The following is a 72,089-nucleotide window of genomic DNA, read 5'->3' as shown; positions in this document are numbered from 1 at the left end:
ATCCTTACTCATCCTTTACTATTGCATATATTGACGATGTGCTTGTGTATTCTTCATCTGTGGATCAACACATTAAGCACCTTAATACCTTTTTACGTGTAGTTATGGATGCAGGTCTTGTGATTTCATCTAAAAAGATGGAATTATTCCAAACCAAGGTAAGATTCTTAGGCCACAACATTTACCAAGGAACAATAATCCCTATAGATAGAGCAATAGCTTTTGCTGACAAGTTCCCAAATGAGATCAAAGATAAAACTCAGTTACAAAGGTTTTTGGGCAGTCTAAACTATATTGCTGATTTTTACAGGGATTTGGCCAAGGATAGTAAACCTCTTTATGAAAGATTGAAGAAGAATCCTCCACCCTGGAGCCACAGACACACTAAAGCAGTGATGGCCTTAAAAGCAAGAGCTAAAGAGCTTCCATGCTTAAGCATCCCTAAACCAGGGTTGTTAAAAATTGTTGAAACTGATGCCTCTGAAAGGGGTTATAGAGGGATCCTAAAACAAAAGGATCCGAGTTCTACACAAGAACTCCTTGTGCGTTTTACTTCAAGGGTCTGGAATCCAGCCCAACAAAATTATGCAACTATCAAAAAAGAAATCTTTGCAATCGTTTTAACTGTTACAAAGTTTGAAAGTGATTTATTAAATCAAGAATTTCTTATTAGAGTCGATTGCAAAGCAGCCAAAGATGTTTTAAAAAAAGATGTTAAAAATTTGGCTTCAAAACAAATTTTTGCCAGATGGCAAGCTATTCTTTCAGCCTTTGATTTTCAAATCGAGTATATTAAAAAGGAAAACAACTCTCTCCCTGATTTCTTAACACGTGAGTTTTTGTAGGGCAAGGAAGATGAGGCGAAGCCAGATGAGGAGAAATCACTACATGGGGAAGAGTCCCCAAAAGGTGTCTCAAAGGCACCTAGAAGATGCCCAAGATCACACCCAGAAGCTTAAACAGCCTCTGGGAGAGGGTCTTAAAAAGACTCCATATTGCCCAACCCTAGAGGTTGGAGTATCAGTAATAGAAGATTATGAATTGGCTAAAGAGCCAAGAGCAGTAGCTAAAAGCTACCTTAATAATCACTGCGATCTAGGATCAAAAAATCAGCAGTGGTTTGAATATTTACTAATTGAAACTGGTTCCGTCAGAATTATCCATAATTATTGCTCAAGAGGGGTAATTGGTTACTCTCAGATGTTTATCATAAACATTATCTCTGCTAAAGAGTGGGGATCATCCCAATTTTCTAAAAGGAAATTTGCCAGATTCGAAGAACTATCCCCTGCCTGGTTTGATTTTTTCGACTACAAGAAGGCTTGGGAAATAACTCTATTCTTTCAAAATGAGTTATTTTCTCATTCCTGGTTCTTCCAGTTCCAACTGAAGGCTAAAAAGCCTATCCCTAACTGGTTCAAGGGATGGTTCGCAGTATGGGGCCCTGGTTCTGACATTTTGCCTCCTGCAGTTTTCGAGAGCCTTAGACTTTTCGGTTTGGCTAACACAAATGACGTCTTACCATGGGACATTGGAATGTGGTTCTATGCCCTCCACAACCTTTGCTGGATTCTCAAATGGGACTACTGTTTAGACACAACATAGCGGATGAATAGCTTTAATGGGATCCCTTGATTTAGGGAAATAGGTTTTAAATGGACTAGTTATGGCATTGATTGCATCCTCAAATATGGTTCCCTGGATATTTTTATAAAACCAATCAAAAAATGGAACCTTCTTCCTATTTTCCTTCATCCATTCCGTCCACTGGTAGTGGGATTGGAACCTTTGTTCTTTGTCTAAGTTTTCCATTAGCCACCTCCTCTTGAGGAGGTTCTTACTACTCATGAAATCCGCTTTTAGCAGATCTTTGTTAAGTCTGAAGTTAGACTCTTGGTGGGCTTCTAAGACATTAATATGAGGTCCAGTATAAATTGGGCCATCAATGTCAGAAAAGGTTGGGCCTTCTCTGATACTCGTCTAAGTTGGTCTTAGGCTGAGTGTGCCGTTTGGGAACCACAGAAACCTTGGGGTAGGATTTACAAGTTCTTAAATAATGGCCAGGCTTTTGAGATCATTGTCACACAGAGCTGATAGTTCAAGATCTATGAGGTTGAATAATACAAAAGAAGTGGTCATCGGAGACTATGAAAAGCAGTTACACAACTGGAGTATCCCAGCATTCCCAACGAAGGAGATCTACCAGAAAGGGACGTTCGAATGGAGAAGTGATTACGTCATCAAGACCTGTGAACGCACAGTATCCATCTCCAACCAGAATGATAACATCCAGCTGTTCACTCCAAGCATGCTAAACCAGCATGTCAGTAAAAAATACAACTACCTACATATAGGGGTTGTTCAGGTAGCTGTTAAGCCCTTGGTAAGGATGGGCTTAAACACTTATGTTTTAGTTTGTGTACGAGATTGTAGGCACAATAGATTCTCAGATTCTTTACTAGGAGTTGTGGAATCTTCATTAAGTGAAGGACCAATATTTTTTAACTGTTTTCCCAATTTCTCAGTGGCTCTCGCAGAAGGTAGTTGGTCTTAGGCTGAGTGTGCCGTTTGGGAACCACAGAAACCTTGGGGTAGGATTTACAAGTTCTTAAATAATGGCCAGGCTTTTGAGATCATTGTCACAAAGATCTGATAGTTCAAGATCTATGAGGTTGAATAATACAGAAGAAGTGGTCATCGGAGACTATGAAAAACAGTTACAGAACTGGAGTATCCCAGCATTCCTAACGAAGGAGATCTACCAGAAAGGGACGTTCGAATAGAGAAGTGATTACATCATCAAGACCTGTGAACGCACATTATCCATCTCCAACCAGGATGATAACATCCAGCTGTTCACTCCAAGCATGCTAAACCAGCATGTCAGTAAAAAATACAACTACCTACATATAGGGGTTGTTCAGGTAGCTGTTAAGCCCTTGGTAAGGATGGGCTTAAACACTTCTGTTTTAGTTTGTGTACGAGATTGTAGGCACAATAGATTCTCAGATTCTTTACTAGGAGTTGTGGAATCTTCATTAAGTGAAGGACCAATATTTTTTAACTGTTTTCCCAATTTCTCAGTGGCTCTCGCAGATAAAGGAGTGCTAAAAGCACTTACACTGAACATCAGGTCGCAGGAATTTGACATAATCCCAGACTCCCAGAATATGGCGGTAGTATACAGGATATACTACAAAGCAATGACAACTTTGTGTCCAGGGGCTAGAGATCTGCATGAGGAAGGTAAGACCATTATGTTCCAAGCTGACGCGAGAAGAGCAAACGTGGTAGTACCCAAAACCATTTCTTGGGATCAGGTAAATTTACCTAGAGAATGGACTCTAGTCCAAGAAGCCCCTCAAAGACCACTAGAAAACACCCAGATTGACCAAATAGTGGAATACGAGGGAGGTGAGGTAGAAATTAGGTTTTCTGATTCTAGATCTACTAGGATTGGTAGCTCTAGTACTAGGCCCCCTAGATCGAGTAGTCAGAGACCTTCTGTGGCTATTAGATCTGAGGATCTTTGTCTTTCAAGAAATTTCTATTCTGCCGAGCCATCTAGGAGCAGATTAGATGATGACCCAATTATTATGGGAACAGAAAGGCTAGGAAACATCAGCAGGCCAGTTTACATAGATCAAGCCGAGACGAGTATCAGAGAAGGCCCAACCTTTTCTGACATTGATGGCCCAATTTATACTGGACCTCATATTAATGTCTTAGAAGCCCACCAAGAGTCTAACTTCAGACTTAACAAAGATCTGCTAAAAGCGAATTTCATGAGTAGTAAGAATCTCCTCAAGAGGAGGTGGCTAATGGAAAACCTAGACAAAGAACAAAGGTTCCAATCCCACTACCAGTAGACGGAATGGATGAAGGAAAATAGGAAGATGGTTCCATTTTTTGATTGGTTTTCTAAAAATATCCAGGGAACCATATTTGAGGATGCAATCAATGCCATAACTAGTCCATTTAAAACCTATTTCCCTAAATCAGGGGATCCCATTAAAGCTATTCATCCGCCATGTTGTGTCTTAAACTTTGCCGGAGCAGTTGTAGCACCATTTAAGGCAAGCCCCAGAGTAGATATTGAGTCAAAGGTAAATTCGACACATATTGAAACAATTATTCAACAGAATAACTTTTGGAATTTATGCTTGCAGACAATAAAGGAACAAACTACCAGAATTGAGGAAACTCTGGCGGAAGCATTTCCTAAAAAGGAAACGATCAAAATAGGGTCTACCACTGAGCAATTGATGTTCAAACCACCACCTGAGATGGGTGAGACGTTCTCTTTAAAGACTTCTAATGATAATCTAATAGATCAAATTTCCAATAGATTGGCAGGCATTAAAATCCAAGAAAAATCCAAAGGGCCCGTAGCCACAACAAGGAATTATTCAGAAGAAACCCCAAAAGCCGGCCCATCCATTAATGTTCTGGCCCATGAGGACTCAGAAATTAAAGAAATCGAAGAGGCCTTTAGACATCCTGAATATGATGTTGAAATTAACAAAGTCCAATTTGGAGCAACACAGGTAAGAGCAGCTCCCACCAGGAATTATTATCACAGGCCTACGCCTGTTGATATGCAATTTGAGGAGAATTGGATAAATGATCCAGTTAGGTTTGACGGATCTTCCATTGTTGAATGGAATATAGACGGCAAAACAGAGTACCAGATCGTGGACACCTTAAGACAAATGATGATGCTAGCCACGACTTTGAAGGCAAATCATAAAAATAGTACTGATAGGAATTTTGCTGTGGCAATAGTCTCTGGTTTTGCAGGTCAGCTCAGAGGATGGTGGGATTTCTTGAGTCAAGAGCAAAGAGAATCCATCCTAGGGGCAAAGAAAATTGTCGTCAAGCAAGAGGGCGGTATGGAACGTGAAGAAGAACAAGGAGATGCGGTCAATACACTCATTTTTACACTAACTCTTCACTTTGTAGGTTCCACTCAATTAATCCAGGATAGGTCTAGAGAGGTTCTCATGAACCTAAAATGCTCTAGTCTATCGCAGTACAGGTGGTACAAGGATGTTTTCATGGCAAAAGTATTCACACGTGCTGACTGCCATGCTGACTTCTGGAAGGAGAAGTTCATTTCAGGGCTTCCAGCCCTGTTTGATGAAAAGGTAAAGAACAGGTTAAGGGCCAAGTATGGGGGACAAATTCCTTTCCATGCCTGCACATTTGGAGAACTTAATGGAGAAATCTGTGCTGAAGGATTATCCTTATGCACGGATATGAAGTTAAAAAGGCAAATCGAGAAGGAAAGGCTGCTTAAAGGAAAGGAGCTAGGCGACTTCTGCGAACAGTTTGGCTTCTCAAAATAAGCATCAATGGCGAGAAAGAAGAAGGTGGCCAAAAGGCAGAATCCTAAACAAGGTTACTATGCGAAAAAGAGACCCTCTTACCAAAAGAAGCAACACTTTAGGAAGCCACAGTTTGGTAAGCAATCTACACCTAAACAGGTAAGGAAAGGAAAAGGTCCTACCTGCTATAAGTGTGGAAAAGTAGGACACTACCAGAGAGATTGCAAGATGAAAGATAAAATTAACTCTTTGGATGTGAGTGATAGGCTAAAAGAACAGCTATCATTACTACTGCTGGAATCTGATGCTTCCGAAGAGGAGGAGATCTTGGGGTTAGAGGATGAGTCTACAGAAGGAGAGTCAAAATCTTCTAGCGAATCTGAAAATGAAGAATGCAGTTGTCAGGTAAATGTTATTTCCTTAGAAGATAATATGTTACTTGACTTAGTTGATATACTCTAGGTACAGCCACCTGATAACTATTTATTTCTGTTCAAATAAGAAAAACAAAACTCTATGAGACTACATTTTTCATTTTCCATGACATCACTTTGGTTATAATAATTGTAACACCTGTTTGCTACACCTTTGCAGTGTAGGAATGTTGTCTGGCTCCCTGTATCAGAAGCAGTTGTAACAACTAATGTTTGCAACTCATGCACTCCAGGTTTCATTATCTCTATTATTTTACTGCTTTTAAGTTACCCAAATGACTTATGCAAATGCTATTCAAAATGTTCTTTGTGCAGATGCATTTAGATACTATCCACTAGATGTTAACTTGTTAGAGTCTCAAGTTATTTCATCTCTACCCTGAACTAGAGTGTCTATAAGTTGGTACACGTTCTTTGTGAAAATGAACCCATTCCTATTATTCTTCTAAGAAGGAAATTACTTTAAGGAGCACTTCGTATGCATGTTGTGTTTTTTTGGAATCTGGTCCTTGGCTGCGGGTGGGGTTGTGAAACAGAAAATCCAACTGGCATTCAAAATGTGCATCAACAGCCTCTGAGAAATCTGGCCCAAATCCTTCACCAACTTTTCAAATCCCTGTTTATGTCAAGGATTTTCTGTTTCACAGCCATTGTACTTTGCAAAACCAGCAGAGTTGCATTGTGAAAGTCAACTGCTTAAATCTTTAGCTTACTCAAAATATTTTCCCAAATAACCATTATTTTGTGTTTGTCAAATCCTCTAGTGCACCTAATTGGTCATTATTGTTGCATGCCCCTAGTAAGATTGAGTATTATGTCACATAAATTACATGCAAATAAGGCAGCTAATTGTTGGCACAGTTTAAAACTTGATAATGTACTTCCACTTTGTTGGACCTACTTTGGGTATACATCATTTATCCAATGGTATTTAAAAAACGCATCGAGTAGTGTTGCACAACTGTATTTCGATCCACCGACACCCACACAGTACACATACACAAATGCCTCGGCATCTCTACAGTATCAAACTTTTAACTTTGGTGTTCTCATGCACTGGCTATTGCACTGTTCTTCTTTTGTGTCACTTAAGTTATGAACAGTTCATGTATTTAACCTGATTGAAAGCATCCATGTGGCACAGGTTTCCAGAAAGATTCACATTAATACATTCTTTACACTAATTATGTGTTTGACCTTTTCTCATGTTTGAGCTCTCTTATGTTAATTTCCTTATGATATTAATTTTTCAGGTCCTGTGTGCTTGATTCAATTTACATTTCGCCGGCTGGAAATACCACCAAACTACAGTGCCAACCATTTGGGTATGTGCAACCCCATAGTAATACGGGGATTATCTGGACACATTCTATTTTGAGACCTGTTCCCTGCTCCAGGGATGCAATAATCATTTAGTGTGTTATTATGATATTTCGCATATAAAAATTTTATTGCTTATTATGTCTGATTGATTTTTTGGCCAAGAATATTTATCCATATGCATGAATCCATTATCGTCAAACAAAATATTAAACTCCTAAAACAAATTTGCCCATCCCAAAAAATGAAGATCCTCCGTATCTATTTCTGTTTTATATTTCTTAGGTTTATTCATTTTTATTTCGGTTTTGTTCTCCATGGTTCATGATTGTGGTTAATGTATAGTGTTAAAGTTAGAGCATCCTGTCAAGGGTTTAGGGACACATTCTCCTTATCCTGGTCTCAATTCACACTTCAGAGTCCCTATAATGCATGTGATAGATTGGTATGGACAGAGCTACTATCATAAGAATAATTTTGGCCAGATTTGCCATACTAATAAAAAGAACCCTGTAAGGTGTTTTGGAATAGCAGAATGATGGCCATTTTTTGGGTTATTTGGATGGAGAGGAATCGAAGAATTTTTGAGGATTATAGGGGAGCAGATGTTGAAGAATTGTGGGATCGAGTAGTTTTTTGGTCCTCCCTTTGGGCATCTGTTACTAGTGACTTCAGGGGTGTATATTTATTCGATATAATTTTAGATTGGAGGGTAGCACTTAGATAAATGGATTCTGCTTTATGAGGCCTAACTCTATGTTTTTCTTTTTGATCTTTTCTCTTAATAATGGACATCTTGTCCATTGCGTGTATTTCTTTGAGTTTTGATCAATAAAAAGTTTCTTCTCAAAAAAAAAAAAAAAAAGTTAGAGCATCCTGTCAATTTAGAGCATTGAAAATAATTTACTGATGTCTTACTCTTCTCCTGTCAACTTTGTACCAGTTCCAAGGTACTGTTTTAATAAGAAAACCTATCCAAGGCAGATTTGGTTTACTACTTTAAAAATCTTTTTAAATTACTTAACAGAAGCTAAATTCTCAACCACCAATTTTCCTAGAAACTCCAGGGCGTCTAGATGGTTTTGCAACTATTTGTGACCAATTTCCTATAGGCTTAATACTAACCATAAATTCTTAATCAAACTGCCAGATTGAGTGGATTCGCTTCCTAGTATTAAATAAACTCCAAAACAGTGGGTAACAGTGAGGACTTTGATCACCTAACTGCTCCTATTTGTCATCTAGTGTTTCTTAAGGTTGTCTTTGGTCCTATTACTCCACTAGGGCCTCAAACACTCAAGTTTTTCAACAAGAACAGTTCGATTTTATTTCGAGTGATACTTGGTGTGTGTAAGTGTCAATTAACCTGTAACCAACAAACTAATCGAGGTACCTACAAGTCAGCACACTAGGGTTGTCTTATTACCAACTTAGCTTGCATTGGACTTCCTAGCTTCATTTTCTACTCGAGACTGAAACTAGGTGATGTAAGTGTAGTTGCACTTCTCACTTAACAAAAATATCAACAAGAAGGGGTGAGTGTTTGCCTGCATTTACCAAAGGTTTGGTGTTCAAGAGAAGGAGAAGTCCCCATGGAGTGAGATACATATTTGGACTTTCCATGATCAAGGATTATAAGATTTCCAGGCAAGAAGTGGAAGTATTTGTGCATGCGTAATAAACACCTAAGAAAAAAAGATTGTTGAGAAAGAACCTAAGAAGTCTACAAGACTCTTTCCCTCAAACTCGAAATCATTAGACTCACTAGACTCTGATGCACTATCACTCCAATTCAAATTCATTGCCTTTTCGAATGTGACCTCTTTGTGAATGAAAGTATTATACTTGATGTATTTCATGACTCATTCATTTCAGGTGAAATTTGCTTTTTGGTTTACTCTATGTGATGTGTTATGTGGAACCAACTGTTATATTTCTTTTTATTTATTGACGTTTCATGTTTCTCTCTCTCTCTCTCTCTCTCTCTCTCTCTCTCTCTCTCTCTCTATATATATATATATATATATATAATCTCTGTGTGTGTCTGTGTGTCAATAAATGACCCTGTAAGCCTCAGATTTGGACTATATTGAGTTGTCGATCTCTCTCTATTTTTCTATAGTAGGGCCATGACCTCAGTTATGATATAATGTCCTGTGCAATGTCTAGAGTTATACTGTTGTTTGCATTCCTTGTTTTTGTATCAAATTTAGTGGATGTGGCCTCTTTGTGAATTAAAGTATTATACTTGATATATTGCATGACTCATTCATTTTAGGTGGAAATTGCTTTTGGGTTTACTCTATGTGATAGGTTATGTGGAACCGACCTATATTTCTTTTTATTTATTGATGTTCCATTTTTTGCTCTCTCTCTCTCTTTCTCTCTCTCTATATATATAGATATATATACCTCTGTGTGTGTGTGTGTGAGTGTGTATATATATATATATCTATATATATCTTTGTGTGTGTGTGTGTGTATGAATCAATACCTGACCCTGTAAGCCTTAGATTCGTACTATATACTATGAGTTGTCAATCTTTCTCTATTATTCTATAGTAGGGCCATGACCTCAGTTATGACATAATGTCCTGTGCAATGTCTAGAGTTATACTCTTGTTTGCATTCCTTGTCATAGTATCAACTTTAGTTACTCTTTGTGCTTATAAGAAAAAGAACTCAAGAGGAAGAGAGAGGGATGAGAGCAGAGAGATTAAGAACAATTGCCACAATCAAGATACTGGTTCTATGTATTTTCTGCAGTATAAATAGTTGTACATGGTTTAGACTTTCTCAAGTCTATTTACAGAAACTTCAGCAGTATAAGGTAAGTACAATCAATTATATATATATTACAGAGGAATTGTCAATGAATCATTATGGCTGATGAATGCCGTGCGTGTGGTTAGGAGACTTCAAAGGCTGATATAATGGGATCAGCTGATTTCATGGGACTTGACAGATTGGATGGGATCTGCTGGTGTAGTATTCTCTTTACCCCCCCTCAAGCGTAATGGAGCAACGCGAAGATTGAGCTTGGATTTAAGAAGAGAGAACTGATCACGACTAAGGCCTTTGGTGAAGATGTCAGCAATCTGATGAGAAGATGGAACATAGAAGGTATGGAGAGCTTTGCGAGCAACTAATTCTCGAACAAAGTGATAATCGATCTCGATATGCCGAGTGCGAGCATGAAAAATAGGATTGGCAGCCATAGAGATGGCAGAGAGATTATCGACATACACGCAAGGGGCAGAACGAAGAGGGATACCAAGTTCACGAAACAAGAAACCAAACCATCGGATTTCAGCGGCAGTATGGGCAAGAGCACGGTATTCAGCTTCAGTGCTAGAACGAGAAACAGTAGACTGTTTCTTGGCAGTCCATGTGAGAAGATTAGGTGGAGGGGAGGGAGGAGGTCGGGCTGGGTGCATGGAGGGGAAGGAGGTGGGCTGGGTCGGGGTTGGAGGGAGGGTGCGACGGGGCTGGGCTTGGTGGAGGGGAGGGAGGAGGTGGGTGCTGCGTGGGTGGCCGGTGGGTGTGGTCGAGTGAGGGAGATGAAGGGGGTGTGTGTGTTTATTTTTTTGTCTGTTGATGGGGTGTGCAGAAGAGAAAAAATGGAGTTAGGGTGTGTTGGGTGAGGGTAAGTGTGTCTTTTCTTTTGAGTTTTGATTTTTTTTTTTACAAAAGGGTGTGCAAAAAGAAAAAACAGGGTGTGCAAATAGCAGCACTCTTATTCTAACACGTTGTGCCCCCCTGTTGTTAAAGTACACCAAGCAGACCTTAGTCCACGCAAAGGCATTAAGTGTGAACTACTTATATTTTGAACTAAATAATTCATTGCTTTTCCTCAAATGAATTTAACTGGGATTTTATACACACAAAAAAAAAAAAAAAAAAAACCTAATGTATAAAATACATTAAACTTTTCCATTTCACGCCAAAGAAATTATTATAATTCTTATTTTAATTTTGTGATTGGAATTATATTTAGCTTTTCAATTTTATTAAAATTGTTTACATATCTGTATTTGGTTGGATATTAGAAATTAGAGCAAAATGTACATTTTGGTTTTTGTAATAAATATATGTTAGTATAATATTATGACATTTTGGGAAAATATTTTGAAAGTAGGACTCGGGTCTTACAAAAATGTTTTACGAATCATTAGTCTTTCCAAAGGAAAATTCAAACTGATCTATACTTTTCCATAAAATTATACTTGCTACAGTTTTATCTGGTCACAAGAGTTGATAATAATTGTCACCATCATCATGAATTATTATTTTAATAAAGACATTAGTTAGGCTTCGGAGGTAGCTACATACAATGCATAAATTAAACTGTAGGTTAGTTTTAAAGTAATTAAAAACAAGTCTGCAGTTTTAGGTTTCCCGAATCGTGGTAACTGATGCACCTCATATCATATGGAGTACGTCTTGAGGTATTTTTGTGCTTAAAGATTGATGTCATTTGCCAAAGTAGATAATGCAATATCAGCTTAGGTTCCCTAAATTACAAAACTTGAATTAAATTACAGAAAAATATATATTTAAAAAAGATTCCATCCCCAATTATCTCTTAAACAAATTTTGCCCAAATTTAGAACCCAAATTTTGCCCAAATTACCTTCTACAAGTGTTCAATAGTGATGTTGATGCGTGAGTCAACTAATTTTCATTTAAATGGAGTAACGGGTGGCCCAATTGATGAGACATTTGTTATACATTTAGGTATCGGAAACAGAAAAAGGTCGGTACTTTTTTTTTTTTTAGGAGATGTCAAATTTAGCTTGTTTTTAATTATTAAATTGGGTAGTGCTATGGTGCCTTAATAATTGGTGTCTCAAATGTGCCTCAATGACATGAAATTTTGATGTCAATTAGTGCATTTAATTTTTTTTAAATATATCTCATTATTTATTTGCGACATAAGCTCTTAAAAAGACTCATTTAATCTTTCTTAAAATTTTACAAAACTTGAATTAAATTACAGACAAATATATATTTAAAAAAGATTTCATCCCCAATTATCTCTTAAACAAATTTTGCCCAAATTTAGAACCCTAAAAAGCTACTACATTTCTTATTGCATCTACAATTTGGAAATTTTTTGTTCAACCCATTCATAACAGCAAAATTATATTAAACCCAATTTAAATGACAAAATTTCTAATGTTTTTATTTGAATGTTGAACCCATCTCACGTACATCAACTTTATCTTCAACCCTCTCACTAAAGTTGACGTAGAGATACCCATCAAAAGAGAAAGAAAATTGATGAAATAATACTTTACATTAAGTTAATTAATTAGGGCATAGAAGAGAACAAATGAATATTATGCAGGATATGCAAGGTCAAACCAAAAGTGTGTAGATCTTTGGTTAGTGTTTGGATATGTCGAGCAAGTTGGATTCTTGCAACAATGGGAAACTAACGTGTATGGCTTGGTCTCATGCATCTTTGAGTGAGATATAGCGATTAACAAGAAGAATAAGGCATTGAACCCTTGAAGAAGAAGAAGCAAGTGTTGTTGACGTCTATGAGAGAAGATTCAATGTTAGATCGAACATTCAATGTTAAAACCCCAAGTATATTAAACAAAGGGAAATGAAAAAATTAAACGCATATTTATATGGCTACAACAGACATACTTGAGACCTGGTGGATAGTGATATTACACAAAGGCAAAAGGCTACCAAGGGACCAGCAAAGCAATATAAAAAATGAACGACAAAGCAATTGGCCTACTTATATGGTTGCATTTATAATTTATCTTTACATCATAGATAGACATCAAAGCTATTGGCCTAATTAAATTGGCATTTCTCGAACTACGACCATTATTATACAATTATAACTCGAGCATCAGTTGATACTTCCTCTAGTTTTTCTTGGACAAAAGCCCTACATTTTTCTTCCCAATATGGATTTGAACCATTTATGCTGATGACCTCGTCCCACTCTCCATACATGTAGATTTTTCCAAACGGGTCAATTACCATTGTCTCGAGCTTTGTTGCATTTTTCAAAATACAAATAGCAAATTCTATCTCGAACGAATGACTTTGGAATCAGTAGTGCTAGATATACCACATTTTTATACCATAATTTCATACCACCTTATGTGGCAACTTACATGGCATTCATACATTGGATACTAAAAAATAAAAAGAAAAACCCAAAAAGAAAAAGAAAAACTTTGTCCAATAAAATAATGACACGTGAGATGGTATAAGAATGTGGTATAAGAAATGTGGTAAGTATAGCATTATCCAGAAAGATTCCAGAAAGATTCCTTATCTCTCGTTGATTCTCATGGAACCCTAGTCCACATACCTACAATAACATCATCAAAGAGATCTTGTCTAGTTATATTGTTGGATGTATAAAATGCATGTTATAATAATTGATTTATCCACACATTCACATTGGTTGAATGAGATATAGACTAGGAATAACAGCAAGCAAGCTGTTTATTACTAACCGTTATTAAAAGTTCTTCCAAAAGAGGGGTAGACTTAAGAAGATTCAGAACCCACACGAGATCAGCGTCATTCCAGTGTGATTTAAATGTCTTGGTAGTCAAATCCAGTTTTTTGAGGTTTCTAAATGCTGGTACACTTTGCGATATAAGCTGCACATAAAAATTAATATCCGAAGATTAACAATTATGCAAGCATTAATTGCAATGCTTTAGAAATAAATCTTCACTCACCAAAGCACGATAAATGTACAGATGAAGAGTCCCAAGCACAGGAGACGCTGCAAATTGGGTTAGTGCATAAGCGAATTCTTTTGTATGAATCTCGTTAAAATAAATTGTTGCTAACTGTGGAGTTTTAATCAATGAAATAGTCGTACCACTTCCTAAGTACTCTAAGGAGACAAGATTTACGGCATAAATCTCAATTTTTTCTATTTCAGAACAGAGGATCACTTTCAAATCATTTAAACGAAGTAATGGACCAGCAACAATCAGATCTGACCCCCCTGTACATTGATTTAAGGTCAAGCTTTCAAGGAACAGACAGACAGAGAACAGATGTGCCATAAAATTTCCATCAAGGATAACCCTATGTAGACAAAGAGTTTTTAGCTGATTGAATTTGTCAAAATCAGGAGGAGGTCTTAGGACACACATACTCAATGACAAATGCCTTAGAGTTGATGCATTCAATTCTGAAAGTAACCAGTAAGGGAAAGCATAGACATTTCTTCTTTTTTGGGTCAAACAGTCAAATAACTGAAGATCAAGCACTTCAACTCCCTTTGTAATTGCAAAACGAATCCATTCGTCCAGACTTGCAGTATTTTCTCCATTAAGAAAGAAAGCAACTTTGAAAGAGTCCACCTTCTTACCATGGTGGAGCTGCAAAAAATTATTCACACGGCTTACAAAGTCTTGTCTTTTAAATTCTCTTTCCAACTCAGGATGAATGGCTGCATAAAAAGGAGATAACTTGGGTCCGACATATCTGCTCCCAAAAATGTTTGGAATGTCAAATTCAAGATTGGGCCTTGTCAGTATTGGATGACACCAAAGGTTTCTCCACCGACATGCAATCATGCTAGTATCCACTGCATCTTTTATGGTTAACAATGAAATTATGGATGAGAGAATGCCATTTGGCAACTCATTAATCCAGTCCATACTCTCGCCCTCAGCCTGAAAACATAAGAACAACCCAGTATATATTACTCTTGATCAAATACTGGCACTGCCAAGCAGATTACTAGATGTGTGTACAAAATGTATGACCAAGCAAAATTTTTCAATCAATTTGTGTGTATATGTGTGTGTGTGTGTTTTCTTAATGCATTGGAGCAATAGTCCCTGAACTATTACCTGAATCTCACTCAGGTTCTTAAATTAAATTTTTAGATTTTTTGGTGTATAAAATTTTTAGAATGGGCAGCACTAGGCTGGAAGTATGTTTGGGCATCTCTTTGAACCTTACAGTACAGATAAGCAAATAAAAACCATACCGTAGCTAATATTCCACTTTGATCCATTACCTTGACTTCACTTGTAAGGTTGAATCTTGACCCACCTAAAAAGAAGCTGCAATCAAGCAGAGAATGAAATTAAATTCAAGGTCAATTGCAAGTTTGTAACATATGGGCAAGTGATGCAACAATTGGAAACCTAATTCGATTGGTTAGGTAACACATAAAACAAATAATGAAAATTCAATTCTGAGACTTGATTTCGGATTTTACATAGGACAGAAAAACTCACTCTAGAGAGAGAGAGAAAATCACAAACTCAACCCGCAAATTCAGTCAAAGCAAAGCAGTCTCTCAGTAAAGAGACTGACTGAGAAAAAACTAACAAACAAATCACTAACAACTAACAAAAAGTTCCAACCTTTAAGGGAAGGGAAGGACACAAAGCAAAACACAAAAAGGAAACAACTTTTGCAAATAAAATCTGACGGAATAATAAGGAACTTTTACTTCGAATTGGAATTGGAATTGGAGAGAGATCAAAAGAACATCACAAACTCAAACCACAAATTCACTCAAAGCAAAGCAGTCTCTCAGAAAAGAGACTGGCTGCGAAACTAACAAACAGACCACTAACAACTAACAAAACACAAAACTAACGAACAATAAGTTCCAAGTTCCAACCTTTAAGGGAAGGGAAGGACACAAAGCAAATCACAAAAAAGGAAACGACTTTTGCAAATACACTCTGACGGAATACCAAAGAATAAAAAGAATAATAAGGAATGTTTACTTCTAATTGGAATTGGATTCGATTCAAGAGTATCAACAACCACCACAACAACAACATTAAAACTTTTGATTTTCAATCTTACCTAAATTTTCTCTTAGGCATCAAAGCCAAAGTGCCGAACTTGTATACTTGGGTCTTCAGAATTCTGAATTCAGATGGGTTGGACTGGTGGTTGGCAGCGGCTGCCTGTTGGCACTTAATGTCTACTGGATATAGAAGTTCATAATAGTTGATGCCAAGTAGGTTCTAGAATAAAGGCACTTAATGTCTGCAGAACAAAGGGGCGAGATGGCAGCAAGTCGACAGGTTCAAAGCGGCGAGGTGGCAGCAACAGTGGACCTCTGGACTGAGGAGGGCGAGATGACGGCGAGACAGAGGGGCGAGATGACGGTGGACCTCTGGGTTTCTGGCTTTCTGAGAGAAGAGAAAGTGAGAGTCTGAGAGAGTGCGATTTTTGGGTGAAGTAGATCGAGAGCGAGGGTCTGGTTTGATTTTAGTAATCGATGGAGGCTGAGAGTCGACGACGAGAGAGGCGACTGAGGGAGACAGAGAGAGGGCAGCGCAAGAGCGTGAGTGTTTCTGTTTCAGGTTTTTGCCTTTTTGAGTGAGGTAGATCGAGAGTGGTCTGGGAGTTTTGCCAAGGTTTGGGGTAATTGACTAATTTGGGGTTTGGCAAATTTGTGAGTGGTTTGGGCCCTTTGGGTTTGGCCGAATCAAATTAAAAAAAAAAACTATTAGGATTGGGGTTTGGCCAAGTAAATTAAGAAAAAACATAAGGATTAGATATATATATATATAACATATATTATAGAGTAATTAATAGAGTTTAGGATATAGTGTATAGGGTATTTAATAGAGTTTAGGGTAATGGTGTGAGGCCCTGGAAAATTTTGATGTTTGATTTTCAAAGGTTTGGAGATCAAAAGTTGTTTATGAACCAATAGAAAGTTTGTATTCATTTTTACGAGTACGTAGTATTTTTCTGAGTCCCGGAATATTTTTGGTTAATTTTTGAAGTTTGTTGAGTGGGAAGATATTGGTCATTGATCTATTTTAATCAAATGGCCAGAATGCTGACAAGTGGCAGCAACTGGTGGCAAGGGAGGAAGCCCCGTGAAGAAGGGAGAACTCGGTGGAACTTTGTGGAAAGCACCACCGAGGGCTCGGTGAAGGCACCGAGCGATCGGAGTGCCTTGCCGAGCGCTCGGCAGGCCGGCGAGAGCTCAGTGATATTGTTATATATAACCGCCCAGTTTTTCTCTTCTGTTTCATTCTCTCATCCCCAGCTCTCTTCCTCTATGTTTCTCTTTGTTCTCTCTCCTTAGCTGAGAGTTGGTTTTTGGTTTTCTCTTCGCCTGCGGAGGTGGTGAGGTGGTGAGGTACTCGTGGTGGTTTAGGATGCACGAAATCCAGGTGGGTGGCACTGTGTATTTATTTTGTGGGTTATCCCTTATTTTGGTCTTGTTTTTTATTTTGTAGTATTTAACTGTGTCTTTTTCAATTAATTGCTTGTGTGCTATAATTTGGTTTAATTCTAGGATAAGAATCATGTTTGTGATTCGAGAATGATTTGGAACCTATATGATTAATTGGTTTTTATATTATGAACTATTGAGGTTAATAGTTGTGATTAGGCATTTAATTTGCCAGATTGATTTATTGATGTTATTGGATTATCCTATGATTCGAGGAAAGATTGTTGGGCCAGATAGGCTAATTGTGATTTGAGAATATCTTGGGATGACCATGTTGACCGGATTTGAGATTAATGTACCGGTTGATCAAGATATTGTGGTTGAACACGACCTGAGAGTAATAAGTGAATTGGGTAGGTTGAGATACCAGTGTGATTGTATGATGTGGCAGGTAGTTCATACATTAATGTGGGCCATTGTACGTGGTTGCTGCCAGATCGTACAAATGTGCATGAGGTATGTGTATCAAGTGGCCAGGTTTACAATCAGAGATGGTCACTCTCTCTACCAGTTCATTTTTACGTTGGATCGATCGTGAGATTGTTGATGTTGGTGATTGGCCAATTTGGATCGGCCTTTGTGATAATTTGGTGGTTAGTGCTTTTTTAAGCACATGAACGCTTTAGTAAGTGTGATGGTTGGAGATGCTTGTTATCGGCTTAGTTCTTACTCTAGCTGAGTTGGTAGTACGTTTTGGTACCACGTTTGGTACAGGAAAACTTGGAGATGCCTGTTTGTGTGTAACTTGTAGTCACAGTCTGTTTTTGGTGGTGGGTGTGAGTCGTTTTACCCATATGAGCTTGCAAAAGCTTACCGAGTTTGTTCTTTAACCTGGTGCACCATTCAATGGTGCAACAGTTGGTTTTGCAAGATTAGTAAGACCGAGGAAAGAGCGTGGAGGAGATGTGACAATTGGTAATTCAGAAGTGGTTTTCCTCTTTTATTTGTAAAGAGTTTTGTATTTACTTCAGCTCATTAACATTCGAAATAGTTGTACAAGGTTACTATTTATTTATGTAATCTTGGGGGTTGGTTTTTAATTAAAGTATTTGATTCATTTATTCCGCTACGTAGTTTGCATTCTGATCCAACCCAGTATTTTGTTTTTAACTCAACCTTACATTGATTGTTTGGTTCTAGATGCGAGTTGCTGAGATTGGTAGTTCCATCTAGGGCTGAATGGTCAGTGTGGCACTGTAACACACTCGAATCTTCCAGCCTGAGGGTTTGGGGCGTCACAAATGGGTTAGGGTTATATACTTTTATATGTTAGATGTTATATAATTGATTCTTTTTTGTTGGTTGGGGGTTGATAACTGGATATGCTTTATAATTGATTATATATGTTTAATTAGTTGTTTACTAATATAATACATGTAGTTATATAGTTAAGATATCAGTTGACATGTTAGACCGATATGTTTACAAAGCATAAGGAAAAGGTAAAACATTAGATATCAGGTGTGTTTGGGTGGTAGGACAATAGGGAAAAAATGTCAATTTATGATATCAATTAATAGTTTATACTGATGTCTTCGCAAAATTCTAGGAAAAGGGAAAACATTATATATCAGGTGAAAAAAACCTAATGATTTCTAATATAGTTCATAAATCAAAAAAAAAAATTAACTAATATTATTACTTTTACAATATTAGTCGATTTGACATATGATATAAAATATGCGATACTTAGTTTTGTTGTAGTGATTTATTTTTCTTTTTTCAATTTAGGAGATTAGAAATTAATTATTGATGGGTGATGAACTGTTTATAAGATATTTGACTATGTAAGAATTTTATATTTGCTTATAAAGGTTCTTAATTATATGCCAATAAAAGAATATATTTCATTTAAAAACTACACGTTGCATTTCAAATGCAATGATTTTCCTCAAGCTTAACCAATGATTTTATCAAACTTTACTCGATGGGCCTTGAAGCTACTAAATCCCTGTACAATCAAACTCATGTGCTAGTTTACATTAGGTTGCAACTTCAATCAAGTCTAAATCTTTATTTTGGGCTGGTTCTGTTTTCAATTTAGGAGATTAGAAATTCATTATTGATGGATGATGAACTGCTTATAAGATATTTGACTATGTTTGCAGGTAATCCTAATGGACTGACATTAGAAATCCACTATAGGAGTGAGGTTATTGGTGATGGATATAAGGGGGGTTCTGTTTGCCGGCTAGACTAACTTTCAGCATACCTCTTTTCCTTATTGGACCTTATGAAGATTGGTAAAGAGTTAGGCTATGAGGTAAATAGGGAAAAGATCGAGCCCAATAAATGAAAAGTGTACTACAAGGATCCAGATATTAATGGGCCATATGGATTTCTATATATTGGGTCTGACAGTCAAGTGCTTAGGGTCAAGTGCTTACGATGATTGCAAGGGTACCAACATCCAGGGTTGCTATTGTCTATTACGAAGGGCTAATTACATCAAGGAATGATATTGATGCTAGCCAGTCTGCCACTGTGTGGCTCAGCCTTCATGGTGCAGGGTATGAGTTAGGTATAAATGATGTTGATACACTCAACCTTCTAACACAGGTTTCTGTTAATGAATAAGGTAATTGTGCAGTGAGTGGCAAAAGGGATGGGCCAGAGCATGAGGAACATAATGAACAAGGTATTGTTTCAGTGAATGAAATAAATAGGGCAGAGCATAAGCAGCAACATGATGTGGATGTTGATGATGGTGATGAAGGCGGTGAGTTTGTAGATAGTGACTATGAGTTCTCACGGGATGAGAGTGATGATGATGTATTTAACGAGGAGATTGACCCAATGACAAAGCTTGAGGATGCCTGAATGCTAAACCTGCAACACAGTGGAGTAGATCACACTTTTGGACTGTGATAAGGTGTGATTTATTATTAAATAATCTATGTGAAAGTTTTAACAATGCTATACTTGATACAAGGGACAAGCCAATACTGGATTTGCTTGAGGGAATTAGACATTATCTCATGCTTATGATAGCGAACAGGCGAGCATCTTGTAGAAGTTGGAAGACTGATGTTGGTCCAAGAATCTTGAAGATCATGGAGAAGAGAAAAGCTGACAGTTGAATGCAGAGTGTTCAAATTGCTAGAGATAAGCAATTTGAGGTTGAAGCACCTGGTGGGACAAGTATGTGTGTTGATCTTAGGCAAGGGAAGGAGGTGGGATCTTAATGGGATTCCTTGCTCCCATGCAATTGCTTGCATTTGGGATCGAGAGGAAAACCCTATTGATTATGTTCACGAGTGTTATAGTAAAAAGTCTTACCTAGATGCCTATGATCCTATGATAATAAGACCCATGCCCAGTATGGATCTTTGGGCAATCACTGACAAGGACAAACTTGAGCCTCCACCATTCAAGAAACAACTTGGGAGGACAAAAAAGGTAAGAACAAAAGGACCAGGTGAAGTCTCAGCCACACATCCTATTCCTGAAAATCCAAATATATGCAAATCCAATGGCTCCAGCACCACCACTCAAGTTGAGAAGGTTGTGGGTTTCCATTAGTTGCAATAAGTGTGGGGGAGAGAATCATAACACCAGGACATGTAGAATAAAGATTTGGAGCTCAAGCAACCAAGTTTGTTGTTGTTTGTTAAATTGCATGAAGTTTTTTTTTTTTTTAATATTAATGTGGTTTTCAAACTGTACCATCTGGTCTTGTGTGCAACTATGCAGGTCGAAGGTCAATATCAACAATCACATGCCCAATCCCAAGCCCAAGCCCAAGCCTAACCAACAGCTGAATCACACCTTTCCCAAACCCAACAGCCACCCAATTATCCAAGGGTAAACAAGAGATATTGATTGTGTACTAATTGCAACATGAATTAAATGTTCATGTTGTTAATTATGCTTGAATTGGCAGATGACAAGAGGGAGAGGGAGAAGGCGAGGAAGATGCAATGTAAAGGGAAGATAAGGATATGTGTCTGCATCTGATAATGGAGGGAGATGGCAAGGGCGAGGAAGATGCAATGCAAGGGGAAGAGGAGGATCTCTGTCTGCATCTGATAATGGAGGGAGAGGCAAAGGCAAAGGCAAAGGCAGAGGGATGAATGCAAAAAGGGGCAGGTACTAGAACCCCCATGAAGATTGACTCAAGATTGGTGTTCATACTTCTTGAAATGATTTTGAACTCTATGTTATGAGTTTTGATTTAAATGTGCATTTTGTTTAGCCTGACTTGTGTTTTAAGGCCTTAGAATGTGTGTTTTGATGGAATTGCACTAAGAATATTTGATGGATACTTATAGCACAAGAAATATGGTATTAGCATTTTGGGTCAATTAAATGTTGCATTTGATGTAATTTTAGCTTGAGGCCATGGCCATTTGAATGTGTGTTTTAAGGCCTTAAAATGTGTGTTTTGATGGAATTGTACTAAGGATGTTAATTTGATGGAAACTTATGGCGCATGAAATATGGTATTGGCATTTTCGTCAATTAGAATGTGTATATTTGCTGGAAGTAGTTTTGTGTATATTTGCTGGGAGACAAAATTCATTAACTAGAAGTGGTTTTGTGTATATTTGTTGAAAGACAAAATTTCAAAAACCATTACATCAAATGTGTATATTTGCTGCAAAAATCATTAAATTTAGTGCAAACAACCAAGATTATAAAATGTCACTTGCCATTTCATTTCAAACCATTAAAGAAAGACTTATTTGCATCAATGTCCCCTGAAAGTAACTTCGATTTTCAATTTGCCCCCTGAAACTTCATTCCTCCTACTTTGCCCCTCAAACTTTACAAAATACCATATTCCTTTAAGTCTGTCTATGAGTCCATCAAAAAAGCCTACGTGGCGCTTATGTGGAAAGGGCAATAAACTGCCACGTCAGCTTATTTAACAGAGCTTGTAACGGACTTGACGGAATATAATATTTTGTAAAGCTCGGGGGGTAAAGTGGGAGGAATGAAGTTTCAAGGGGAAAATTGAAAATCGAAGTTACTTTCAGGGGGCATTGGCGTGAATAAGCCTTAAAGAAATACACCAAATCCATATTACAAAACACTACCATATCACCACATTCTGCTTCCCTGCACCGAGCTTTCTAAAACAGAGGAGTTGAATACAACCAAAATCCATTCCTACCAAAAACAAGTTAATTCTTAGTTTCACACAACCTACATAGACACTTAACACACCATCCAAAACTACATACCCAAAGTCCTAAAACAGCATACCCACAAGCTATTTTCTATTTTATCACCATCACCATAAAGAAGAAAACCCAGGAGCAAATCAAATAAAGCCGCAGCGTCTTCCCCCTTCTCCGATGCAATTGAAGTTGCACTTCTAGTGGATCAATCCTTCTTCACAATCCCAGAATCACTTGTCTAGAACGTGGGCACATCGGAAGGTTCACCCAGTTAAAAAAATCGTATCCTTCATTCCACTGCAAAAAAAATAAAAATAAATAAAACAATTTGGTACCATAGACAAATACTTATTCCAATACCCATTCGATTTGAATTATTACATTTACCCATTACCCAAATTTCCTTACCCTTGGTATTAAATAGGTCTCAAACCGTCTTCCCGGATTCAAATCTGTCCAACTCGTCCTCACAACAGCAAGCCTCTCGCAATCGCAATACCTACCTGGTGCATGGGGGTTGTGACTTGATGATGTCAAGTAGGATGACATAAAGAAGGACAAAGAAGTGGAGAGATTTTCAAGTTTTGGTAGCCCTAACTGCTGGGTTAAATAGAAGAAAGAGGATGGAAGGACCATTTGGCGGGTGGAACTTATGCAAATGGCGGGATGAAATAGGTTAGAGGTTAGGGATTCTATATATCTTAGATGAAAAGACCATTATGGGCCTCACGTGTTGGTCATGTGTGGGTATTTGACGGCAGTTAGCAAATAATAGACGGAATCGACTAACTAGGGGCAATTTGAAAAGAAAGTAGTTTAAAATGACACAAAAAAAAAGATCGTGGGCTAAGTTGGGAAAAAAGTGAAAGTAAGTGGACCAACGGTGCATTTTACTCTTTTTCTTGCTATATATATTTCTTTACGTAAGGTTTATAGGATTTCTTCCCTTTGTGACAACCATATTGCTTTGGTAAATCTATGTTGGCAGAAAAAAGTTTTTGGTCTCTATACTATGGCCTTGTGGCGTTTTGGTCAACGTACTATGGCCTCCCACCTGACCTAATCACATTTCGACACGTGTCATTTATTATTTTTTTGCGGCACTTCTTGCGAATTTCTTCGGCATCGTGGGACCTCACCCACTGTGTCTTATTCCCCTCACCACAGTGAGTTCATCCATGGCCTTTGATCATCCATCAGAGTTTGCACGACGGCAATACGATGCTGAGAAGCCATCGGCTTCTCCGGTAGTTTTTCGGCCGATTTGACGGTTATTTCTGTCGAGTGAGGTATCAATCTTCATCCTTTCATCGTGCTCTTCATTTTTGTATAGTTGGATTGAGCCAATTCATGCAGGAAATCAAAACCCCGTTCAATCTTCATCATCTTCATCATTTGCCATTGACTTGGGTTATTTTAGGTTTTCTGGGCAGAGGAAGACGCCGATAGGAGAGAAGATGAGCTGGGTCATCTGGGCAACCCGAAAACAGAGAGAGGAAGATGGAAGAGAGAAGAAGAGGGAAGGTGGTCTCGGGTTGATGGCTTGGTGCTGCGCAAGGAAGAACTGAGAGATAAGTGATCATTTATAAATATATTTAATTATAGATTAATTATGATAATAATATATATAATAATATAGTATATTGGATTTCTCGTTACTCATGTCAGCATTCTCACTTATGATATCTCCAGGTCTTGATGAGTTGCAAAGTTAGGATCGAGAGACAAACGAGCTGAGATCGAAGGGGAGGTGGGTTTTTGTAATTAAAATTTTTTTGTTTTATTATTATTTTTTTTGTAATTAATATGATTTTTTAAATATCTTTTAAATTTGAAAAATAAAAAAAATTAAACAATTAAAAGTGACATGTGTCGAAATGTGATTGGGCCAGGTGGGAGGCCAAGCCCATATGACAGTCACAAGTTGGGTAGTGATGCCACATCAGCATTTTCCGTCACTCAAGTAGACAATCTCGACGGAATGGGTCCAATTGCTACATTAACTAAAACACGGTCCTTAAAAAATGTAAATAAAAAATACGTTGACCAAAACGCGACATGACCATAGTACAGTGACAAAAAACGTCTTTCTGCCATCTATGTTTTTACAGTATGAGTAAAATTGCTTCCTAATTTGTCTTTTTGCCTTAATTTGACTATATTCTTGCCTAATTTTATCCTATACATACTGAACTCTTGATCCTATTAATGATTTTGCTCTTTTAGGATGTTTCTGCCATTCTGTCCATATGTTTTCTCTTATAGGTCCTTTAATGTTTGTAATATAAGTATCTAACAAATTTAAATAATATATTCCACCTGTTCTAGCTAAATATTTAAAGAAATATGCCTTATAATCACCTATATATTGTAAATTACAAATTTGTAATTGTACGTTCTAAGTTTCTAATCGCTTGGTATGTACTGAGCCACACCTGCCTTGGGCTTGCTAGAACCTATATTGAAATAAGAAATTAAGGAATACAGTCTATTGAGGAACTACTGCCTCTAAACAACTCAAGAAGTTGAACAATAAGTTTGATAAGTCGTGTCTTTATTCATAACTTCAACACCTTATATAAGTGTGCTACAACTTACAATTGATCCCATAAAAACAGGGACAGCAACAGAAAAAATTAGAAAGGATAAACAACCACTAAGTCTATTCCTCCTACTAGATAGCAACAAACAGAATTTAAAAGGAAACTTCCCTATTTATTAGAAACTAAGCAGCTGACTAATTCAGCCCAACAACTTGGCACGTAACATTGCTTTAATATGTTCTTGTTCGTTTTTAGTGTCTAACCTATTTTGATATAAATATTCTGCTTTCATTAAAGATATATAAAATTTGTTATATTACAAGCTTGTAATGCTTTACCATACTCTTCTCGAGTAATTCTTTTCCAATTTTGAATAAAATCATAAACCATTTCATCTAATGTATGCTCAAAACAATCTAACATTTCTTTTTGTGAACTAAAATCTAACATGATAGATGCATGTACACATCATTTTTCCCATAATTCCATAGCTTTTTTGACAGGACCGTCCCTAGATTCCACACTGGAACCCGGAGTGATCCTGTGGAGTCCAACATCAACTGGGTGTTAGGCCTGCTAATCTCCACTGTAATCCAAAATTTGTATCTGAATTTAAACAAAGCATAACTAAATAAGAGTTTTACAACATCAATATACATAAAAACAAATAAGACAAAAACATTGTGCCAACAATATTGACGGACGAATGGTAGGAAAAACTGATGCCTCGACGTGGTGCGGTCCGACCTCAGCGATCTCTAAAACATGGGGGGAAACGTAAAAAAAATAAAACGTGAGAATAATCTCTGTGAGTGGACAAAAATAAACTTTAAAACAAACCCCTTGAGAACCATTTGTAAAACTGCTCATTTACTTTGAACTCATTTTCTTTAAATATCCCTCAGTTTTAAAACCATTTCTCAAATCCATTTTTAAATCACCTCGAAACTGTAAATCAAACTTTGAAGAACAATTAATACTCTCAAGCTGTAAAACTATTAAAATAACTGAAATGAGAACGTAAAGCCTTACTGAAACTGTCATTTAAAATATTTACTGATGCAAATTCATTTCTCAAAATACTCCATAAACTGAAACCTCACGTCACACTAGTACCCAGGGGAAAGCTGGTCATACGTTCACGTAGAGCTAATAATGCTGGTCATACAATGCCTAATCATCTCTAGACAAGTGCAGAGCAAATATGAAATGCTAGTCATACACCGCCGACTAGGCAAGTGCAGAGCAATGTATAATACTGGTCATACATCGCAGACTAGGCAAGTGCAGAGCAATATATAATGCTAGTCATACACCGCCGAGTCATCTCTAGGCGAGTGCAAAGCAAAACTGTACCTGTCAAGGGGGTACTAATGTGACGGTTTGAAACTGCTTTCCTTATTCAAAACTCCACTGCTCACTAAGATATTCATTCATATACGAAAACTGAAGTATACTCTTTCATAAATTCGCTTAATGAATCATTTTCATAACATGAAGGCTACTCGATCCAAATCACTTCCAAAGGACGGAAATTCAATAATAAAACTTTCCAAAATAATGCCAAAAATTATTTCTAGAAACTATCCATATGAAAATCATGTAAGGCAACCCTGAACTCATCCTTACCCAGATCAAAATATTTATTTAACAAATGATTTTCAAATTATGCAATCCAACAGATTTCCAAAACATCTCATAATTCATTAATGGAAAATACCAAAATAGTTAATCATAAATTTAAGCTTCCAAACAATAATAGTAAATCATTATTATTTTCCTTTTTTCAATATGGATAAACGTGGACTAGTTTGTTTAATCTCTCAGTTAAGTTAGCATGCAATAATTAAATAAATTTCTTTAAATAAATAAATCATAAATTGCATAAAACATTTTTAAAATGAAGTGCACTCATAGTTTACACCGAGCTATGCCGAATCCTTTTCGGAATTGATTTATACTCACGATCCTTCACTTGTTTGCCACTAGAATAGCCGAGAGGTGAAGCTCATTCGACCTAGTATACAAACACGTTCAGTTTCATAATTTGAGAAATTTATTATACGAATTCCAAGTAAAGAAATAAAATGATCGATAAGCCCTTATAATCAAATAGGGTCTAAGTTTTTGTTTTCCATAAACTTTTTCAGTTCGTTCAACACCACTCAAACCAACATCAAGACTCAACATCTTCCTCAAATAACAATCTCAGTTTCTCAATCAATTAAACCAACATTTCTTATTCTCTCCATAATCAATATAAACCATAATAATACCAAGATATAAATAATAATTCTCAAATCATACCAATACTTCCTCAAAAATTAATTAGATCATTCTGGCCGAACGATTGCCTAATCATCAATCAATAACTTGGATAATAAACATTTCTCATCTAAATCAGCAATTAATCTCAGGGCATCTCTATAATTCTCAATTAATCCTTTAACCTCAATATCATCGTCAATCCATTCTCATGAACCAGTCCTACATTTAGCCTCCTCTAACCTACAAAAACAAATCACATAAAACAAAAAATTCACCCACGATACTCTACAATATAACCAGATAAGTTTCACTCACCGTGCAACTTGTGAAAATGCCGAAATGCCCTTCACGGTGCCTTTACTCGGATATCAAATTCGGCAGCATAACGGCATCAGAAATAAAATTCCCGAGTCAGGTACCTATTAAGACCAGACAATTCAATCAAATTTTGACCATTCACGGCCGAGTCGGGCAGCCAACCACCACAAATAGTGGCTGCCCAACCCCAATTTTCTCATAAAAATTACAGGAAATTCACAGAAACTCACCAACACTCACCAAAATGTCAAGGGGTTCTGTAATTTGTCTCGGGGAGTCCCGGGAAGACTAATTGACATCGAAAATCACCCAATGCAACCCACCACCACCACCACCACCATGAGTGGCAGAACAAGCAATGGCAGCGGTGGCACGACCTGAAAAATTACCCAATTTAATCTCAAATAGTCTTAATTGCATAAAGAAACACACAATTGCACAAAAACAACTCGAATTCAAGTCCAATTCGAGAAATTCGAAATAGGTATGAACCCTAAAATCGAATTTCTAAAACTTTAAAATTGGACAACCAAACCTTAGGAAAAAGATTACCCATACCTCAAGGATCATTTTCCATAACTGCATCGACAGCCAAAAGTCGTCGGAAAGCGCTCAAATCGGCTGTGGAAGCCGGCGGTGGGGTTTGGCTTCCCGAGCTCATTTCTCCGTCGTGGAGCATCGTATGGACAAACGAAGACCATGACTGGACTCACCATGACGAGGGGAACAAAGCCCAGTAGGTCCGATGTCGTGTCTTGGCTGGAAAAATCAGATCGCCGGAGGAGGGTTCAATTCGGATTTCGGCTTGTAGTTCCAGATTTCAAGCATCAATGGAGAAATTGAGCCCATAGGAAGATAGAGGAGAGGTAGGTGAGTACGGTGGGCCAAACACCCAGCCCAGTCGCCGTCGGACGCGCCGGTGACAGGGGCGGCGAAAGTGAGAAAGAGAGAGAGAGACGCGAGAGAGAGAGAGAGAGAGAGAGAGAGAGAGAGAGAGAGAGAGAGAGAGAGAATCAGGTAAAAACAGTCTGATTTTGGGTTTTAAAATCCCTTTGGTACAAATTACAAGATTGCCCTTTACTTCAAATGCCTGTAACTCTCAAATCGTAGATTCGATCGACGTACGCTTCGCGTCTACAAACTCGTGAACTCGAGACCTTTCCAACAAGTACAAACTCGAAGTCAAAAGCCTGTTAAATAAAAAGTCAACCTTTTTGGTCAAACCCAAGTTAAAACTTAAATTAAAAATAAATCTAAAACCTTTTATTTCTCAAATTAGTTCCAAAAATCTTTAAAATAAATTCTCAAAATATTTAAAATAAATTTTTGAAAAATACAGGGTCTCCACAATTTAAAAATATAACACTTTTAGCCGATAAGTTTTGAAATAACGTTAAATCAATTTCAGCGAACACACCCAATAAGTTCTTAAAACATTTCCAAAGTAATTTAGTAAAACTTTTCCCAGATCTTCCCAATTTCGTTTTTCTTATAAAGTCTCTTAAAATAAACAAAGTTAAATAAAAAATTTTAAATTTCCAAAAAAATTTGGGTCGGGTCCTTACATTTTTCCCATTGTTGGGGATCTATATTATCTAAGTTTAATATATTACCTGCTAAATTTATGTCTCTAATTCTTGTAGATGTGGTATTCTATTTTTATTTGCTCTCGTTTGTTCATTTGTTCTAACTGCTTCATTTGGTGCTACTCTATATATTTCTTGCGTACTAGATATTCCTATTTGCTCTGACCTAGAAGAGTATTCTACATTCATTGCTTCAAATCCGTGTGTTCCATTAGTTACATTAGAATTTTCTCCGGTTTGTTCTGCTGGGTTACATTCTATTTTTTGTTCTAATAAGTTATTATATTCATTAGATCCTATAATATGTTCTAATCCTAAATCTAGAATTAATGCTACTAGTTCATCATGGTTTTTCTTATGTAATCCTAAATCATATATTTTATATTTTTCTAAGTACTCATCTTCTTCTAAATTATCTATATCATCTATTAGCTTATCCATTATAAAATCTAAAGGATCAAGTTTATGAGCCACACCATTTTACATACCATTTTTACACTCCTTCGGCATGGCAATGACACGGTGCCGACATGAAGTTGGAGTCGACATTTGCTGCAGCCAGTTGGAGTCGACACGGTGCCGGCACGATGATTGGAAATCGACATTGCTGGAATTTTGTGCACCAACATCATGCCGGCACCGTGTCGTCGCCCTTCCAATGGGGTGTAAAAATGGTATGTAAAATGGTGTGGCTCATGAATCTAACCCAAATCTAAATTTGCTTCAACTAGATTTTGTTCTATATCATCTTAGGCCATATTAATATGTATTTGCTCTTCAATTTCACTTTCTATATCATTATCTATTTGTCTATAATTTGAAAATTTAACTGCTGCTTCTCCATCTATATGTTCATATATTTGTGCATTGCTAGATTGTTTATTATTTGTTTCTATTTTAAGATTAGGTAACTTCCACTCAGTTCCTTCTAAGAAACTGCTATATACTGGTTTAGCTTCTATCATATTTATATGTTTACTACTAAACATTTTTACTAAATCTTTGAAATTCTACATTAAATTTAGGCTTTTTATCAACTTACCCACCTGAACTTTGTCCCGATTTTTCACTTCACCACCCAATAAAATTTTTGACTCGATGTGGCACCTTAATTTTAAAAAAATTTCAATGTCAGACCTCTAGTAACTTCCGTCCATTTTAGGGGCTTTTCTGTCTTTTTAGGTGTAAACCCTTTTTTATGGCTTTTTTATCACTTTATGCAGACACAAAAAAAAATACTCAGAAAAAAGAGAGAGAATCTCAACTGTTGTACTACGCTTTAGGGCTAGAGATCCAGAGAGAATCTCAAATGTTTCTGAAATTTTCGTCAACGATTCCATCACTTTTCTGTGCGATACAAGGAGAGGAGAGTGATGGCCACGTCTAGAATAAAGGATCAACTCAGACATTTTGGGGACCCTCCCATCTACGGTAAGTGGTTTGAAATCTCTGCGTGGTCCCTGTGATTTTTGTCGTTGATGGGTATGTAGTGGCGACATTGATGATTTCAAAGAATTTTTTATAGCTTTATTCCTTTTTATGTGATCCAAAACATAGGTGTCATATTATATTGGATTTTAGGGCATAAAAAGGGTTTTTTTTTTCAATGTGCGTTGCATGTGGTTTCAGATATAATTGATAATTAATTTTTTCACATGTTGGTACTGCTACTGGCTACTGATGGTTTGTTTAGTATATAAGGTTTGTCATATTTTCAGGTATGTATTGAATAGATGCTCTGTTGGGTTGTTGTCTATATTGAATGAATATATTGAATATAGCGTTTGTTGGTTTGGTGTATTAAATATAGTATTTGTATCTTGTATATAAATATGACTGCCTTGTGGTTTGAATATGCAGCTTAGTAAAGTAATGCATGTACTGCCTAGTGGTTTATTAGTGCTTGAATACACTGCCTATTTTAGCAACTAAATATGCAGCTTAGTGTTTTAATGTATTGTAAATTGGTTTGAATATGCAGCTTAGTAACTTAAATATGTTATTTAGTGTGATAATTAAATATGTGATCATGTAATAATAGTGGTGTGTTGTCCTTGTGATTTAGGTGATGGTGAAGACAACGTAACTTTACCATAGAAATTCACTATGGGGGTAAATTTGTAGAGTTAAGTGACCTGAAGAAGATGTATGTGGGGGGAAAGGTGGTTTGGGCTGACTGGTTATCCCCGGATTTTATGTCACTATTTGATTTGGATGATACAGCTAGGGCCCTTGGGATTAAGGGTCTTGTAGGCTATTGGTATAGGGTCTCAGGCAGTGAGGAATATCATGGGTGGGTACATGTGGTCAACGATGGTGTCTGTTTTGATATGGTGAGTAGGCACTTGCCTCCAAACCATGTGCAAAGTTGTTTTTTTGACCATGGTGAGCAAGTAGGCTTGATTGAACCAACACCACAACCTTCGAAAACCAACATCAATGAGCCAGAGCCTTCAGAAATTGAACAAAACGCCACAAGCTTCTCTAGATGAACCAAGTCTTTCCCAAACCACATCACTCGCTTGTGAGGCTGCACCAAAATCACATGTTGTAGATGATGATTCTAACTTGTTTGATGTTGAGGTGGGAGGTGAAGTGAATGAACAAGATGAAGAACCAGAGGAAGTGGAGGGTCAGGCTGCTGAAAATGGTGATGATGATTCTGAGTTTGAAGATTCAGATTATGAGCAGAGTGATGGTGGACAAAACAAGGTGGTTGAACCTTCTGATGACATACTATTCGACGATAATGTGCAAGAGAATGTTGAAGGAGAAGGAACAACAAGTGCAGCCCCAAGAGAATTTATGTTTGGTGATGTTAAGACTGAGGATGAAGACTCAAATGAACTTAGGAGCTTATATGGCTCATCAGATGGTGAGGATTTCCATGCGGAAAAGAGACCTAAAAGGAAGAATATATTGAAATACACTCAATGGAGGAGAGAAATACATTTAAAAGATCAAAAATTCAAAGTGGGGTTGATGTTTGCACATGCTGGTGAGTTTAGAGAGGCAGTTAGGGAATATGCAATAAAAAATGGTAAGAGTGTGAAGTTTGTCTTGAATGAGGGTTACAAGATACAGGTGAGGTGTGAGGCACCCGTGAAGAGAAGAGAAAAGCAGAGTGGTAGGAATAAAGGAAAAGGGAAAAAGGCCAATGAGAATAGTACCAGTGTTGAAAAAGGGAAACAAAAGAAGAGAAAGTACAAGAAGTTCACATCTCTCTGCCCAGGGAGGATTTATGCCTCCAAGATAGATGAGACAGACACACTTGTGGTTAAGACTTATAAAAATGTCCACCAGTTTTGTAATAGGCAAGAGAGCAACAACAGCTGCACCTCTAAGTGGTTAGTTGAGAAATATGCTGATGAGCTCATGAACCCTAAGTGAGATGTGACCCAATTTCAGAACACAGTTAGGAAACAATATTCTATAAATGTGTCACAGATCAAGTGTTATAGGGCAAGGGCAAGGGCAAAGGCAGCAATGAAGCTTGAGGGTAGCTACACTGAGCAGTATGCTTTGTTGAATGACTATGCTGATGAGATCCTAAGAACAAACCCAAGAAGTACACATCCTGGGCAATTTGGCATCTATTGGAATAGATGCCAACAATGGCATGTATCCAATAACCTATGCCATTGTGGAAATTGAAAATAGGACAACTTGGACTTGGTTCTTGGAACTATTTTTGCAGGATGTTGGAATTGAAAATAGTCATGGATGGGTGTTTATTACAAATAAGCAAAAAGGATTGTTGAATGCATTGAAGGAGCTTGTGCCACATGCAGAACATAGACATTGTGTTAGGCATTTGTACAACAACTTTAAGTTGTCTCATCCAGGTCTTGGATTGAAGAATAGAGTTTGGGCTGCTGCAAGAGTAACCATAAAACCATGGTGGCAAACAGAAATGAAGAGACTGCAAGATGATGATGGTGGAGCTGCTAAGTGGTTTGATGATAAACCTGCAAGTCATTGGAGCAGGTCTCATTTCCAAGAGAATTCCAAATGTGACATTTTGCTCTATAACCTGTGTGAGGCATTTAATTCTGCTATAGTGCCAGCAAGAGATAAACCAATCCTCACTATGTTGGAGAGGATTAGGACCAACATAATGGTGAGGATGGCAATAATGAGAGAGGCTGCAGAAGGGTGAAAGGATGTAGGGCCTAAAATTGAGAAAATTATTGAGAAAATTATTGAAAAAATTAAGGTGGAGAATGGAAGCTGTTTTCCATACTTGGCTGGTGAGGGTCTTTATCAAGTGATGAACCTAGCTTGATCAAGTGACATTTACTGTGGATTTGAGAAAGCACACTTGTTCTTGCAGGAGATGGGATCTAACAGACATACCTTGTTGTCATGCCATATCTGTCATTTGGAAGAGGATGGATGACCTAATGGATTATGTCCATTCTTGCTGCAAAAAGCCAACATACATGAGAACTTACCAGCCATACATCACCCCACTACCCAGCCCTGAGTTTTGGCAAAGCAGTGGTAGAGAGGCTATTCTACCCCCTGCATATCATAAACAAACTGGTAGGTCCAAAAAGGCTAGGATCAGAGAGAAAAATGAGCCCCCACCACCATCACAAGATCAGAGTAAACTTTCCCAACATTATATCAAGATCAAATGAAAAAAGTGTGGGCAACAAGGTCACAATGTTAGATCTTGTGACAGGAGGAATAATGTCTCAACTAGTGGACAGGTTTAGACTTGTGTTTTGTTTTATGGCTATGTTTGAAATTTGACTCCATTTACCATTTCTCAATCTAATTATGTTGTTGGTTCAAGTAGACTGAAGCAGTCCAGAGTTCACAACCTCTGCTTAGTGACTTTGTTGGTGGTGGATCACAACCTCTGCCCCACTTCAATCAGGTTGGATCTCAACCCCCATGATCCACCCCATCAGCATCCCAACCCCTCCCACAATCCAACTCAGTAGGATCTCAAGTGCAGACAAGCAAGAACATAAGGCATAAGTCCCCTGCAAAAAGGGTAACTAAAAGGAAAACCAAGCAGGCAGCTCAGAAGATGGCATAACCTTAGAAGCCAAGTGTTTTGGGCTTTTTATGAAGTTTTTAATAACAGGGTTTAGAGACCAGATTTTGTGGAAGACTAATTTTGCTTTTTTGGCATCATGAAGGCTATGAATGAAGAAAAATAGACCAAGAACACATTTTGACTGTTTTTGAAGACATGTGAATGTTTTTTAATGTTTTTGCTGGCTAATTTGGTTTTTAAAGACAATGAGTCAAGATTAGTGTTTGTTGTTGTTAAATGATTAGGACTTGTTTTAAGACATTTAGCCGAGAATGATGTTTGTTATTGTTGACTGATTAGGCCTTTTTAAAATTGGAATTAAGACCGAAATATTGTTGATTGATTTTGTTGTTTTGAGATGTTAATTAATGTTGTTCTCTGTTATTGTAGTTGCCTTTTTAGAGTTAACAAGTGCAGTACACTTTTTAGACTTACAAATGTCAACATTTTGTCTAAAAAAGACTTGCAACCATCATTTTGTCTAAAATCTGCTGATGAGCTCACGAAGTGGATTTGATGATGTTGGTCTATGTACCATATGCCTTGTGGCTTAATGATGTAGGACAAGAATATAATTTCTCCTTTCCTTTCTTTATAACCCCACACATCATCTCTTGTCTTTCTTTTCTCCAACATTCCCCACATGCTTTCCTTAAACAACTCTCACAAACTCATACTTTAGCTTGTCTATTTGCTGAAAGTTGCCCATTAAACTGTCAGTCACCTCATTCCCCTTTGTTTTCCTCTACTTTGTGTACTAGCTCTCTTCATCCCTGTTTTCTATTTGCTTTTGGTGTTGTTTATTTGAATTATTGTCTTGTAATCTCCCTATTAAAGGGTGTTTGGTTGTATTTGTTAGATTCAATGAAATATACAGAAAATTAAGCCCCAAAGTTTTGAGTTTTCTCTCTATTCTTCTTTTTGATTCAAAGAAGTCCTATCCGTAGCACGAGAGCTAGCCTCCCAGCTTCCCCGTTGCGTCACTTAAAATGAATGTATAAAATTGAAGAATTACTTTACTATCCTAAATTTTGATCAGTTTCATTAGGTTCCAAAATGATTGCTCTTGAGTTTTAATTTTTTTTTTCTCTTTTCGGTTCTATCTGATAGCCTATTAAATTATGTTTCTCTACGAAGCTTGCTAACAAATTATTTTTTACTCCTGTTAACAAGTCTTCGGAGGAAGGAGCAGAGGAGTTTATTGTGAAGCCAGTAAAACTATCAGTCGACATAATCAGCAGGGTCAATGAATTAAGGACAGAGCAAAATGAGTTATTACAGTATCAGAGGTTCAAGTTGTTGGGTTTTGTTTCTTTTAATGTTGTTCTCAATTTGGGCGGTGATTATTGGTTTATTGCTATTTGATCAGAGAAAAAAATAGGAGAAAGACATCTCCAATGGCGGGAACCAAGTAGATTAGGGGTATGGGTTGGCGCCATGTTTGGGTTAATAGAGGTTTACGTTTAAAATGAACGGAAAATTGGACGGAAGTTACCAAAGGTCTGACTTTGAAATTTTTTTTAAATTAAGGTGCCACATCGAGTCAACAATTTTATAGGGTGGTGAAGTGAAAATCAGGACAAAGTTCAGGTGGGTAAGTTGATAAAAAGCCTTAAATTTATAATTCATTCTATTAAATACTTTTCCTATATACATTAAACTAATGCTTAATTTTTTATAAACACTTCTCATAATTTAATTTTTTGTTCTTATGCTTATTTTAATATGTTGAGTAAATTCATTAATTTTCATGGGGAAATTAGGTATACATCCTACAACTGCTAAATTTTTATTTAGGTCTACTTCAGCTGTTGCTATTGCAGCTTGCTCATGATTTTCTCATCTATCATCATATATATAAACTAATGCTTTAGTTCCAATATGTGCTCTAGCTAATCCTGCTATTCATACAAGTATTGTGCCTACATGTATTAATCTATATTGCTGTTTTCTAGGTTCTTACTATGCTTCTTTTACTATTCCTAGATGTCTTCTGCTCTAACCACTTTTTTGTCTTTTCCTTTGAATAATTCCATTTGCTATTATGAAAGGGGTTTATTTTCTTTTGCTTTGTTATTATTTTTCCTAAAGTTAAGCCTTCTAACTTATGTACTAATTATGGGGGTAGTGCAGCTCTGTGATTTAAGGTTTTATGTATATCTGCTATTTGTTCGTCAATGTTTTCTAATTTTTCTAATATATTTCCTAAAAGTTGAATTATAAAATTGTTTTACCCAACATTTATATTATTACCACTGACTGAAGTTGAGTAGTATGTTATTCCTACTGGTTGTTTACCAATTTCACTGATTTTTTGTATTGCTTCAATATATGCTCTATTAGTTCTAGTTTTTTACATTCATTCAATAACCTATCTATTTTACTGTGTAGTTTTTCTACTTGTTCTGTTAAATCTTTTGTACTAACTGTATCTGTTGTATTTGCTTTTTAACTTGGTCTATTAGTGTTTATAATGATAAACAAGGCTTTGATACCAATTTTTGCGGCCGGCCGTGTCTTTGGAAATGTTGCGTTTGAACAATGTGTGGAGTATGGTACAACAAGTATGGAACATCGTATGGAACACCTTAGACTATAAATGGTAATAAGGACTCAGGGACTCGCAGACTCAGGACCTTTCTTACAGTATCAAAGTTAACATAACATAGAGACAATTAGCGAGAAAAAGAAATACAAGGACAATGTTTATCAAAATAATAAAATGCTAAGATAGTATTTTCCTGTTTTAGAGTTGAAGTTGAACTAAGAGAAACAGATAAACAGAAGTTGATGAAGCTTACTGAATATTATTGCTAAGTTGCTTGAGTATACTGGTAAGTTTTTACAATGGAAAGAGAGTAGTAAGTACAGAGATGTATTCTTCTCTGGACGTGCTTGCTTACATACAGAGCTTGTCTATTTATAGACACCATCTTGCTGAATCATAAATGAGAATAATACTATTTGGAAAAAGGTGGTGGCAGTTTACATGTGAAACATTGTCTTAGTATAATAAGTGCTTGAAAGAAAGTGTTAGGAAGATGCCCAAAAGTGTTGCTATCACTTCTTGCTTACTGTATTGCTTTTGCCTTGCTCGAAGGCTAATTTGAGTATTTTGAAGGGCCATATGCTTAAAATTTTTTGAACATTTTTGGGGCTTTAGACTAAGTATGGCTCATTTGTATGGCTTTGGACTAATTTTCTTAACTTCTACACCCCACCACCACATTTCACAACAAACTCTTTCCAGAAAATTAACCCATAAACCAAAATTTCATTCACCAAAATCCCAAACTAACATGAAAAAAGAAAACCCAAAATTCAAAAAAAACCTCATGGCAGGAAAATAATTAAACCAGCTCTAAAACGAGTCTCATGAGTCATGCTTGTCATACCCTTTGTCAATTGTTTTTATTTGTCCAATTTTCAACCGTTAGATCTTATTATAATGAGGTGGCAGTCTTATATTAAAACCCAAGCAGATCACAACAAGGCAAACAAACAAGGGCCTCAAAATTACTCCAAACAAAAAACCCCTTTCCAGGAGGGCGGGAAAATCTTCAATCTCGCTCGCTCGCTCGCTCTCTCTCTCTCTCTCTCTCTCTCTCTCTCTCTCTCTCTCTCTCTCTCTCTCTCTCTCTCTCTCTCTCTCTCTCTCTCTCTCTCCTCGCTTTATAGCGATGAGGGTGCTGAACGTGGCGGAGAAGCCGTCGGTGGCGAAGTCAGTGGCGAGCATTCTGTCTCGGAACCAAGGGCTGCGAACGAGGGAAGGCCGATCCCGCTACAACAAAATCTTCGAGTTCAACTACTCCATCAATGGCCTCCCCTGCCACATGCTCGTCACCTCCGTCACCGGCCACCTCATGGAGCTCGAATTTGAAGACCGCTTCCGCAAATGGCATTCCTGCGACCCCGCCCAGCTCTTCGACGTTCCTCTCCGCAAGTTCGTCCCCGAGGTCCACACACACTCTCTCTCTCTACTCTCTCTCTCTATATATATGTATGGCTATTGATCGTCTTCTTACTTGTGGTTTTGACAAGTCCGGCATTTGTTAATTGAAAGCAATTTCGTGGTGGTGATGGTTGTTTAGGGATTATTTGATGATAAAATCATTTCCAGTTTGTTATGATTATTGAAAAGTTGATGTTTGGTCAACAAATTCATCATTTCTGGCCTGAATCGGAGATTTAATAGAAGGTGTAGAGTGATTATGACTGTTAGTGGTTTAACCACTCTCGATGTACTGGTAACATTGCCTTTATGAATTTATTATTTGCTGAAATGCACATTGGAGTTATGAGATAATTTATTGTCGAAAATGTATGCTATGCTATGCTATGCACATTGGAGCATGTTAACCCGCAATTGAATGTGCAACAATCTTTCCCTCTTGTTTTTTTCTTTGGGCATATTACATTGATTGAAATTATTACTTCAAAAAATGTAGGACAAGTTGGATATCAAGAGGACATTAGAGGAGGAAGCTAGGAGGTGCTAGTGGCTTGTATTGTGGCTTGACTGTGATAGAGAAGGAGAGAACATTGCATTTGAAGTCATAGAAGTCTGCACAGCCGTAAATCATCATCTTACCATAAGGAGGGCTCGTTTCTCAGCATTGATTGACCGGTTCTATACCCTAATGCTTTTGTCCTTTCTGCTAATTCCAAATTTCCAATTCTCTTGGGTTTCAGTTTTCATAGTATTTCACTTTAATGTCACTTCAGGTATATCCATTATGCAGTGCAGAATCTTCATAACCCAAACAAATGCTTCGCCGATGCAGTGGATGCTAGGCAAGTTAGTACCTTTGATCACCAGACTCTTTTGATGTCGATATGGTCACTTCAAAGTTAGTTTACACGGTCACAACTGAAAAATATGTTGTTAGTGTTTTGTGCTATAGTTAGTTTACCTTTTCACCCACTCTTGGTTGTTAACTCAAGGAACCGCTGTTACTCATATCCTCATACTAACATTGTTCTTCTATCATGCTATGGTCGTGTTCTTCTTCTATGTCAAACACAAATTATCTTCTATGTTTTTTTTTTTTTTGGGCAGGAAATAGATCTTCGAATTGGTGCTTCGTTTACCAGGTTTCAGACTATGCATCTGAGAGATGCATTTGTTATTGATTCTGCTACGGATGACAGAAATCTTGTTCTAAGTTATGGTCCTTGTCAGGTGTGTGAGTACAACCACAGATTACACTGATTTAGACGTTAAAAGTATTCAATTCTTATGCATTTATCATTTAGCTCCCTTTTCAACACCTCTCCCTACACTTGTTTTTGCAATTGTGAAAAGTTTTACCTTTTTCAATACAGTTCCCTACACTTGGCTTTGTTGTGGAACGATATTGGGAGATACAATCACACGGAGGAATTTTGGACCATTAACTGTTCACACAGATCAGATGAAGGCATTGCTACATTCAATTGGATGTAAAGTGTGAAGACTTGATGCTCTTCTTTTGAGCTTCAGCACCCATTTAAAATTTTATGATATTTTAATTTTGCAGGCGTGGACATTTTTTTGATTACGCTTGTGCTGTTATACTTTATGAGATGTGTGTTGAGGAACCTACCGCTAGTGTGAGTCATGCAGGTTTTTTGCTATTGTTTTTTATATGAAAAGAAAGATACTTTTATCAACACAAATCAAATAGTACAAAAACAGTGGATAGGACATCACCTATTGCACTCTTGGCTTTAACATTTTCAATTTCATACAGGTCATAAAAGTTAGACAGCAGGAAAAGCTGAAGTATCCACCATATCCTTTGAATACCATTGAGCTTGAAAAGCGTGCCTCAAGATACTTTCAGATGGGTTCTGAACACACAATGAAGGTGAGCACTTGGGACACAATATTTGTGTCTTTCTATTGTATGTGCATTTATGTGTTTACAACTTTAAACTGGTAGGTTCAATGCCGTACATTTTGTAATTCTCCCAAAAAATTGACTTTCCTTGCAAACCCTTTGAAGCTGCAAGGGAAAGAAAAGAATAGAATTCTGCATAGCATTGAACTTAAGTTATAGGGCACAAGCATTCATGGTTTTCAATTAAACTGTGGTTTGTGGTTCAGTTGTATAGGGTTAAGTACCTTACCTTTAGTGTATGTGCATGCCTCTCTCTGTGTCTTTATGCTTTTATATTATCAATGTTGTGGATAATGGTACCCATCGTCAGCCCTCCCCCATCTGTATCCCTAATATAAGCACTTGGGTTTGAGAGTGAAGCATTGTTCTGCACTTTCTGAAGCTTTACCTTCTAGTTGATCCAGTCATTTAGTCAATCCAATTCCTTCCCGCTCATAGTACCTCTGAGTTTAAAGTTTTCAATGGTTGTCTCTTAATTTATTATTTTTATACGAATTTCTTAATTATTGATTCAAGCCACTTCTTATGCTTTGGGGTTGATGAGATTGACTGGTTACAGGGTGTGTGCGCAAGTGTTTTGGATCTGTCATATGTCCTTATAATTTATTTTCTCCTCTTTTTTTTCCCTGCTAACTTCCACATAGAAGAAAAAGAAAAAAAAGAAAAAATGGGTATCTCTTTGCTTGTACACATGATGCTGCCCCTTATACTGTACAATATAAGGGGCAGCATCCATTTTCTTAAGTTCTCATTGAATTTTTCAATATTTTTGATAACTGACATGTTTTTATGGGCTAGTTTTCAATTACTTCATCATCTTTAGACTCACTCACTCTTACTGATTGTAGGTGGCAGAAGAACTTTACCAAGCTGGTTTCATCAGTTATCCTCGCACGGAGACTGATGGCTTCTCTGAAAGGACTGATTTGCATGTTAGTACCTCTGTCTTCTAATGAGAATCACAAAATCTGTTACTGGTGGTGGCAGTAATATCTATGTATATTGAGATTGTGTGAAATTTAGTAGTTGAATATATAATGGATTAAAGAATTAGAAAAAAGTAATGAACTGAGTTTAAGGGGATGCAATGTGAGAGAAATGAAGAAAAAGAATTTGAATAAAAGTGGTTATAGAATGAAATAGAATACATAATGAAAACTATTTCATATAGGTAGATACAAGAATGAAACATGTGTCTGCATATTTGTGCACACGCATATGGAATCTGTTTATGACACAAGATGTAAAGTTTTCAAAAAGTGAGTGATGAATATCGTAATGTGTGCTTATGCACTAATGTGTGAGGATGGTGTAGGGTTAAGTTCATAGCATGGTTGACTTTATTTCATATTTTGAGCTTCCATATTGGGTTTGTTTTTGTTAGAGGGTTTATTTTGGGGTTTCCTTATTCAAATTGTACAGCCTCAACCATATTGTCATTGGGTTTGATAGTGTTGAGCATTGAGAATTTACAAACAATTAAAGTTCAAATTTTAGCTTTTCTCCAAGTACTTTTCTAGTCTCTTTAATTGAGCCTTTCAATTTTCTCTCCCTGGCATCAGTGAGCTTAAAACTCTGACAAGATGGGAAACTGAACAGTAAATTACCAAAAGGAGCAGTACAATTATTCTTGAAATGTCATTTCAACTCATTGAACATGAAATCATTTTCTTCTGAGGCCTTTAGAGTTCCCCTTTATTCACTAATGTTTTTCACACATCACCATGGATTTTCATTTTTATTGTGTTTGCACTCTTCAGGGTTATAGCCTATTGAATGGGATACAGTTCTCATCTCTATCTTGGTGTTGTGACTATTGTTTTGGTAATATTTCATCATCTTGTTCTGAATAACTGATCAGTTGGATCTAAATTTGGTATAGGCGATTGTGCAAGAACAACAAGAGCATCCTGAATGGGGATCATATGCACAACGATTATTGGACCCTGCATCTGGGCTTTGGAGAAATCCTGGTAGTGGCGGACATGATGACAAGGCCCATCCACCTATTCACCCAACGAAATTTTCTTCAGGAGAACCGAGATGGACTGAAGATCACCGCGTAAGTAGTCTAAGCTTTTGTTGGTGTTATTTTGATCACTGCATCTTCTCCAACTGTACTTTCATTTGGTCTGAGTTGAGAGCCATTTTTTTTTCTTTTCTTTTCTTGAATGTTTAGTTCATTTTTGTTTTCAGAGACTGTATGGGCTGGTTGTTCGCCATTTCCTTGCATGTGTCTCACAGCAGCTGTAGGGGCTGAAACTACTGTTGAAATTGACATTGCTGGTGAATTGTTCTCTGCATCAGGGAGAGTTATTCTGGCGGTGAGTTTTCCATTACATTCTTAGATTTTTTTCACTGTTTGGAGTAAAATTTCATCCGAGTCCAATAAATCCTGTCAAATTTGAGGGCAGGAATGCTGAGCCAACATCTCAATCCTTTCGTCTGGCATTTTGTGCTCAAACCCATAGGTACAAGAATAAAGTACATCTCAAAAATCCAGCATTACATTTTGCCAAACTTAAGGGAAGTGATGCTAAGACCTTGTCTAGATCATATCCTCTGGCTTTTCATGACCAAATCTGTATGCCCTAGGATCAAAAGATTCTTGAAGAGCTGACATTGCACTATTTTCCTGGTTACTCGATTGTTCCAAAAATCAGTAATAGACTGTTTATAGGAACGACTATTACTAATAGTAAATTGGACCAGCTTTTCTCCCTTCATGACAAAAGGAATATAGTATCATCTGTGAGTTGCAAATGAGTGATCTCCAACATGTCCCTTCCTACTTCCAGCCTTTTATACGCTATAATTCCTTAGCCTTTTTCTAATTGTCTGCTCCGCACATCAACTGCCAATGTCGCAATCCTCCTGAAGCTCCAAACTTTCCTCTTGGTCCCCCACTGATATAGGCCTTTTTAATGTAACGGAGGAATTGGACTTGATTAATGAATTAAACTTAGATTTCCCCTCATTTCTTTTCACTGTTTCTCCTATTCTCCCTTTCATTGTTATTTCTCTCTTCTATTTTCTTCCTAGTAGATCTCTCTTTGGTGTTACGTCATCTCTAGACTGAGAAGTTAAATAAAAGCATCCTTGGGCCTTGCCATCTTATCTTTCCTGCTTTGTGTTTGAAATGCTTTAATTGTGTTCATACAACTTGCATACAGTGTTCTGACTTTTGTGACATAAGGGTTTGGCACTACATAATCTATTGTCTTTATATGCTTGCTAAATAAGTTGAGTGTTTTCGATGTTATATTTGACTCAATTGCTTCTTGTTTTATCAGAAAAATTACTTAGATGTTTATGGCTTTGAATCATGGGGAGGTTCAGTGCTACCAACATATGTCGTTGGACAACAGGTTTGCTACTGTCAAAACAAGCTATGCATATAATTTCCAATTGGAGTTCAATTATTGTTTTAAATCATTTCTGCATTTCTGATTAGCTCTGTCAATTTCCTTCCAATCAGCTAGATGAATTCATAATCCAGCATATATATATATATATATATATATATATATTTTTTTGGGGGATAAAAACCAAGAAAAAAGAAGTACAAAACAAGATGGGCGATGAGTCCAATAGGATCAAACACCTAATAAAACCAAAATCCCACAAAACCCAACTAGAAAGCAAAGCAAACAGTTCAGGGTCAAACAGTTCCACTTAATCTAAAATGGCAGACCAGTCCAAATGGATCATACTAAGTGGAACTTCCTTGAAATGTTGGGGCAGATGCTCATAGGGAAGGTAGAAATCTGATCCCCTTTCACAGCAAAGCCAACTCTTCCTCTATCCTCAATGGTTCTTCTGTTCCTTTCCCACCAAACCACCCATATAACTGCCAGAACAGCAGAGTTCAATAGGGTGGAAACTCTCCACCGTTTAGCAGAGAGTTACAAATTCTTGGGACCACCCACTCCAAACCAAAAGCCATAAGCAACCTACTCCGGATTATTGTTGAAGACTAGCAATGTAAAAAGATATGGTTGGAAGATTCATCTGCAGTTTTGTACAGTACACACCAATGAGGAGATAATGAAGAGGGCCTTCTCTTCTGAAGCATGCCACAAGTAGTTATATTACTATGAACCAAGAAAGAAATTGAACTTGGTTGGTAACCCAACTTTCCAATATGAGGTCTCCATTAACAATCATGATTATTGATATGGTTTGAAAAATTTGATCTTGTTTCTAGGATCCTTTATTTTGTTAAGAATTTCTTCCTTGAAGCACTTATCATGGAGAAGGGGGGAGGGGGGAGAGTGCTGCTAAAACGACAATTATATTAAGCATGCTGCATGATGGTGCAATGTGTGTACAAAAATTTGTGATTGGAATTCTGATCCACATTTTTTTTTTTGAGAAGAAACGAGAACTTTTATTAAAAATAAAAAGTTAAAAAACACAGAGTGGATCAGGAATCCACAAACTTATAAAGAAAAAAAAAAAAAAAAGTGATCTCAGATAGGAAAAACCCCAAGACATCGCCCCACAACTAGTCTCACTGCACAACAGCTAACACGTTCAGCATAATAGAAGATATAGAGTGTGCCCAAAAATCCGCCGTAACTGATGCCCATAAAGCAGCCCAGAATTTCGCTCGCTTCCAAAGAACTTCCACTTCAACCCCCTTATGATCATCGAAAATTCTTCTATTGCGCTCCATCCATAAAACCCAAAAAAAGCCAGCACCAAGGATCCCTATAGGGTTTTTGCTTTTTTCCCCTTCCCTAAGGCCTGAAAGCAGGTACTCAAAAGCTCAGAACAATTTTGTGGTATTACCCATGAAGCGCCAACCTCCCTAAACAACTTCCACCACAATTGTAAAGAGTAAGAGCAATGAAGGAAAACATGGTCCACACTCTCCTCCCCCGCTTTACATACTTATCTTAATACTTTGAAACACACAGAAGAAAAACCAAAGGATAGAAGCCCTTGGGAGCCCAAGTGGTGAGGGTGGGTGGGGTAAGGGTTAGGATTAGGCTAGGTCCAGGGTTCGTCAATATTACAGTACAATTTTCAATGATTACACCCAACACCCATATTTTCATAGATTACAGTACAATTTTCAATGTTCTGAAACATTATGGTTAACTTATGCTTTACGTCATAGACTGCATTGTAAAACCAGAGGATCTGATATACATGACAACTTTAATTATTTATGTTGCAGTTTGTTCCAACAACGTTGACTCTAGATTCAGGAGTTACTAGGCCTCCACCACCTTTGAGTGAAGCTGATTTGCTGAGTTGTATGGACAAGGTGATAAAATTATATATTTTGATCCGTCTTATGATTTTGTTGCTGACTCTATCACTTAATCTATTTTTAAGTTTTCATAGGCAGTTACACTAGTACTTCTTCGTGTGTGCATGTATATATTTCGTATATGCTTGCTTTAAATCTTAATATATTTATAACTTTTTTCTTTTTACAGGAGGGCATTGGTACAGATGCAACAATGCATGATCACATAAAAAAACTGCTGGATTGATTTTACGCGACTAAGGACTCAAACATGCGTTTCTCACCGACCAATCTTGTAAGTCTTTTTCTAGTTATAACTCTATGGGATATTCTTTGCTCGCTCCTGTTTAGTCCTCTCTCTGCACCTTTCCTAATTATTGTTTTATTTTTTATTTTTGCTTGCTTATGATTAATCTCAATGCTGTTTGGTTTCCTAATTCATGTCCTAGTTTTAGGAAGTACAACTAGGTAGTATTAGAATTGAAAGTGGGGAGTAGAATAAATTTTAAGGTTATTTGTAGCTCTAAAAAATTATTTTCAATAAATCCAATTGATTAGATGTTATTTTTTGAAAAGCAATTGATTAATCTATATATAATGGTGGACCTTGTAGGTAACACCAATTGCATAGGCATCATCGTACCCAATGCTAGTTTTACTGATGTGGCAGTCTTGGGAGGGGACACTTGGATAGGGTACTAACCTTATGTTTGATACTTTGATGTGTCAAATGGGTTGTGCATTGTCAATTTGACCCGTTTAGATTGGACCTATTTGTGCTTTGTGCTGTGCCTGTGATAGCTAATTTAATAATTGTGTTGTGCTGTGCTGTCCAGACAGTTGAGACCTAGGCTTGAGATGGTTCGTTGCCAAGTCTATATCGTGCTTGTGCTCATGTCGTGCCGTAAACGGACTGGGCTTGTGTTAAGGCTGGAGCCAAATTTTCTTTTGATTCCAAATTTATCCTAAATTATTGTTTCTTTCTTATAATTAAATTTTTAGATTGCTTTGCTTGAAGAATAGGGCGAACAATGTATATCAAGTTACATCCTCCCTTACATGCAACCTCATCCTGTATATGGAGAGGGTTTAGGTTAGTGCTGCACCTGGAAAGGTAGGCAGATAGAGGGACAAAGACAAGTATATAGGTATTGACCAAAAAAAGAAAGAAAGACAAGTATATAGGTGCATCACCACCCTACACCCTGCACCCTGCACCCTGCAAACCAATAAAAAAGTGGGGAATGAGGAACAGAGGTTTCGAACACAATACCTCCTGCAAACCAGACTCCTGTAAATGGAGGTATAAATAGCTATATAGATAGGTACAAAAAAGGTTAGTAATCAATTACAATCGACTAGCCTAATTTCTTCTTTAATTATAGCTTAAGCCACATTCTACTCTAGCCAACTCTACAATTAAGGTAATTTTGCCAACACTCTCCCTCAAGTTTGAGCATAGATATCTCGGATGTTTAACATGTCAAGGGAGGAATAAAAAACTTCACTTGATACTGCCTTTGTCAAGATATCTGCCAGTTGATTCTCGGCCTTTACCAAAAGAGTACTAATTATTCCTTTGGTCAATTTCTCCTTGATAAAGTGTCTATCCACCTCAATATGTTTTGTACAATCATGTTGAACTTGATTGTGTGCAAGACTGATGGCAGCCTTGTCGTCACAGTATAGATTGTGGTTTGTCATAACTAAAACCGAATTCTTTCGTCAAGGTCTTCAACCACAACACCTGAAAAATACCATGTGCCATGGTCCTCAACTCTGCCTCAACACTTGACCTGGCTACAACTGACTGTTTCTTGGCTTTTTGCGACTCCTTGTGACTAAGTTCCCTCCAATGTCAAGTTATCTACCGAGTTTTGTGATTTCGTCAAGGTCTTCAACCACAACACCTGAAAAATACCATGTGCCATGGTCCTCAACTCTGCCTCAACACTTGACCTGGCTACAACTGACTGTTTCTTGGCTTTTTGCGACTCCTTGTGACTAAGTTCCCTCCAATGTCAAGTTATCTACCGAGTTTTGTGATTTACTACCTAATCCATCGGTATACTGGCGTATTATATTTTTGATAGGAAGCAAACTTTTATTAAAAGGAACAGAATGTTACAATACAGTGGATGACGTATCCACTAATCTTAAAATCTGAAAACCTACATCAAACACTATGCCAGCTACAAAACAAATACAGAAAAAGAACAAAACAGAATCCAAGAGAACAAGTATTGCATGCTTCTCTGACCACCAACACTAGATATTACATTCAATGTGAGTACGGTTAGCCAATTATGCATGCACCTCGTATGTCTCAGTTAAATTCTGTTAACCACTTCTTATGGTATTGAAGTCATGTGCAGTACTTGGGTCATTTTATATTTCTGGAGCTTAGTCTGGCACATCATGTTTGAGAGGTGCCGACTAAGCTGGTTCACCTACAAATAGACAGTCTATTGGGAAAGATAAGGCCAGATAGACAGTCTATTGGGAAAGATAAGGCCAGATAGACAGTCTATTGGGAAAGATAAGGCCAAATAGGCAGTCTATTGGGAAAGATAAGGCCAAATAGATAGTCTAGTAGTCCCTGGAACAAACATTTCTCACCTCGTGTGATTAAAATATGCAAGCAAGTTGCAAAATGTAAATAACCAAGAAATGAAGAGACACCAAATTTACATGTTTTGGCGATCATGCCTACATCCACAGGCAGCAAGAGTAAAATCTTCCACTATGACAATAATGCGATTACAATGAATATAATCACCATAGTGGTTATACCAAACTCTCTCTTGGATTCATTCTAGAGGATTTTTTTTCTTCTCACTCAAAGGAGGCTCTCTCTTTAAGGGTGATGTTTGAAGTGGTGGATGAATGGATGAGTTTTGAAATGAGGAAAGGAATGGAGGATTATATTGGCTTTGATGGTAGGTGGGATCATAATGACGGTTCATCCCCATTATGATGGTAAATCATGCCAAGTCATTTCCCTAGTGTGGGTTCATCTATTAATGAAGGCACATTCAATTAATGAGGGTTCATCTTTGTTAGTGTGATTTGTGTGTATCACTAGAAAGTTAGAATTTGACTTTGTATCTTTAAAACTTACCTTATTTGTATAATCTGTGTATATTATTTATACCTCCTTGTGAGAAGAATACAATTGTCTGAGAAATTACATCCATTTTTTCTGTAATTTGACAATCTTCATTATGAAGGTTCATCGGAATTGTCAAAAGTCTACATGCGCCAGTTCCACATTCATCTCACTTAATTAATTTTAATTCATCATCCACTTCAGTAGGGAATCCCAGAAAATGTCCCAACTTGGGTGGAGGGCTCCACCATACATACAACTTTTGAGTCTTTAGTAGCTCTTAATTTTTCTTTTTAATTATTACAATTAGGGATTAATGTCATTTTTTTCCCGAGACTATTACACTTGTATCAGTTTGGTTCTCAGACTTCTAATTTGGAAAATTAAGGACTCTGACTTTTTCAATTTTGCCAATTGAGGTTATTCCGTTAATTTATACATTTCCATCCAAATTTAGTGAGAAATGGAGGGAAAATGGTGCATGAGGGAAAAAGGATAAGATCTAAATGGAAGGGACCATTTTGGCCTAAAAAAGGACCCCACGTGATGGGCACATGGTGCTATGCAAACAGAAATTTGGATGAAAAATGTGTAAATTAACCAAATAACCTCAATTGGCAAAATTGAAAAAAAGTCAGAGTCCTTAGCTTTCTAAATTAGAAGTCTGAGGACCAAACTGATACAAGTGTAATAGTCTAGGGAGCACAATGACATTAATCTCTTGCAATTATTGGTTCTTTGACATTTATTACTTGGAATACTGGATGCATATTTTACCATTCCTTTCTTGTATGCTACTTGAAAATGAAATTGAGTTTCTTTTGATAATTTGTCATAATGTCAGGGTGAAGCGTTGGTGATGGGATATGATGATATGGGGTAAGAAATTCAAATTCATCTTCAGTTTTAAATTAAATATCTTGAACTTTGACCTACCTTTATATCAAATGCAGGGGAATCAGTTTCTAATAACAAGGTTAGCTATGGAATCATAATGTCTAGTTGGGTGGGATATTTATTTCCACAAGAAACTAGTTCAAGCAGTTATATGAAGCATGCTTTTTATTTTTGTTATCATACCTGGAATTCTGTACATCATGTTACATGACCAATTGCAGATATAAACATCCTAACCTCTGCATGCTTATATGTTTATTTGTACATAAATAGGAAAAAACTCCTTTCATTTTGTATGATAAATGGAGTGATCTTGAGTTTGGATCATTCAAGGCTCAGAACCCCTATGGGGGGGGCTTGCTCCATGCGGGTCCATCAAGCAATATGGTCTTGATTTGGACCAGTCCATCCTGTACAGAACTGAAGGGGAGTGGGATCCATATACATAAGCATGCATATAGATTTGTAGTTCTATATAGTTGCACTCCTACTCCCCTTTATAAACTAATGATGTTATAGTAAAGGATATATATATATATCATGAAAAATATTGTGAAACATTGTTGTACCGTAAAAACTCAAAACATTGCAAGAGAAATGTCATCATGAGCAAATCAAAATAAATATCCTTTATAGTCATATTTCTAGGCTGTATGAGTGTAATGTTTTGAATGGCGAAGGTGCAATATGAGCATTAGTTCTCCCAGTGCGAACTGTAAGCCTCGTGTCATTGAGGTGTAAAATGTTTGAGACTGGAATCATTATAATTCAAATATATGAAACTACTTCCAAGCAGATTCTTTCTTATCCATTGTTCTATTTATTTTTTTTCTTTCTAAAAAACAAGAATTTTAATTAAGGAAAGGGAAGAGAATTACCAAACATGATGGGCAAGAAGTTCACCGAGAGCACTCCACCAGAACACACAAATAAATCCCCACTAAACTAAGTAAAGACCAAACCAAACACACTTAGTCCAAAATAGCAGACCAATCCAGATGTTTCAAAGTAAAGGGGGTATCCTTCAAATATTTAAACTAGGAAGCCAAAGGGAAGCGATGAATTTAATTCTGTCGCACAGTGAAGCCAACTCTTCTCCATTTTTCAAAGATTCTTCTATTCCTTTCCCACCAAACCACTGACATAGAGGCCAAAACAACAATTTTCACAAGGTGGCTAGTTTTCTTCTTAACTCCCCTCCCCGAAAAACATTCATACAACAAGGAGTAGCAATTACATACAACCACCCATTCCAAACCAAAAGCTAGGATTAATCTATTCCAAATTTGCAGTTTCACTTTGTCATTTACAATGTATTATATACTTAAAAAGATGTGCATTGATCATTGTTATATGGTTACATGTCTGAAGCTTCAAAGCTTCATATCAATTGTCTTGAACAACCAATTCATAGTGTAGTGTTATATGAAAAGATGTATATATTTGACCATACTACTATTTTATGGATGATTTGTTTCACATGATTCTTGAAGACTCAATATCTTAAAAAGTAATATTTTTTCACTGATGCATGTCTTTGAAATTTGAGTTTGACATTAATATATTAATATGGGGTGATAGTTCATGGGAATCTTTATTTCTCAGGTATAAACTCTGGAAACCCTACCTTAGAGCTGTTATGGAGCGTGACATGAAAGCAGTTAGTGAAGGTGCTAAGAGCAAAGCTGAAGTTTTGGAAACTTGCTTGCAGCAAATGAAAGCTTGCTGCCTTGATGTAAGCCTGTAATTGGGGTTTTCAGGTGCTCTTGGATTTTTTATGACATTATGCTCAAACAAACATAGGCACACATGTTATACTTTCTTCCGGATTTTTACTTCCTATGCATGATAGATTAATTCCAACTATTAGACTTTAGACCAATTATCACCAAGGATGACAATGTCCGTGTTGGTAGAAATATCTGGTGTTCGGATTTACGGAAAATCAGTGTAAATATCAGTATTGATGGAAACATCAGCAAAAACTATAGAAGAAAATTTATATATGAACATGAGAATTTTGAATAAAATTTGAAGAAATTCTATTACAAATGCATAATTAAACATGCAAGTTTTGTTGGATTTGCTGTATATGGTGCCTGGAATGTAACCAGGAATGAAGGCTAAAGAGAGCAGAGAGTTACAGAGAGAATTTCAGAGCAATGAGAAGGGAAAAGGAAGAAGGTACACGAAAATGTCATGCTCAAGTATGCAAGATGCACGCCCCAGCAGACTATATTCCATTCCAAGAAATCTGTTATACAAAACGACATAGTAGCAGCCTTAAGACCGTTACCACACACACGAGCCTATGAGCTCTTACAGCAATGCAAACATCACCCTATGAGGCAATGCCAACTAAGCAATGACATTTTTAATTAACTAACTAAAACAGAAACTTGGTTATCAGGCAAAAGCCTTAATTAACTCTAATACTCCCTTCTAAGGATTTGACTGATATCACTCCAAGATGATTCCTCAGCTCGTAGAATCTTTCTCTAGGAAGAGCCTTGGTGAAAATGTCAGCCAATTGTTCCTCACTCTTGCAATACAGTAACTCAATCTCTCCTTCATTAATGGCATCTCTAATGAAATGATACTTCCTCTTAATATGTTTGGACCTCTGATGAAAGACAGGATTCTTAGTCATAGCTATAGCTGATGTATTGTCACACATGAGTGGGGTTGCTTCCATTTGTTCCTCGCCAAAATCATGTAACACAAATCTCAACCATATGGCTTGTGTTGTAGCTTCTGAAGCACTGACATACTCAGCCTCTGCTGTTGATAATGCCACACTGTGTTGTTTCACAGATGCCCAAGAGAAAGCTCCACTTCCAAATGAGAATGCATAACCTGAGGTAGACTTCATGTCATCCTCATCTCCTCCCCAATCACTGTCACAATACCCTATTAGGACTGCAGCAGTGTCTTTCTTGTACTGGATGCCAAAATCCAAAGTTCCCTGTATATATCTCAGCACCCTCTTTGCAGTACCAATGTGCTTCATTGATGGACAATGCATGAATCGAGCTAAGAGGCTTGCAGCAAACATGATGTCTGGTCTTGTAGCTGTCAAATAGAGTAAACTTCCCACCATTCTCCTGTATTGTTCTTCATTAGCTGCCTTGCTTCCATCATCCTTCTTGAGTTTATCAGATGTTGCTAGAGGTGTAGAGACAGCCTTGCAATCTCTCAAACCAAATTTTTCTAACAAACTTTGAGCATACTTCTTTTGATGAATGAAAATGCTCCCTTCTAATTGGATTACACCAATTCCTAGAAAATGATGTAGCAGTCCCAAATCAGTCATCTCATATCTATTCATCATTTCTGCCTTGAAGTCTTCAAGCATGTTCATGCTACTGCCAGTGTAGACTATATCATCCACATAGAGTGAGACAATGAGTGTTCCCTGGTTTTCTTTGTTCTTAACATAAAGGGTAGCTTCACTTGGGCTCTTCTCGAATCCACACTGCATCAAATATGTGTCAATATTGCTGTACCAGGCCCTTGGTGCTTGCTTTAGACCATAGAGAGCCTTGTGCAACCTATATACTTTGTCTTCCTGGCCTTTAACAGTGAAACCATCAGGTTGATCTACATAAACTTCCTCTTCTAACTCTCCATTTAGAAAAGCAGATTTGACATCTAATTGATAGAGCTTCCACCCCTTTTGAGCAGATAAGGCAATTAAGGTTCTAATGGTGTCAAGTCTTGCCACAGGGGCAAATGTCTCATTGAAGTCAATCCCTGGTTTTTGTGTATACCCTTTGGCTACTAACCTAGCCTTGTGCTTCTGTATTGACCCATCAAGATTAAGTTTAGTCTTGAATATCCATTTTACACCAACAATTGGTTTGTTTCCTGGCCTATCAACCAGCTGCCAAGTTTGATTTTTCTCAATCATTTCAATTTCATTTTCCATAGCCTTCTGCCATGCCTTGTCTTTTGCTGCTTCAATATAGGTTTCTGGTTCCACAATGCTCATTTTACAGTGAGCAAATACCTCATCTAGGCTTTTCCACTTCTTTGGTGTTGAGTCATATGTGCTTGCAAGGTCAATTTCAGTTGCTGCAGCAGGTGATGTAAGTGAGGTACTAGGACTTGGATTAGCATTAGGAGATGCAATTGGATTGAAGGGACTCTGTGAAGTTGGACACAAGGCTTCATGCTCAGATTCAGTTTCTGCAGTATGAGAATCCTCTTCATCACTCCAAGGAACAGATATGTATTCAGTGGACTTTGAATCCCAATTCCGCATTGCTGACTCTTCGAAAATCACACTTCTAGAGACTATCACCTTATTGCTCTTAAGATCGAACACCCTATACCCTTTCTCTCTAGTTCCATATTCAACAAACACTCATTTCTGACTTGTATCATCCAGCTTGTGTCTCAATTGAGTAGGGATATGTGTATAACACATTGAACCAAAGATTCTCAAATGCTTCACTCCTGGCTTCCTTCCACTGAAAACTTTAAATGGAGTTTGACCAATCAAGGCTCGAGTAGGACATCTATTCAGAAGATACACAGCAGTGTTAACTGCTTCCCCCCAAAAATAAGTAGGTAGTTTCTTCTCTTGCAACATAGCCCTTGCCATCTCCATGATTGTCCTATTCTTCCTCTCAGCCACTCCATTCTACTGAGAAGAATAAGCAACAGTGAGTTGCTTTTCTATTCCAAAATCTTCACAGAACTTCTCAAACTCCATTGAGGTATACTCTCCCCCTCTGTCACTTCTTACTTTCTTCATTTTGTAACCACACTGAAGTTCCACCATTGCTTTAAACTTTCTGAATACAGTGAACACATCTGACTTTTGTCTCAAAAAGTATACCCAGCACATTCTTGATTTGTCATCAATGAATGTGAGGAAATACTTGTTTCCTCCCAAAGTTTCTGACATTGGTCCACAGACATCTGTGTGAACCAATTCTAGCAGATCAATAGCTCTAACAGTCTTCCCTTTATCAAATGCTTCCCTGTGACTTTTGCTCAAAGCACATCCTTCACAGACATGCTCTCCTTTTGTGAGTTTTGGTAAGCCAATCACCATTGCTTTGTCCTGCAATTGCAGCATGCTCTCGAAATTCAAATGGCCAAGTCTCTTATGCCATTTCCAGTTTGAACCAGTCACTGTGGCCTTCTTTGCCATCATTGGACTTATGTCCTCGAGTACAAGTGGGAAACACCTATTCCCTTTCATTTGAACTGCTGCCACAGGAGCTTTCATGCTCTTATCTTCATAAATGGTCACCATGTACTCACCAAATACCAGCCAGTAACCATGCTCCACCATTTGTCCAACACTGAGAAGATTTTCATCTAATCCTGGCACAATCATAACTTCTGTGATATACCTTGTTCCTCCCTTGGTTTGCACAGGCAAGACTCCCTTCCCAGTTGATTCCACAATGTCTCCAGTCCCCATCTTTATTTTGCATTTCATACTTCTGTCAATGTTGATCAGAAGTGACTCATGGCTAGTCATATGATTGCTGCAGCCACTATCTAGATACCAAACACCTTGCTCTTTCTCCACAGAGGCTTTGTGGCATGCATAGAACATTGTGGCAGGTTCATGGACTTGGTTTGCATAATTAGCAATCTGTCCCTTCTTGTGTGGTTGATGGCAATCCTTCATTACATGCCCAAACCTATCACAATTGTAGCATTTCACTTTTCCCTTGAACCAGCACTCTCCATAGTGAGCCTTATCACACACTTTGCATTTTGCCTTCCCTGTGTCACCTCCTGGTCTCAAATTGGATTGAACCTTGTTATCCCATTTCTTTGGTTTTCCCTTCCAGCTCTTGAAGTTTCTTTTTCCCCCATCATGGTTGTGAGGTTTTGCTTGATTGTTCTGTCCTTTGGAGCCAACATTCATACTAGAAAAAGCCCTTTCCACCTTCTCATCATCTTCTTCATGCCTGCTTAGCCTTAACTCATAACTTTTGAGAGAGGCAAATACTTCATTTACAGACACAGAATTTAAGTCACTAGTTCTTTCGAGCACCACACACATAGGATCATAGACTTTAGTTACACTGATTAAGACCTTCTGCACCATTCTTTGTTGAGACAAGCATTCACCATATTTTTCCATTTGGTTAGTTAAATCAAAGAAACGAGTAGAGTATTCAGACAATGCTTCACTCTCCCTCATTCTCATGTATTCAAATTCCTTCCTCAGACTTTGCAATTTAACTGACCTGGATTGTTCATCACCATGGTATTCTGTTTGTAGAAGATCCCAAGCTCCATTGGCAGTGTCTTGGTTGATAATCCGAGAGAAAATCTCTTTGGATACAGCCCCTTGAATGATGCCCAATGCCTTTGCATCTTTCATATTCTGCTCCTCCATGTAAGCTTCCAGTTCATCCTCCTCATCGATGCTGGAGTCTCCTTCCTTCTTAGCCTTCTCCTTCTTCTTCTTTGCTTCTGGGATTGTAATCCCTTTTTCTACTAACTTCCAGATGCCATGTGATTTGAAGATAGTCACCATGCGCACCTTCCAAAACTCATACTCAGTACCATCAAAAATGGGAGCTCGTAGCTCACCACTTCCAGACCCAGCCATGCCTAGATCTAGATGGATTTGTACCTCTGTTTTACTCTAGCTCACTCACACAGTACAACGCCCAGTCACAGAACCAACCTGGGCTCTGATACCATGTTGGATTTGCTGTATATGGTGCCTGGAATGTAACTAGGAATGAAGGCTAAAGAGAGCAGAGAGTTACAGAGAGAATTTCAGAGCAATGAGAAGGGAAAAGGAAGAAGGTACACGAAAATGTCATGCTTAAGTATGCAAGATGCACGCCCCAGCAGACTATATTCCATTCCAAGAAATCTGTTATACAAAACGACATAGTAGCAGCCTTAAGACCGTTACCACACACACGAGCCTATGAGCTCTTACAGCAATGCAAACATCACCCTATGAGGCAATGCCAACTAAGCAATGACATTTTTAATTAACTAACTAAAACAGAAACTTGGTTATCAGGCAAAAGCCTTAATTAACTCTAATAAGTTTCATTCCTGGCCAAAACAAAAAAAACATGCAAGTTTCATTAAGTAGTATATTATGATGAATATATGACACATAGGATGAAAACACTGCATGCTGTTGATACGTATATGGTTTTGAAACTTGAATTTCTAGTGTGCAAAATCTTTTTAATTTCATTAAGGATAAGTATTATAATGGTCCTATCAAAAAAAGGAAAAGTTTCTTATGGTAAATTTAAAATCTTTTTGTGTACACACCACACTGTATGATTCTCTTTTTTTTTTTTTTTTTTTTTTTTAAATAACTTACCCAAGTTCCTATAGCTAGGTTTCCTAAATGTTTTAAGGGTGTGTTTTCGAAACCAATTCATTTATCCCATTAAATTAAAAAGGAATAATATCCCCACAAAAGCTTTTCAAATATCTCAACAGTTCTCATTGACACCAAAACCATCTAAATCTTGGTGTCATATTGCTGATTAGTCGCTCCTTCCATCTGTTATCAATGTTTCTGGCTGCAAAAAAAAAAAAAAAAAAAAAAGAAGGAAATTTCGGTTTGTCGATGGATTTAAAGACTGATTATTCCAAAATCTGGTAATATTTGCAGGCGAGGTTGAACAAAGTAAAACTCTTTGAAGCCATGGGTATAATCTTTGAGAGGTAATTTTACTTTCCTCCTGTTTCTGGACTATATGTATTTTTGTAAGATGATACATCGTTCACCTTTATGCAGATCTAATAGATCTGGTGGAGATGGTCAGCATGCATCTGGAGTTTTCATTCGGCGATGTGGACTTTGCCAGGAAGCAGATATGGTGCTTAAGCAAAATAGGGTAATGATTGATATCATAAATATCTTTAATTCAATTTTGTTACTAGTAAGTCCTTTATAAAGTGTTATAGCAAGAATATGTTCAAGCGTCAGTTTTATGGATTCTGAACCAAAACTATAACCATGATGGTGGCTTCTTCGAGCTACTCCCCATCTGACAGATTCATGGCACTGCAGCTGTGTACAATCTGAAGCATCACCTTTCAGGTTTTCAGTGAATGTGCCTTTAGCAATCAAGTTGTGTGTGTGTGTGTGTGTGTTTTTTTTTTTAATTATAGTTCCTTATTGTTTTCTGCCGTACATTTTGCTTGAGCGAGTTCTTTTTGATTTTCATGAAGTTTCTTGCTAAAAAAATTTCTCAGTCTCAGCCATCCTACATCCATAAGCTTCATCATCACAAGTTCATCTTCCACCTGAAAATTTTGGGAAAATTTGATGCTTTTGTTTATCAAACTTGTGTTTCTCCACACTCTCATAATGAATTCCTTTTACGGTTTGTAAAATATATTTGGTCTTAAACTTGTATGAAATATTATTAGCAGCCACAATACAGCTTCTTCTTCTTCTTTTTTTTCTCTTTTTCTCCTGACGGGCTTTCTACACTGTACTTAGTTCAATGATACTGAGACAAAAGTTGTTGCATCATTATCTTTGCAGTTTTGCTGATTCCACTTTTCTCCATGATTTGAAATCGTTGTTGACATAAGTTGCACATCTTATTGACTATAACTAAGAACAACGAAAATGTCATCCCCTTATCAAGTTAACAGACACTACTACCACACCATATTTATCTGTGCCCAATTTTCTGAAACTTTAAAGTATCATAACCTTCATTTGACATATCTGTTTTTCATAAATTCTTTTCTCAGAGCATTTTTTGAGATCTGTCAAACAATACCCATAATGAATATAAAATTTTGTAATAAAAAGCGAATTAATCTCTCATGTATATGCTATTGTGATAGGAAAACACTTTATCTTCCTGATGCAACATAATTCGCTTTTTCATGAAAATGTATTTGTATAACAGATTCACAGATGCATCGTCTTTAACAAATATAATTCACTTTTTCATATTAGGATAATGTATATGTGAACTGATACATTATCCTCATTTTTCCTACATGGTTTTATTTTCATCATGAGTTTTGCTTGATAGATCTCGACAAATGATTTCCAAAAATACAAATTTCCATGACAAACTGACATGCAGAATGAAAGTTAAGATATTTAACATTTGAGGAAAACCATTGTACTTTTGACTGAAAAAAGAAAAGGTCTGACTAGTAACATTAGAATATGTCATAGACTTCATTTGGTATTGCACCCTTTCTTTGATTCTTATCTTTTGCTATTACAATATGAGCCATTGGTGAAGGAAGGGGATCTGGTTACCCTGTTGCACAAAAAAACCTAACCCAAATTAAGTGGGATTTGTTGATTTACTGAGTTTCTCACTATTGTTTTATTAACTTGATTTATAATTCAAGTAGTATATTTATAGTGTATTCCTAATTTTTATATACTTATGCTTTGTCATTAATAAACTATTTTGCAGGCATCTGGATTTTATTTTCCTTTATGGCTTGGTGCTCATAACTTTGTAGTAACTTTAGCATGTTTATTTATGGAAATCGCCAACCATTTGTAAGCAATTTCAACTTTTTTTTTTTTTTTTTCTTATGAAACTGTTTGCTCCCTTTTTACAGGATGGAAATTTCATGGTTGGATGCTTGGGTTTTCCTCAGGTTGGATACATTTATTCTTTTGTAAATTGCATGTTTGGACAAAGTATGGTTTGGCTGGTTTTAACCAATTTTCAACAACAAAGGGAACAACAGTGTGGAAAATAAATGGTGAAGTTACCATGTGTTGGAAAAATCTACGGGTTATATGCAATTGTTTTGAATTTGAGCTGAGTTATTAGTACGCTCACGAAAGACTGGATTACTAGCAATGAAAATCATAGCCTTACTATCAAAATACGTCTTCATGGTGGCACCACATCAACTCCCATGTTTTGAGGAAGAGAGGGAACCCATAACACTTTGGTGACTGCATGTGCCAAAGCCCTATATTCAGTTTAAGTACTTGAAAGTGCAACCACACTTCGCTTTTTACTGTCTCAGGATTGGGCTCAGTTCTTGAGGTCTGGTGTTCGGGCTCAGGTTTTGAGTTCGAAGTCTCGGTATTGAGGTCCAGGTCCAATGTCTAGGGTTCGAGGTTTAGGTTCAAGGTCTGGGCCTGGGTTCAGGTTTTGGGATTCAAAATATAGGGTGCAGGGTCACAGTCCACCTAAGGTTGGGATCCATGACCCGAGCTTGGAGTGGGATACCTCATCTCGGGGTTTGAGATCCAGGAGTTGGGGGTTGGGTCTAGCACATGGAATACAAGTATGAGGTTCGGGGTTTGGGCCTCGAGTCTGACATACGGGGCTTGTAGTTGAGGTCTTGTGTCTGGGATTTGGTGCTCGGAGTCTTGTTTCAAGTCATGGGTTTTTGACTGAAGGTCCTTGTCCGTGATATAGAGTCCATGGTTCGGGTCTTTGGACTTGGAATGTGGGATACAGAGTCCTTATCGAAAATATGGGGCTTGGGGTCTATGTCCGGGTTTGAGGTAAGGTACCTAGAGGTTGATGTTCTATCTATCTGTCCTATTTACAATTTAAGACTCCATTCTCATGTGGGCAAATGATATCTATTAGTCTTATACATGCAATTCGATCATGATTAATACATGTGGAAATGCACGTAAGAGATCAACACACCCAGGGTGGCTCCAAAACAAATCAGTCACAATATCATTACCACTAGAACATCTATGCCACTCAAAGTATTTGTGTTTAGATAACTTACTTAGAAAACACTGCATTTCGGTTTTTCCAGCCTTCTTTTTCACCCTATGGCGGTGTCGACGTTCTCACGGATCTTAATGACTCTTGCATGGGTAACAGCTACCTTAGCTTGAACTAGGAAACATGTAAGTTAATTGATTAAGGAAGGCCCAAGAAGCTCTTAGTTTATGCCTTAGGAGAACAATTGCGAGAAAGTAACTAGTCAAACCTTTTTAGCAGTCAAACTTTAATACATTGTGTTCAAATTAATTGTCATTAGCCTTGGATGGTTATTGCATGGTTATCTGATTTGAAACTGAAAACTTAACATTGCAAGATAGAATAAAGAGTGTGTGCGTGTGTTGATGTGTGCGTGTGTTTCCATCTTTCCAAAAACCCCCATTTAGTTATTCTATTGATTAATTGAATTGATTTGTTGTGTATTAACCATTCCCTGTGGGATCGACCTCGTGCTTATACGCTTTGCTACTGATGCGATTCGTGCACTTGCGCGTATACTTGAAATGAAATAGATGTTTATTTTTTTCTAATAAAACACATCCACATTTGACTTTAAGATAAAACTTAAAATTTAGAAACCCTAAAGAATATAGTTTTGTCCATTTAGAACTAGAGTCTTTAGGGATGTGTGACTTAAAAGGATGAGTCATAACGAGATTGTGTTGAACTTAACTTTTGACTAAGTTTTCGTATTGTCAGACACTAGGAACACTAGTTATTGAAGGATTTCTTTGTGACATGACAAGAAGGTAATGGATTCGAGACGGATGAGGATGCATAGGCTGTGTAAAAGAACATGTGAAGAACATTGGATTTCAGGTAGATGAATTTATTCTACGTTCCTGACTATGGACTATTGTGTGTGTGTGTGTGTGTGTGTAATTTTAAATTATTATAACATGCTATTATTATGTTTGTATGATAGGTTTGAGAGTTAAGCTAGCCTTGTCGATGACCTTGGGTTCAACTTCTTAGATTTGATTGGTGATGTCATTTGATTGTTATCTCGTATCGAATATGTTTTATTGATCTTTCCTCCATTGATTAGAGATGATTTTGAGTTAGTTACTTTGATTTTACGTTTGCGTAGCTTTGAAACCTTTATTCTATGTCTGCTATGTATTTCGAATTTATGTAATTTTTCAAGGTTGCAATGAACTACCGTAACCTTAGGGATTGGTTTTATAAAGAAGTTTTATTTTTACTTCACATGTTTTTCGCTATTTATTATCTTTGATCCAACTCGTACTAAACCGAAAAGGCTTAACCCGCCTTGAGTATCTTGGGAGATTAATATTTTATTTAGTGGTATTAATCTCTTGGGGCATTTAAGGTAGGTGCCTTTGTTGCATACCCGAGGTTCAGGGTGTGACATCAACACAAGAGAGGGTCACCATTGTGTGAGAGAGAGGGCTAGAAACAGCTAGAACCAGCTGCCCAAACTTGCCACGTGGCGTCACGTGAGTGGCTGGGAGGAAGATTAATCAAGGCAATCTCTTGGGCGTGACTGCTGTTGCACGAAAAGAAGAAAAGGCATGCGGCTCGACTTGGCTGGGTGCATGGGGAAGCGTGAGAGAGAGAGAGAGGGGAAGGCAACGGCTTGAGCGGCTGGCTTCTGGAGCGTGTGAGGAAAAGTGGACAAAGAGAGACGCGAGGAAGCTTCCTCCCTCCGTGTGACTCTTCGCCTCCCAGAGGCTTGGGCTAGTGCGAAATGGGCTTCAGTCTTCTTCTTCATTCTTTCTTTTTTTGTCTTGGGCTGGGCTCCTTTTCATAATTTCTTCTTTTGGTTTTCTTTAAGGCTTTCTTTTTTCTCTTCTCTCTTATTCTATTTTTGAGCTTTTCAAATTAAAATCCTACAAAATAAAAATAAGGCATAAATTCAATTTAGACACATAACTATATAAGCTATTTCAACGGGGTCCATGAACTTTAAAATATTTCAAATATACACCTGATCTATTATCTAAATTGAAAAATGAGTTTCTGTCCATTGATTCGTTGAGAGATCAGTTAAATGACAGCTTGGCTTTTGCTGACCCGGATTACTTGGCGACGTGGCGCTATCTCAACAAACATTTTCCGCCAAATGAGCGACACGGGCCCACAATTTAATAATAATAGAGAGAGAGAGAGAGAGTTTGTGGGCTTGTGTCAGGAGTTAGGTGGACCCGTGTCGCTCATTTCCCGCTAAATGAGCGTGTAACGACCCGACCAAAATTTTCACTAGAAATTTAAATTTTTATTTAACTATATTTTTAAGAGATTTTTTTTTAAGGATGTTAATTTGTATTTTAAAGATTTTGAGATTTATTTGAAAAATAAAAAGGGTTTTGATTTAAAGTTTTGAATTATTTATTTATTTTTGTTTTAATTTAAGCTTGACCCAAAGTTGACTTTTAAAATAAATGGGCTTTCGATTTTGACTTTGGGTCCGTTGAATAGGTTTCGAGCCCACGATTTCATAGACACGTACCACGCGTCGATCTGAGTTACGGTTTGAGAGATATGAGCGTGTGAAGTGAAGGGCAATATTGTAAATTTATAAAAATGGGATTTTAATACCCAAAAATCAGATTTTGAAGGGGGATCTCTCTCTCTAGAAATTTCGGGAATACTCTCCCTCTCTCTATATTTTTTTCTCTCCCCCCCCCCCGAATCTTTCTCCGGGAGCACACACCCCCCCCTCACAACCACCATCGCCGGCTAGCCATCGCCAACCTCGACCTCCGGCGAGCACCCCGACGCCGACCACCCATTCTCTGAGTTCTCTCTCTCTCCCCGAGTCTCTATCTTGTCTCTCCTCTCCTCTTTCTTCGCCGGTCCTCTCTCTCGGCAGATTCACCATCCGGCCAACCCATGACCAACGACGGGCACAGGCGACTTCCCCTCGCCATCGCCGACCCCCAGCAGCCTTCCCCTTCGCCGGCCGACCACCGTAAACGGAGAATCGATGCAATGACAGAGAAATGAGCTCGCCGGCGATCACATTTTCCGGCGACGACGGGACACCGGACCTACTGGGTCCTCTTCCTCTCACCACGGCGAGTTCAACCATGGGCTCCGTTCATCCAGACGACGCTCCACGACAGAGCAATGAGCTCGGGAAGCCAAGTCAGCCGCTGGCTTCCGCCGCCGATTCCGGCGTTTCCGGCGATGATTGGCCGTCGATCCAGTTACGAGAATCGATCCTCTAGGTACGGGTAATCTTTCCCCTAAGGTGTTGATGTCAAACTTTAAGATTTTAGAAATTCAATTTTTAGGGGTTTTGCCTATTTCGAATTTCTTGAATATGGAGTTGAATTTGAATTGTTTTTGTGCAAATAAAGGTTCTATTATGTAATTGGGATTATGTGGAGATGAATTTGGGTATTCCTAGGATTGTGCCGCCGCTGCCACCGTCGGCTCCGTCACTTGTGGCGGCGGGTTGGATGGTTTTTCGTATTTTTTTTTTTCATTCTCCTAGGGTCCTAGTAGCTTAATTTTAGGTTTGGTGACTATTTGGGGGTTATTTTTGTGTGCTGCTTATGGCCGGGCAGCCACCGTGTGTGGTGGCTGGCCGCTCGCTTCGGTTGTTTAACAGCTACTTGAAGCATCTATTGTATATTGTTGGTTGTCTGGTCTTAACAGGTACACAGACTTGGGAAATCTCATTTCCGATGCCGTTATGCTGCCGGATTTGGTATCCGAGCAATGGCACTGTGAAGGGTATTTCGGTCATTTACGTAGTTGAATTGATGAATATCGCTTGGAAAGGATTTTAGCTTATGATTTTCTTCATACGGTTTATTTGTTTTTTTTCGGTTTTCGATCGAAAAGAATTGGTTGGGTTTATACACTCTGATTTTAATTGGAGTTATGCTATAAGTTATGGATTTAAAGTTTTCTTGGAAAAATACAATGATATTTGTCTGCGGTGGAAAGAGGATCTATGATTTTGGTTATGAAAAATGGTTTTTCAAACCACCTTTGCAGTACCCTTCAGGTTATCAGATTGGATAGGTCTTTGGGACCCATCACGGCACACATATAGGCTTTGGGCCGTGTGTCGGGATGCTTCGCCCTTTGGGGGCTGCTCTGCATGCGTATGACAGATCCTCGGCTCTGCGCATGTATGACAGATTATTTATGGCTCTGCATGCGTATGACAGATCCTCGGCTCTGCGCATGTATGACAGATTATTTATGGCTCTGCATGCGTATGACAGATCCTCGGCTCTGCGCATGTATGACAGATTATTTATGGCTCTGCATGCGTATGACAGATCCTCGGCTCTGCGCATGTATGACAGATTATTTATGGCTCTGCATGCGCATGACAGATCCTCGGCTCTGCGCATGTATGACAGATTATTTATGGCTCTGCATGCGCATGACAGATTTTCGGCTCTGCGCATGTATGACAGACTCTCCGGGTATCTGACTTGGTGTGTGTTTTCAGTTGTTTAGTATTTTAAGTTATGGGTTTGTGACAGCAAAGGTTTTGAAGTACGACGATCTCAGTTGAGCAGTTTTATTGATTTTCAGTTTATTGAGAGTTGTTTGAGAAGAAAGTTCAGAAGGATATAAAAAGGATTTGAGTTTTATATATTTATGATGTGGTTGTGGTAGAGGTGGTTGATATCTTAGAAGTGTTTTAACAGGTTTTTAAATTTTGGGTTAGTCCATTTTCAGGGGAGGTTCTGCCGAATTTTCGGTAGGATTTTCCTTGATTTTGGATTCCCGCAGGATCTCTCCGGGTTTCAGGGTGAAATCCGGGGGCGGTCCTGTCAGAGCGACACAGGTCCACCTAACCCCTGACACGGGTCTACAAACTCATCATCTCTTTCTCGCTCATTGAACACAAGTGAGAGATTTATATTCGAATTTGGGGGAAAACGTGATGTTTTTTGGAGACTAAATGGTCAGGAGAGCGTTCGACGAGCGGGAAAGAGGTGATGAGTGTGTGGCCTGTGTCAAGTGGACATGTGTTGCTCATTTAACGAGAAATGTATGATGAGTTGGTGCCACGTCGCCAATTAATCCCCGTTAGCAAAAGCCAAGCTGACATTTAACTGATCGCTCAATAAATTGATGAACGAAATTTCATTTTTCAATTTACATAATAAATCAGGTGTATATTTGAAATATTTGAAAGTTCGTGGACCCCGTTGAAATAGCATATATAGTTATGTGTCTAAATTGAATTTATACCTAAAAATAAACTAGTTAATAAAAACTCATAAAATTTCTAATATTAAATCTAGTCTAAATAAAATAAATAACAACCAAATAAAATCTAGAAAATAAAACGAAAACTAATAAAACCAAATAATTGACTAGTAAATTAAAATGAAAAATAAAATGCTAAGATTTAGAGGTTAAACCTACATTTTGCTAGTCCTAGCCTCGAGCAAAAGTAAGATAAAAAGAAATTGATTCCTTCAATTTTTCTCAGAGAAATTCTTTCATTCAAATGCATAAACTTTGGAAACACAATTTTATCTACCGTAACACTTTAAACATGCGCTCAAGAATATGAATAAGAGATCAAATATTATTCAAAGTGGTAAAATCATATTAAAGATTCTAAACTCAGAATGTAAGTGCACCAAACCAACAAAAATGCAAATTTCAATCTCTAAGTACAATAAAAATTAAATCACCTTTGGAAAATTTATTTTGACTCCAATTAAATCTCACAAGATAAATCACTCACAAATAAAGCACACGGAGATGGGTTGATTTATTTTCTCTCTAGTTATATGTGAGTATAAGTAAATGTGAACAATTTGCAAAAATAACTCAGATATGTATCATGAAGAAGGATTTATGGAGAAAAATAAGATCTCATGAAAGGAAATCAATTACATGAACATGTTTGAATCAAGCACTTTAATTCCTACTCATTCTCTCTCCACATTCTAACCAAGCTCTTCCTAAAATCAAATAGGACTTTTATTGGCTTGTAATGTAAGGCTAAGGTGAAAAATGTAAGATTTTTCTTAGAAAGTTTATTTAAAAATAAAATGATACTAGGACATTTGTTTTTCTCTCATTTTTTTGTTCTTTTTATTGAAGAAAATAACAACATAAAGAGAGACTAATAACATGATGCCAAACTTTTTTTGTTTTTACTTTTTCTAACAATTCTAAAAAAAGAGAGTGATAGTGTTTAACACACGAAAAAAAAGACTAAAAATTAAGGCTCAAAAGGAGTACTAGTGGTAAAATTTTATTTAATGAAAATAGCAAGACTCAGACTTAATGGCCTAAAATCCTTTCTTAATTCAAGAATGCCTATTATGCTTCAATTAAATTAAAGGAACTTCAAGTGCAATGATTCAAAATTCAATATTATATTCAAGTAATTAATCAACCAAGAAAGAATAATGAGATCATCAACGACATAATGTAGACTCAAGAAAGATTTAGAGATAAATTTATAGCACTCGCATGAATAGAATGACTATAAACTCACTAGGGTAAAGTCTCCATTATTTTTCCTGAGGTTGTCTAATTCAAATTTCACTCTTTAACTTCAAAATGCATTTGTTGGCTCAAGTGAAAGTATACTTTATGAGTTGAAAAATGATTCTCTTATGAAAATAATATCAAATCTAATGAGAAAGATTCTTATTTTGCATGCCAAAATATTAAAGTAGAATATTATGTATTTCTTAAAGCTAAGCATTAAATGCAAGAAAGTCAATCTCATCATTGATGAGTGCTCATTTTACACTATTTTATGATACTAACTCCCTAACTCAGAGTGCAATAACTCGATATTTTGTGTGTTGTTAGTTTGTTTTTATTTTTATAGGATAAAATGAGCAAAGAAGAGAAAAGGAGCCAAAAGGATCATTTTTAGACATTTCCTAGTCAAACTGGGAAAACGAGAGAAATCCTGGTCAAACAAGGAAAGGGGCCGAAATCCTAGTCGAATGAGGATTCCTAGTCACACTAGGAAACATCAAGTCCAGAACCATCATTGCGGAGCCAGAAATGAGGAAATCCTGGTTGAACTAGGAAACCTAACCCAACTAGGGAAAGGAGTCCTAATGACACTAGGAGACCCCAGGGGCAATATGGTCATTACGAGAAGACAAAATGGATAAGGAATCCTTCATTTACAAGAAATCCTAGTCACACTAGGAAATGCTGGTCAAAGTCAACTCTACAAAATCAAGGTTCCAGAAGCTTCCAGAAGGTGGTGGACACCTTGGGAATAAATGGAGGGAAGAAATGAATTCGAACTCAAATGGAAATGAGGGGCAAAATGGGAAGTCAAAGTTAACGGTCAAGGGTCAACTATGACAAGTCAACAAGTCCAATGGGCCATGGGCCTATGCAAATGCCGAAATCTGAGGGGCCATGCATGCATGCATGCACCAGCCCAAAATGAAGCCCAATGCGCTAAAGGTGGCAGCCATGAAGTGAAACCCTAGGGGGCTGGCGTGTGGCACTTAAGCCCAAAGCCAAAGCCTTGCCGCAAGCCCAAAGCTTTCCCTAACCCTAGCAGCAGCCGCATCTTTTCTTTTCCTTGCCTCCCAAGGATTCCTCTCCTACTGATCGTATAAATATATCTCTAAAAATCAGAAAAAGGGTTCGGAAGTTCTGCCTCTCTCTTTTAATTTTCGGAAAGCCCTAGCAGCCCTTTCACCTTCCTCTTTCCGCAGCCCCTATCTCTTCCTCTTCTCTTTATTTCTCTTTCTTTTCTTTTGTGGCTGAACCCTAGCAGCCACCTTTGTTTATGTGTCTTCTATTTTTGCGCTGAATTGAAGTAGGAGAAGGAGGTCAAGCCGCAGCCACCTCCAGCAGCCACGCCATCATCACCTTGCTGCCACCTTGCCGAGCACCTCAGCAACCTTGCCGTGGACTCCAAGGCCGAGCAGCAGCCCACCATGCCACCTTCTTGCAGCCGCCTCTACCTTGCTGCCTTGGCTTGATTTCTCTCTCCCTTCCTTTTTATTTTAATTTTTTTATTATGCTTTGTTTGTTTATGGAATTAATTATGTGTAGCTGAATATTGGGCTAGGACTAGGATGAAGCCCTAGCATTGCTGTTCACTTTCACTATGGATTATCAATAATTTAATTGTTTATATGTTGACAAATCTTGGATCTCTGTTTAAACTGAATCTATTTGTTTTGCATCTTTGACTGATCACCTTAGGTTGCATGCATCTAGAATTATGTTGTGGAACTAAATAAGCTCGAAAGGATGATAGTTTCAATAGGCAACAAGTGGGTATCCTAAGATAATATTCATGAGAAAAGAGATCATAGAGGACGTAGGGTACATTAATTTGGAGCTATGCGCTATGTGTTTGTCACTCTCACAGATCGTAACGACTCTTGCATGGGTAACAACTGCCTTAGCTTAGAACTAGGGAACATGCAAGTTAACTGGCTAAGGAAGGCCCAAGAAGCTCTTAGTTTATGCACAGTAAGGAGAGTAATTGCTAAAAGTTACTAGCCAAACCTTTTAGTAGACGAACTTTGTCAACATGTTTACTTATTGATTGTTAATACCCATAGTGAAGTGAATGGTATGCTAGTGGTGGATTCTGACTCCTAGTGTTTCTCTAATATTATTTTATCCAAAATCTTTCAGTTTGTCATTTTAAAGTTTGTCATTTCTCGTTTAGTTTAGTTAGCCTTAAAAACCAATCAAAACCCCCCATTTGCGTGTGTGAGTTAGAGGTGAGTTAATTGAATTTAATTGAGTTAGTAATCGTACACTAGTACAATTCCCTGTGGGATCGACCTCGTATTTGCAAGCTTTGCTACTTAGCGATTCGTGCACTTGCGAGTTAACCTAAAGCTCAGAAAAGGTTATTTAATTTGCTCTAGGAAAACATACAACAAGTTTTTGGCGCCGTTGCCGGGGAATTGTTATTTTTGTTGATTGCTAGTTTAATTATCTTTAGTTAAATCATTTTAGTTAGGTTTTATTTTCTGTTTTTATTTTTGGTTCTCACTAATTTCTCTTGTTTCTAAGGTACAATGGAAGAATCAAATTCGAAGATCACTCCTCTTTCACGCGTGGAAGGCCAAAAGGTGTTGAGTGCGTACAAGGGAAGACCGAAACTCAACTGGACACCATTAAGGATGAGATCGACTCTTGTGTCGCCGAAAGGGAGTGAATCAGAAGAAGCAGACGAAGAGGAGAAATCAGAAGAGGAAGTTGAGGAGACCTTGCAGCCAAATGCATCTCAAATGAGAATACCTTTAAGTGATTATTCGTCTCCAACGTTTCTGGCTCAACCTACGTGCATTGTTTACTCTCAAGTGGAAGCCGATTTTGAACTCTCAAGTGGGACAATCAAACTTCTTCCATCATTTCATGGGTAGAAGGAGAGGATCCCTATGTGCATATCAAGGAATTTCATGCAATATGCGAGATTGGCAAGCTGAGGGGGTTGAGCGATGATCAAAGGAAATTAAGGTTATTTCCATTCTCTCTTAAAGATAAAGCTAAACATTGGTTGTTTTCCTTGCAGGTCGCTTCAATTACAACATGGGAGGAACTGGCATCTAAGTTTCTTCTGAGGTTCTATCCAGTTAGCAAGACTATCATTATGAGGAAGCAGATCTTAGGGTTTACACAATCAGAGGACGAAGTGTTTCATGAGATTGGGAAAGGTACCAAGAGCTTCTGACTTCGTGTCCACACCATAATTTTGCCCCATGGATGCAGATTGAGTATTTTTATGAGGGTCTGTTGGATTAAGATCGTAATATGGTGGATATGACATATGGAGGAGCACTGAAAAAGAAGACTTTTGAGGAAGCATAGACACTCTTTGACACATTGGCGTTGAGTTCATAGCAGTGGAATAGACGGAAAAGAGTGGAAAAGAAATCAGTTATGGAAGCTGAGATGTCTGAGCTTAAACAGATGATGCAGGTTCTGATGGCAAATCAGGAAGCTAGGCCATCACATGGAGAGTCATGTTTCGAGGTTGAAAGAGTTCAAGCTAGACCGAGTGTACAGTCCCCTATTGAGCAGCGAAGTACTTATTTGGAGGACATGATGGCTGCATTAGCTCAGAGTACAACTTCGATGTCTAATGATACTAAGACATTTATGAATAAAACTGAGGAGCAGTTGAGTGTCACAGCTAAAGCTATCTCGAATTTAGAAGCCCAATTGAAACAAGTGACTTTGACCTTGGACAAAGTGGTAAAGGGTGCACCAATTCAGGATAAGGCCGAAGCAATCACTACTTTGAGAAGTGGGAAAATGATTGACAACAAAGTGGGCATTACTCAAGAGGATAATCCAAGTAATGAGGATGAAGTTGAGATATTAGAGCCTGAACAAGTGGAAAAGTACAAGAGGGATAAAGTTAAGGTTAAGGATGAGGAAGAGGAGGAAAGAAAGAAGCAAGAAAAGCACATTGCTACACGTGCTAGCAAGAAGGCCGAGATTACTTCCTCTATTCCAAGAGCTCCGTTGCCTTTCCCTCAACGTCAAAGGAAGCAGAGTAAGGACGAGCAAGCTAAGGAAATTTTGGAGATGTTTAAGAAAGTGGAAATCAACATTCCTTTGCTTGATGCTATTCAGCAGATTCCTAAGTATGCCAAGTTTTTGAAGGAATTGTGCACGCACAAGAGGAAATTCAAAGAGCATGAGCAGGTGTGTCTGAGTGAAGAAGTCAGTGCGGTTTTGCAGAGGAAGCTACCACCAAAGTTGAAAGACCCTGGCAGTTTTACGATTCCATGTTTGGTTGGGGATCATAAGTTTGAGAAGGCATTGCTGGATTTGGGAGCAAGTATTAATTTGATGCCGTATTCAGTTTTCGCACAGTTGGGCATAGGAGATCTTAAACCTACTAGTGTTACTCTTCAATTGGCAGATCGTTCAGTAAAGGTTCCAAAAGGTGTGGTTGAAGATGTGCTGGTTCGGGTTGCAGATTTGATCATGCCCGCTGATTTTATCATTCTTGAAATGGAGGATACCCCAATTAGAGGAAATGAGCTACCGATCATATTAGGAAGACTGTTCATGGCCACAGCGAACACCAAGATTGATGTGAGTAATGGGAAGTTGACGATGTCTGTACTTGGTGAAACAGTTGAATTTGATGTTTTCGGTGCAATGAAGTATCCAAAGGAGGAGGATGATTGCTTGAGGATTGATATTCTGGACCCATTAGTTGAGGAAGTGTGCGAAACTAGTCTTGCAGAAGATACATTGGAGGTTGCTTTGGGAGCACTCGAGTCTAGTGAGTTGGATGAAAACGTGGAAACAACTCCTACACGTTTGGAAGGCAACCGACCTCTCAGAAATAAGTGGTTCAGCCAGTTTGAAATGTTAGTACCCACTAATCATAAGACACTTCCTTCTATTGAGCAAGCACCTAAGTTGGAGCTGAAACCGTTACCGGAGCACTTGAAATATGCATTTTTGGGAGAAAATGAGACCTTGCCTGTGATTATTGCAGCTAATTTGGGTGCAGGCGAGGAAGAGAGACTCTTGAGAGTTCTGAAGGAAAATCGGTTGGCATTGGGATAGACCATAGCCGATATCAAGGGAATCTCACCCACAGTATGTATGCATAGAATTTTACTTGAGGAGGAATCTAGGCCTACTCGTGATGCCCAAAGAAGACTGAATCCAACTCTGAAGGAAGTTGTGCGTAATGAGGTAATCAAATTGTTGGATGTTGGTATTATTTATCCTATCAGTGATTCGAAGTGGGTTAGTCCTGTTCAAGTGGTGCCGAAGAAAAGTGGTATTACCGTGGTGAAGAATGAGCATAATGAGTTGGTTCCCCAAAGGATGCAAACCGGTTGGCGTGTGTGTATTGACTATCGGAAGCTTAACACCGCAACAAGGAAGGATCATTTTCCTTTGCCATTCATTGACCAGATGTTGGAAAGGTTGGCCGGCCATAGTCACTATTGCTTTTTGGATGGGTATAGTGGGTACAATCAGATTGCTATTGCACCCGAGTATCAAGAGAAGACCACGTTCACATGTCCATTTGGTACGTTTGCTTATAGAAGGATGCCATTCGGATTGTGCAATGCGCCTGCAACATTTCAGAGATGCAT

The 72,089-nt window shown here is 37.7% G+C and overlaps 3 protein-coding genes, 1 long non-coding RNA gene and 1 pseudogene across 5 annotated transcripts; 3 read left to right on the top strand and 2 right to left on the bottom strand.

Annotated features, from left to right (window-relative positions):
- Nucleotides 1–12,729: 12,729 nt before the first annotated feature.
- Nucleotides 12,730–16,452, bottom strand: LOC147283594 (putative F-box/FBD/LRR-repeat protein At5g44960). The gene is made up of 7 exons (XM_086245547.1): nt 15,911–16,452; nt 15,075–15,150; nt 14,448–14,754; nt 13,804–13,850; nt 13,573–13,722; nt 13,296–13,424; nt 12,730–13,150 (listed from the first exon to the last, which is right to left on the bottom strand). The coding sequence occupies exons 1-7, from the start codon at nt 15,928–15,930 to the stop codon at nt 12,932–12,934; spliced, it is 948 nt and encodes a 315-aa protein (XP_086101673.1). The 5' UTR covers nt 15,931–16,452; the 3' UTR covers nt 12,730–12,931.
- Nucleotides 16,453–20,287: 3,835 nt separating this feature from the next.
- LOC147283593 (uncharacterized) lies at nt 20,288–21,260 on the top strand. The gene is made up of 4 exons (XM_086245546.1): nt 20,288–20,378; nt 20,464–20,702; nt 20,997–21,003; nt 21,187–21,260. Exons 1-4 carry the CDS (start codon nt 20,288–20,290, stop codon nt 21,258–21,260), a joined length of 411 nt encoding a protein of 136 aa, XP_086101672.1.
- Nucleotides 21,261–24,732: 3,472 nt separating this feature from the next.
- On the bottom strand, nt 24,733–27,918 carry LOC147283592 (uncharacterized). The gene is made up of 3 exons (XR_015122359.1): nt 27,796–27,918; nt 27,553–27,656; nt 24,733–25,727 (listed from the first exon to the last, which is right to left on the bottom strand). It is a non-coding gene; the product is annotated as an uncharacterized LOC147283592 (long non-coding RNA).
- A 9,921-nt stretch (nt 27,919–37,839) lies between these two features.
- On the top strand, nt 37,840–59,047 carry LOC147283591 (DNA topoisomerase 3-alpha-like; annotated as a pseudogene). Its single transcript, XR_015122505.1, has 18 exons — nt 37,840–38,147; nt 38,640–38,818; nt 38,917–38,989; nt 39,251–39,373; nt 39,517–39,633; nt 39,711–39,783; nt 39,924–40,040; nt 40,922–41,005; nt 41,956–42,135; nt 42,270–42,397; nt 43,367–43,441; nt 45,259–45,348; nt 45,524–45,628; nt 49,287–49,321; nt 50,945–51,074; nt 56,967–57,019; nt 57,093–57,192; nt 58,904–59,047. The product of XR_015122505.1 is annotated as a DNA topoisomerase 3-alpha-like (transcript).
- Nucleotides 59,048–69,897: 10,850 nt separating this feature from the next.
- On the top strand, nt 69,898–71,594 carry LOC147283590 (uncharacterized). Its single transcript, XM_086245545.1, has 3 exons — nt 69,898–70,094; nt 70,509–71,345; nt 71,492–71,594. Exons 1-3 carry the CDS (start codon nt 69,898–69,900, stop codon nt 71,592–71,594), a joined length of 1,137 nt encoding a protein of 378 aa, XP_086101671.1.
- The last annotated feature ends 495 nt before the right edge of the window (nt 71,595–72,089 follow it).

This window comes from Dryas octopetala, chromosome 5 (genome assembly GCF_963921425.1).
Source record: "Dryas octopetala chromosome 5, drDryOcto1.1, whole genome shotgun sequence".
Classification (NCBI taxonomy): domain Eukaryota; kingdom Viridiplantae; phylum Streptophyta; class Magnoliopsida; order Rosales; family Rosaceae; genus Dryas; species Dryas octopetala.
This window is presented reverse-complemented; position numbering and strand designations above follow the sequence as displayed.

Coding starts and splice junctions, on each gene's coding strand:
- LOC147283594 (XM_086245547.1), bottom strand. CDS start 15,930: ATGCCTAAGAGAAAATTTAG. Junction 15,151..15,910: donor ATGCCTAAGAGAAAATTTAG/GTAAGATTGAAA, acceptor GCTTGATTGCAG/CTTCTTTTTAGGTGGGTCAA. Junction 13,723..13,803: donor TGTACATTTATCGTGCTTTG/GTGAGTGAAGAT, acceptor TTTTATGTGCAG/CTTATATCGCAAAGTGTACC.
- LOC147283590 (XM_086245545.1), top strand. CDS start 69,898: ATGGAAGCTGAGATGTCTGAGCTTAAACAGATGATGCAGGTTCTGATG. Junction 70,095..70,508: donor GCTCAGAGTACAACTTCGAT/GTCTAATGATAC, acceptor TCAACGTCAAAG/GAAGCAGAGTAAGGACGAGC. Junction 71,346..71,491: donor TGGTTCAGCCAGTTTGAAAT/GTTAGTACCCAC, acceptor ATTTGGGTGCAG/GCGAGGAAGAGAGACTCTTG.
- LOC147283593 (XM_086245546.1), top strand. CDS start 20,288: ATGATAGCGAACAGGCGAGCATCTTGTAGAAGTTGGAAGACTGATGTT. Junction 20,379..20,463: donor GGAGAAGAGAAAAGCTGACA/GTTGAATGCAGA, acceptor TGTTGATCTTAG/GCAAGGGAAGGAGGTGGGAT.